The 72,089-nt window shown below is 45.7% G+C and overlaps 1 protein-coding gene across 1 annotated transcript; it reads left to right on the forward strand.

Moving 5' to 3' along the window:
- Positions 1–17,766: 17,766 nt before the first annotated feature.
- On the forward strand, positions 17,767–40,818 carry LOC149431442 (uncharacterized). Its single transcript, XM_089665605.1, has 4 exons — positions 17,767–17,845; positions 33,469–33,566; positions 33,643–33,849; positions 40,741–40,818. Exons 1-4 carry the CDS (start codon positions 17,767–17,769, stop codon positions 40,816–40,818), a joined length of 462 nt encoding a protein of 153 aa, XP_089521731.1.
- Positions 40,819–72,089: the final 31,271 nt, after the last annotated feature.

Raw genomic sequence — 72,089 nt, forward strand, 5'->3', positions numbered from 1 at the left:
TCCCCCAAATGTCAGGACGGCACAGATATCCCCCAAATGTCAGGACAGGACAGATATCCCCCCAAATGTCAGGACGGCACAGATATCCCCCCAAATGTCAGGACAGGACAGATATCCCCCAAATGTCAGAACAGTACAGATATCTCCCAAATGTCAGGACGGTACAGATATCCCCCAAATGTCAGGACAGGACAGATATCCCCCAACATTTTAATTTGGGTACAGTGTTGTATGATCGCGCAATTTCATTTAAAGTGTGAGAGCGCTGAAACCTAAAAATTGGCCTGGACAGGAAGGGGGTAAAAGTGCCCGGTATGGAAGGGGTTAGTGGGGTACCCTAAGGTTCAATGTCATTAGTGGGGTACCCCAAGGCCCAGTGTCATTAGTGAGGTAGACCAAGGCTCAGTGTCATTAATGGGGTAGACCAAGGCTCAGTGTTATTAGTGGGGTACCCCAAGGTTCAGTGTTATTAGTGGGGTACCCCAAGGTTCAGTGTTATTAGTGGGGTACCCCAAGGTTCAGTGCTATTAGTGGGGTACCCCAAGGTTCAGTGTTATTAGTGGGGTACCCCAAGGGTCAGTGTTATTAGTGGGGTACCCCAAGGTTCAGTGTTGGGACCCTTACTTATTAATATATATATAAACAATATGGGGTGTGAGATTATAAACCCCATTCCAGTCTTTGCAGATGACACCAAGCTGTGCCGGGGAATAACGTCCTTACAGGATGTCTCCAACTTACAAGCCGACCTCAATGCTCTGTATAATTGGGGGACTATGGGGCCAATGAGGGCTAATGGTGATAAATGTAAGGTTCTGCACTTGGGGGGGCTAAGAATATGCATCATACATACTAGGGGGGTACAACTAGGGGGTCAATGGTGGAGAAGGATCTGGGGGTTCTGGCAGATCACATGCAATGCAAGCTGCGGTTTCAAAACTGAGCAAAATCCTCTTGTATTAGGAGAGGTATAGACTCCAGAGAGAGAGATATCACCCCCCCTCCCCCTGGTACAAATCATTAGTAAGACCTCATCTGGAATATGCAGTTCAGTTTTGGGCTCCAATTCACAAAAAGAACATTGGGGAACTGGAGAAAGTACAGAGAAGGGCAACCAAACTGATACGAGGCATGGAGGAGATCAGCTATGAGGAAAGATTAGAGGAACTGAATGTATTCTCTACTGAGAAGAGGAGATTAAGGGGGGATATGATCTCCATGTATAATACATAAGGGGGATATGATCTCCATGTATAATACATAAGGGGGGATATGATCTCCATGTATAATACATAAGGGGGATATGATCTCCATGTATAATACATAAGGGGGGATATGATCTCCATGTATAATAGATAAGGGAGGATATGATCACCATGTATAATACATAAGGGGGATATGATCACCATGTATAATACATAAGGGGGATATGATCTCCATGTATAATACATAAGGGGGGATATGATCTCCATGTATAATACATAAGGGGGGGGATATGATCTCCATGTATAATACATAAGGGGGATATGATCTCCATGTATAATACATAAGGGGGGATATGATCTCCATGTATAATACATAAGGGGGGGATATGATCTCCATGTATAATACATAAGGGGGGATATGATCTCCATGTATAATACATAAGGGGGGGATATGATCTCCATGTATAATACATAAGGGGGATATGATCACCATGTATAATACATAAGGGGGGATATGATCTCCATGTATAATACATAAGGGGGGATATGATCTCCATGTATAATACATAAGGGGGGGATATGATCTCCATGTATAATACATAAGGGGGGATATGATCTCCATGTATAATACATAAGGGGGGGGATATGATCTCCATGTATAATACATAAGGGGGATATGATCTCCATGTATAATACATAAGGGGGGATATGATCTCCATGTATAATACATAAGGGGGGGATATGATCTCCATGTATAATACATAAGGGGGATATGATCTCCATGTATAATATGTATAATACATAAGGGGGGGTTGCTGTAGGAAAGTCCTGGATTCTTTCTTGGATACACAGAATATAACTGGATATAACATTTATAGGGAAAGTTGATCCAGGGAATATCCGATTGCCTCTCAGGGGGTCAGGAAGGATTTTTTCCCCTGCAGGAGCAGATTGGATCGCGCTTTGCTGGGTTTTTGCCTTCTGGTGGATCAGCTGTGGGTGTCGGATTATAACTTTTAATGGTACAACTAGATGGACTGTCTTTTTTCAGCCAGACTAACTATGTAGGTCCCACACCGCTGCCTCCCATCTCCTGAGACGGCACTCAGTGACTTGGGTCTGAGACACTACAGACATATCCCTCCACCCGGCACAGCCAGCAGATAACAGAGAAGGTCCCCTGGAAGAGTCAGGCACAAGGCAGGAGACCCCAGTCACATGTCCTGGGTGCCTACATTATGCAATGCTTAAAAATAAACATTTTGCTGCCAGCTGAACCCCAGAACCTCCATAAATCCAGTCTAGAGACATAAATTGTGTCTGCAGCACAGAGAAGGAAGATTATCCGAGAGAAATCCAGGAATACAGGACGGGGAACACAGCTCAGGAAAGTGACCAGGGGATTACAGGCTGATATCACCCAGTCCCCGCCCTACTCTGGACCAATCAGTGAGCAGTATGGGTGGAGGAATGGATTTAGTGTTCATGACCCACCTGTGCTGATCTCTGTAGGAGTGTCCTCCTCTATAAATGTCCCCGTTATTCCATCCTCCTCCATAGACTGCTGATCATCCCTCACATACGCCTCTTCTTCTTCTGCTTTCACCTCAAATTCTATATCGATTGGATCTCCACTCTAAATCAAGGAAATGAGAGAAAATATCATCTGTAAGATATAAGGTTACATAAAAAAAAACTCCACACATTGTCTCCATGAGTTCATGTTCTAGATGCTCCATCCCACCAACCTTGTAATGGTGAGGGATGGTGTGACCTTCCTGTGTGGAATCCCGGGAATACAGAGGACGGGGACATCTCTCTGGGGGGTTCCTGGTATTAGGTGGCTCCATCATATCCTTGTGTCCTTCTGAAAACTCCTCCATCACTCCATACTCCTCATCCTCCTCTTTATACTCTTCTGTAACAACAATATTATAATCCCCGAGGATTCCACTCTGAAAGATATAATAAAACATTCATTGTAACAAACATGCTGTGTATAAATCACAACTACCAATAATTGTCAATCATCTACCTGATGATGGTGAGGGATGGTGTGACCTTCCTGTGTGGAATCCCGGGAATACAGAGGACGGGGACATCTCTCTGGTGGGTTCCTGGTATTAGGTGGCTCCATCATCTCCTTGTGTCCTTCTGGAAACTCCTCCATCACTCCATACTCCTCATCCTCCTCTTTTATCTCTTCTTTAACCTCAACTTTAGGATCTCTCAGGTTTCCACTCTGAATATATAATAAAAATGCCATCAATGGTAACAATGCAGATAATGTACAGATCCTAATGATACTATCAGTGATTGTTCCTCATCTACCTGATGATGGTGAGGGATGGTGTGACCTTCCTGTGTGGAATCCCGGGAATACAGAGGACGGGGACATCTCTCTGGTGGGTTCCCATGACTGGATCCATCTGTAGGAAACACACACACTGACTGAATCCATTGTTTCTATGTGTTTATCAGATGATGGGGGATCTAGGTGGATCCTCCGTACTGCTCTCTCCTTTACAATAAAGTCTCCTCTTACCCGGTGATGTGAGGGGCGGCTGATTGTCCATCATGATGTCCTTGTAGAGATCCTTGTGTCCTTCTAAATATTGATATGTATCATCAACATGTGTGTATCATCATCTGCTGGAGATAAAAGACGTCACAATGACTATAGAGGAAGAGGACAGACATGACTATGGAGGAAGAATGTCAGGGAGCAAGGAGCCAGGCACACAAGGAGGTGCAATTAAAGGTAGGTTTATTATACAAACACAAGACAGAGTCTATGCAAGTCAAACAGCAACAGCGGATGACTTGATAGGACAGTAGCCAGGAAGGATGGTCGCCAGATCTGGGGTCAGAAGCCAGGAAGGATGGTCGCCAGAGCCGGGGTCAGAAGCCAGGAAGGATGGTCGCCAGAGCCGGGGTCAGAAGCCAGGAAGGAGTCTTGCCAAAGCCGAGTCGGTATCCAGAAGAGCAATGAAAAACAAAACAGGAGCTTGCTGCTGTGCAACAGACAGGACACGAATGCAATGGACAGCTACAAACAGCAGACTTAAATGTGATAAGCCGCCACCTCCTGGGAGGAGCCGAAGAGGGCTGAAAGCATAAAGGATCCCACAATGCTTTGCAGACACCTAAGATGGATGCCAGCACATGGAGCAGCACAAGCCCTGAGGAAAGGTAGGACCTTGACAGTAACTCCTCCTCAAGGGCCCTCCGTGGCTCAACATAAGGCTTCTGGGGAAAGCGGGCGTGAAAAGCGCGGAGGATGGCAGGAGCATGAACATCCGCGGAAGGAACCCAGGAACGCTCCTCGGGACCATAACCACGCCAATGGACCAGGAACTGCACCCGACCGTGGACCAACCAAAAGTCCAGGATGCTCATACTCCTCATGACTGTCAACCCGGATAGGATGAGGACGAGTCGGAGAGGCAGTAAAGCGATTACAGACCAGAGGCTTCAACAGGGATACGTGGAAGATATTGGAGATACGCATCCCAGGAGGAAGAGCAAGGGCATAGGCAACCGGGTTCACCCTGCGGAGGATGCGGAAAGGACAAACAAAACGGGGAGCCAGTTTCGGTGTGGGCACCCAAAGATTGAGGTTACGAGTGGACAACCACACCCGATCTCCGACCTGGTATGAAGGAGCGGGCAACCGTCTATGATTAGCTTGGAGCTTCTGGCGCTGAGCTGAATCCTTCAAGGACCTCTGGCATGAGGCAGGCAGGGCAGCAAGATGGTTATCCACAGCCGGAATGTCCTGTGGCGAGAAAAACTCAGGCAATACAAAACGGGTTGGAACCCATAGTTGGCCATGAAGGGAGACATCCCGGAGGAGGAGTTGACAGCAGAGTTCCTCGCAAACTCTGCCCATGGCAGGAAATCAACCCAATTGTCTTGATGGTCTGAGATATAGCAGCGAAGGAATTGTTACAGGGCCTGGTTGGAACGCTCCGCAGCCCCATTGGACTGTGGGTGGTAGGCCGAAGAGAAGGAGTGCTTGATACCCAACTGGGAGCAGAAGGCGCGCCAGAACCTTGACACAAACTGGCTCCCACGGTCCGAGACTATCACCTTAGGCAACCCATGCAAGCAAAAGATCTCCCTGGCAAAAACCATAGCCAGTTCTTGCGCAGTCATCAATTTTCTTGAACGGAACACAATGGCACATCTTGGAGAAACGATCAATGACCAAAAGAATGACCCTATGGCCTCAAGACGCAGGGAGGTCTACAATATAATCCATGCTTAGGTGTGACCAGGGATGCTTCCCATTGGGAATGGGTTGCAGAAGGCCCAATGGAAGATGCCGAGGAGATTTATTCTGGGCACAGACAGAACATGCCGCTACATATATGAGGAGATGTCGGAACGGAGAGATGGCCACCAGAATAAATGAGAAATGACCCAGGACAACTGGTTCCTCCCTGGATGACCGGCAGTCTTGGAGTTATGGTAGGTATGCAGCAAGCGGGTGCGCAATCCCTCAGGTATGAAACATTTACCAGCCGGTCTCTCAGAGGGAGCATCAGTTTGAGCCGCCAAAATCTGCTCCCCAAGTGGAGAAGTCAGGCTGGTACAAATGGCAGCCAGGATCTGATCCGGAGTTATCACCGAGGTCGGCTCAGGGTCCTCCCTGGACAGTTCAGAGTATTGCCGTGACAAGGTATCAGCCCTGACATTCTTGGAGCCAGGCAAATAGGAGACCACATAGTTAAAACGCGACAAGAACAGAGCCCATCTGGCCTGATAGGGCGTCAACCTCTTAGCTTCCGAGAGATACGTCAGGTTCTTGTGGTCAGTGAGAATAAGAACTGGAACCCAAGAACCCTCGAGCAGGTGCCTCCATTCCTTGAGAGCCTGAATAGCCAACAACTCCCTGTCTTCAATCTGGTAGTTGCATTCTGCAGAGGAAAGCTTCCTGGAGTAGAACCCACAGGGAAGTAGGGGTCCATCTGGTGACCAAACGTTGAGACAGGAGGGCGCCTACTCCCGTCTCAGATGCATCAACTTTGAGGACAAAAAGGCAACCCAGGATTGGGATGAGACAGTATCGGAGCCGAAGCGAAGGCGGATTTCAGAGCTTCGAAAGCGGAGATGGCCTCGGATGACCACTCGTGGGGATTACTGCCTTTCTTGGTCAGATCTGAGAGAGGCTTGGCTAGCGTGGAGAAGTTTCTGATAAACTTCCGATAATAGTTGGCGAATCCCAAAAAGCACTGAATGGACCGAAGACTACTGGGACGAGGCCACTGCAGAACAGCCAAAACCTTCTGAGGGTCCATGGAAAAACCCACAGCGGAAATGATTTAGCCCAAAAAGGCAATCTGGAATCTGTGAAATTCACACTTCTTGAGCTTACAGAAAAGCTCCTTCTCACGTAACCATTGCAGCACCCGCTTAACATCCTGGATATGAGACTCCATAGACGCAGAGTAAACCAGGATGTCGTCCAAGTAAACCACCATGCACTGCTGCAACATGTCACGAAAGACATAATTAATGAACTCCTGAAAGACCGCGGGCACGTTACACAACCCGAAGGGCATCACCAGGGATTCACAGTGGCTGGTTCTGGTGTTGAACGCGGTCTTCCACTCTTCGCCCTCCTTGATCTGTACGAGGTTGTATGCAGCCCTAAGGTTGAGTTTAGTAAAGACCGTTGCTCCCTTGAGGCAGTTGAACAACTCGGTAATCAACGGAATTGGGTAAGCGTTCTTAATCGTGATTCAATTGAGACCCCTAAAATCGATGCAAGGCCTCAATTCACCGCCCTTCTTTTTCACGAAGAAAAAGCCAGCTCCTGCTGGAGAAGTAGACTTGCGAATGTGCCCCCGGGAAAACGCATCCGCAATGTACTCCTCCATGGCCTGATTCTCCGCAACTGAAAGAGGATACACCCTGCCACGAGGAGGAGTGGCACCAGGTTGTAAGGTTATGCCACAATCGTATGGACGATGAGGAGGCAGAGCACCGGCACGCACCTTGTCAAACACATCCAGGTACTCCCCGTAGTCAGTGGGCAACACGGAGTCCGAGGAGGCACAAAACACCTTAAACAGGTCCACGGATGTAACGGGCCCCACACTGTGGAGACCACGAGAGAATCTTGGCCGACTGCCAATCAAAGGTTGGATTGTGCTTCTGAAGCCAGGGATATCCCAAAACCACTGAGTAGTGCGGGGAAGATATTACCTGGAAACAGGCCAGCTCCCTGTGAACAGCCCCAATAGCTACTTCAACCGGCAGGGTCTCGTGGGTAACCTGCGGCGGTTGCAGGGGCCTGCCATCTATCGCCTCGAGGACCAATGGAGTAACTCGAGCCTGCAGAGGAATGGAATACTGAGCAGCAAATGAACTGTCCATAAAGAACCCGCCAGCACCAGAGTCTACCAACGCCTGGGCCATCACCGAGCCTTCTTCCCAATAGAGGACAACGGTGATTAGCGGTTTATCTTTGCGGGGAAACCGGGGACGAGGAAACTCCACCCAAGATCTGCCCCCGACAGGATCTCAGGTGCGAGCGTTTCCCGGAAGGACCGGACAGGACAGCCAAAAATGCCTACCGAGACCCCAGTACAGGCAGCGACCCTCCCGACGCCGAAAGGCGAGCAAACCCCAGCTGCATGGGCTCACCGCCAGACAAGCCATCCCCAGGAGGCGTGGGAGGAGAAGGGAGGAGAGGGAGGAATGGGTGGGACAGAAAACATAGGTGCCAATCGGTTAGGAGGCCTCTGCAGACGCTCCTTAAAGTGAAGACCTCTCCCTGAGCCTGGTGTCAATCAGGATTAGGAAGGAAATGAGTGCTTCAAGCTCCACAGGCAGTTCTTTGGCTCCAATCTTGTCCTTCAATGCTTCTGAGAGACCATGAGAGAAAGCAGAGACCAGAGCCTCATTGTTCCAACCCACCTCTGCTGCCAGGGTACGAAATTCTAGGGCGTACTCGGCAACGGTTCGTGATCCCAGATGCATGGACATGAGCAGCTTAGCAGCAGAGGCAGAGCGAGCAGGCACATCAAATACCTTACGGAAGGGGGCAACAAAACCGGCAAACTCGTGAATCACAGGGTTATTGTTCTCCCATACAGGATTTGCCCAGGCCAAGGCCTTGTCCGAGAGCAGCGAGATTAGGAAGCCCACCTTTGACCTCTCAGTAGGAAAAACGTGGGGTATCAATTCAAAATATATGCACACTTGGATAAGGAAACCCCGACACTGACTCGGCTCATCCCCAAAGCGATGTGGAAGGGGGGCTGAACCAGTCATACCTCTGGGCACCACAGGTGCGGAGGTAGGCGCAACAACCGGAGCAACAGCGGGAGTGACCACAGGAGTGACAACCGGCCTAATAGCACCAGGAGTAAGGTGCGCTGTGCGTGCAAGCAGCGTCTGCAAAGCCTGAGCGAATTGATCCAACAAGAGATCCTGCTGATCAAGTCTGGCAACCAACATAGGGAGCGAGGGTGTACCTGCACCGTCAGGATTCATGGCATTTGTGCAGTGTCAGGGAGCGAGGAGCCAGACACAAGGAAGTGCAATTAAAGGTAGGTTTATTATACAAAAACAAGACAGAGTCTATGCAAGTCCAACAGCAACAGCGGATGACTTGATAGGACAGTAGCCAGGAAGGATGGTCGCCAGAGCCGGGGTCAGAAGCCAGGAAGAATGGTCGCCAGAGCCGGGGTCAGAAGCCAGGAAGAATGGTCGCCAGAGCCGGGGTCAGAAGCCAGGAAGGATGGTGGCCAGAGCCGGGGTCAGAAGCCAGGAAGGATGGTCGCCAGAGCCGGGGTCAGAAGCCAGGAAGGATGGTCGCCAGAGCCGGGGTCAGAAGCCAGGAAGGATGGTCGCCAGAGCCGGGGTCATAAGCCAGGAAGGATGGTCGCCAGAGCCGGGGTCATAAGCCAGGAAGGATGGTCGCCAGAGCCGGGGTCAGAAGCCAGGAAGGATGGTCGCCAGAGCCGGGGTCAGAAGCCAGGAAGGATGGTCGCCAGAGCCGGGGTCAGAAGCCAGGAAGGATGGTCGCCAGAGCCGGGATCAGAAGCCAGGAAGGATGGTCACCAGAGCCGGGATCAGAAGCCAGGAAGGATGGTCACCAGAGCTGGGATCAGAAGCCAGGAAGGAGTCTTGCCAAAGCCGAGTTGTTATCCAGGAGAGCAATGAGAAACAAAACGAGCTTGCTGCTATGCAAAAGACAGGACACAAATGCAATGGACAGCTAAAAACAGCAGACTTATATGTGATAAGCCGCCACCTCCTGGAGGAGGAGCCGCAGAGGGCTGAAAGCATAAAGGATCCCACAATGCTTTGCAGACACCTAAGATGGATGCCAGCACATGGAGAAGCACAAGCCCTGAGGAAAGGTAGGACCTTGACAAAGAGGACGGACATGACTATGGAGGAAGAGGACGGACATGACGGGGGGTTACTGGGTGTAAATAGAACATAACATCTTATTACCATTTTATGACTGTAGTCTCTGCCTGGTCTGTGTTTGAGAATCATCCCCCCCATTCATGTGATCCTTATCAGTTCCTAATTGGGGCGGAGATGAGTGCTCATTTGGCCATCTCCCTAGAAATTTAGAACAGCTTATGGGGGGAGATCACTGATGGGGGGGCGCACAGTCACTGATGGGGGTGCTGCTTTTGAGTGAGTGCTGCATTGATGGAGTGCTAAGAAGCAGTTGAACTAAAGCAGAACTCAAGCAGCAGGAAGATACAAGAAACTCTCCTGCATGCTGGACAGACTGCAAGCAAACACCCCGGGAAACATCTCCTACAAGTCTGAGTCCCACTCCGTGTACCTTTAATATGTCCCCTCTACTCCTCCTTTCATATTACTTTCCTGCGTTCCCAAAATCTCACTTCTTTACCCCTCTGCTCCACCCCAGAACTTGTACATCTCCCCCTCACTGCTACCATCTCCCTACTACTGCTCTCATCACCTCCTGCTGATACTTCACTCCCCTGCTGACCCAAACACCAGGACTGCAAGGCATGTGCGCTCATGTACATCCCGCTCCCATCTTACTTTCTGCACCCTCCTTCTCCTAACATCTGGGGATATCTCCCCAAACCCTGGTCCTCCAGTATCTCACCCCCACACCAAGCATCCTCCTTCTCCTAACCTCTGGGGATATCTCCCCAAACGCTGGTCCTCCAGTATCTCACCCCCACACCAGGCACCCTCCTTCTCCTAACCTCTGGGGATATCTCCCCAAACCCTGGTCCTCCAGTATTTCACCCCCACACCAGGCACAGTTTCCTCCAGGAATAGCCGCAATCCCCTCAATTTAATATCAGTCCCCTGTGCTCCCAAAAACCACCCTCCCTTTTTCATGTGCACTCTGGAATGCCCGCTCTGTCTGTAATAAGCTCACCTCTGTCCATGACCTTTTTGTCTCCCGCTCCCTTAACCTACTAGCAATTACAGAAACCTGACTCCAAGCAGCAGATTCTGCTTCCTGTGATACATATGTGACATGAGTGTATAGGATGTATGGATGAGAAGTGATTGACACTCAACTGTCATAATGCTAACGATTATAACCATTAGATGGGTAACTGGAGTTCAAAATAACATGTTGGAAGTGTACATTAAACCAGTTAAAACCAGTTGAAACCAGAGATGTGGCTGATATTCACCAGATGTGCATTCCATCAAAATAGGTAACTACGCGTGATGGCACAGCCGATCACGCGTTGACTCTAACTACTCTGCAGGATCATACATGACGTTATATAACCAGCAGATACTGCGCATGGCAGTAGATAAAGACATTCCAAACTATGTATATAAAAGACGGGGGATTCTAGGGGAATTTGGGACTCATTGAAGATGCGGCAGACGTGCCTTGCGGTGATTTCCCGGATTCCCCTTTGCTGACTGTTGGAGTCCCCCAGTCACTGGGCAGTGGGTGATGCTACAATATCCGGTGATGTATTGATGCTTTATTCTTGCTATAATATGATCTAAATATGATTTGCTATTCTGACAATTCTTATGTTATTATACTAACAGAACTTATTCAATAAATCATGTTTTGCTTTAATATTTATTAAACCTAATCCGTGTATTAGTGAGCGATTGTAGTAGTGTTAAAAACACTTTGTTTTGAGGCAAAACACTTCCACCGCAGCACTTCCCTATGGAGGCCTCCTCTGGACCCACTCACCCAGACCCAGTGGTCAGAAAGGTGTTGGGGTTGGTTTGCTTCTATATCCACTGAGCACCTTTCAAGTCCTCCCTAACCCTCCCTCTCTATCCTTCTCTTCTTTCCAGACTCACTGCATCCGGCTGTTTTCTCCCATTTCTCTGAGGATTGCAGTGATCTATTGGCCTCCTGGACCCGTGTCCCGCTTTCTTGATGATTTCTCCGCCTGGCTACCCTACTTTCTCTCCTCTGAAATACCCGCTATCATTCTCTGAGATTTTACCATCCCTGTTAATGTGAACAACCCGGCTACATCCCAACTCTTCAACATAACCTCATCTTTTGCATTAGCACAATGTATACCGCCCTCCACTCACTCTGATGGGAATACATTAGACCTTGTTTTCTCCCATCTTTGCACTCCCTACAACCTCACAAACACCCCCTTTCCTCTCTCTGATCACAATCTCATCACCTTCACAGTCTCCTCATCTTCAAACACCTATCCCTCCAAGCAGCCAACAATTACCCGCAGAAACCTTCACAACTTGAACCCGGCTCCTTTCCACTCTGCAACTGACCAACTCTATGACAGAATCTCTCCCCTGTCCTGCCCTGGCCACTGCTGTCTACAACAGTTCACTGTCATCCACACTGGACTCACTTGCTCCTCTAACAACACGAAGCATCAGGCCCCGACTGTTACATCTGTGGCAGAATGACAACACCAGACATCTTAAACGACATAGTCGTGCGTTGGAGCGATTGTGACATAAAACCAAATCCCAGCAAGCATTCACCTGATATAAATCTGCTTTCTTCACATACAATTCCTCCCTCCATGCTGCCAAACAAGACGACTGTCACTCTCATCAATACCTTGTCATCCAGTCCTCGTCGTCTCTTCTCTACTTTTAACTCTCTACTTTCTCCACCTCCACCCAGTACCTCACTCACTGCTCACGAGATTGCAAATAATTTCAAAAATAAGATTGATGCAATTTGTAGGGACATCTCCACTGCACAGACATCCATCCCACTTAGCATACCTTATACTAAACCTCCCTCAACACTTTCCTCTTTTGACCTCGCTACTACTGAAGAGGTCACTAAGGTTTTCTCAGAAGTCTGTCTCACCACCTGCCCCCTGGATCCTGTCCCCTCACAACTACTGTGCTCACCCTCTTCTTTCATCCTATGCTCCCTCACTCACATTTTCAATCTTTCCCTCTCTACTGGTGCCTTCCCCTCCCCTCTAAAGCATGCGCACATCACTCCCATACTTAACAAGCCCTCCCTGGACCCCACCAACCTGAACAACTTAAGACCCATCTCCCTGCTGACATTTACCTCTAAACTCCTAGAACGCTTAGTCTACAATCGCCTGAGCTCCCACCTCACTGACAACAACCTTCTTCACCCTTTACAGTCTGGCTTTCGCTCACTACACTCCACTGAAACTGCCCTACTAAACCTCACTAATGATCTACTAACTGCTAAAACCAATGGCCACTACTCTATACTAATCCCAACCAATGGCCACTACTCCGTATTCATCCCAAACAACGGCCACTACTCCGTACTCATCCCAAACAATGGCCACTACTCCGTACTCATCCCAAACAACGGCCACTACTCCGTACTCATCCCAAACAACGGCCACTACTCCGTACTCATCCCAAACAACGGCCACTACTCATCCCAAACAACGGCCACTACTCATCCCAAACAATGGCCACTACTCATCCCAAACAATGGCCACTACTCCGTACTCATCCCAAACAATGGCCACTACTCCGTACTCATCCCAGCCAATGGCCACTACTCCGTACTCATCCCAGCCAATGGCCACTACTCCGTACTCATCCCAGCCAATGGCCACTACTCCGTACTCATCCCAGCCAATGGCCACTACTCCGTACTCATCCCAGCCAATGGCCACTACTCCGTACTCATCCCAGCCAATGGCCACTACTCCGTACTCATCCCAGCCAATGGCCACTACTCCGTACTCATCCCAGCCAATGGCCACTACTCCGTACTCATCCCAGCCAATGGCCACTACTCCGTACTCATCCCAGCCAATGGCCACTACTCCGTACTCATCCCAGCCAATGGCCACTACTCTTACTACTTAACCTCTCTGCGGCTTTTGATACGGTTGACCATCCTCTCCTCCTCAAAAAACTACACTCTCTTGGCCTCCGAGACTCTGCTCTCTCCTGGTTCTCCTCCTACCTATCGCAGCGTTCCTTCAGTGTTACCAGTAACTCTGCCTCTTCCGCTTCACTCCCTCTCTCTGTAGGGGTCCCTCAAGGTTCTGTCCTTGGACCCCTTCTCTTCTCCATCTACACCTCCTCCCTTGGTCACTTGATAAACTCCCATGGCTTTAAGTACCATCTCTATACTGATGACACACAAATCTATCTTTCTACCCCTCACCTCACCCCTTCAGTCTCCTCCTCACCTCACCCCTTCAGTCTCCTCCTCACCTCATCCCTTCAGTCTCCTCCTCACCTCATCCCTTCAGTCTCCTCCTCACCTCACCCCTTCAGTCTCCTCCTCACCTCACCCCTTCAGTCTCCTCCTCACCTCACCCCTTCAGTCTCCTCCTCACCTCACCCCTTCAGTCTCCTCTCGCATTACTAACCTACTAAGTGACATATCATCATGGATATCACTCCACTTCCTCAAACTCAATCTTTCCAAAACTGAGCTCTTAGTATTCCCTCCAGCCCGTGACCCCCCCCCCCGACTTCTCCATCAATATCAATAACACAATCATCAGTCCCTCCCCTCATGCCAGGGTACGAGGTGTAATCCTAGACTCCCATCTGTCCTTTCAGTCCCAAATCCAATCACTGTCCAAATCTTGTAGACTTCACCTCCGCAACATCTCCAAGATACGCCCGTTCCTAACCTCGGAAACCACTAAGCAACTTATTCACTCCCTGGTTATCTCTCACCTTGACTATTGTAACTCCCTCCTCATTGGCCAACTCATCACAGGCTATCCCCTCTTCAGTCTATTATGAATGCTGCTGCAGACTCATCCACCTTACTAACTGCTCCATATCTGCCACCCCTCTCAGCCAATCCCTCCGCTGACCTCCACTCAGTGTCCTCCACCCCTCTCTGCCAATCCCTCCACTGGCCTCCACCCCTCTCTGCCAATCCCTCCACTGGCTTCCCATTGCCCAATGGATAGAATTCAAAACATTAACAATAACATATAAAGCCATTTATAACTCCGCCCCAAATTACATCACCGATCTCATCTCTAAATATCACCCAAACCATCCTCTCAGCTCCTCGCAAGATCTCCTACTCTCTAGCTCCTTTGTCTCCTCCTCCCATACTCATCTCCAGGACTTGTCCAGAGCTTCCCCCATCCTCTGGAACTCTCTACCCCAATCTATCAGACTATCACCTACTCTGCTCACTTTTAGGCGATCTCTGAAAACCTATCTCTTCAGGGAAGCCTATCCTGCCCTCAGCTAATAATGGAATCTTCTACTCCTCCTACCAGTCCATCCCCCACAGTTACAACATTTTGTACTACTAGCCCCTCCCTCCTAGATTGTAAGCTCCCAGGATCAGGCCCTCCTAACTCTCTTGTATTGATCTGTATTGTTGCTGTATTGTCTCCCGTTATATTGTAAAGCGCTGAGCAAACTGTTAGCACCATAAATCCTGTATAATAATAATTACCTCCTCTACTGCCATGTCAAGCAACCTCTCCGATCTCCTTCAGACTGCACGGAACTTCTTCTCTTTATTCCAGATCACTTCCTGTCTGTTCCTGACATCACTTCCTATCAGTACCCGACATCACTTCCTGTCTGTATTCCATAGAGAAGTCCTGTCTGGGTAGTAGAAATGAGATCACCATCTTGTGGAGTTCAGAGGAACTGCAGCCCCAGAATGTCCCATCCTTCATATCGGAGAGAGACAGACTACCCAGAATGTCCCGTCCTTCATATGAGAGAGAGAGAGAGCGAGAGAGAGAGAGAGAGAGAGAGAGAGAGACTACCCAGAATGTCCCATCCTTCATATCAGAGAGAGACAGACTACCCAGAATGTCCCATCCTTCATATCAGAGAGAGACAGACTACCCAGAATGACCCATCCTTCATATCAGAGAGAGACAGACTACCCAGAATGTCCCGTCCTTCATATCAGAGATCAAGACAGACTACCCAGAATCTCCCATCCAGGGGCGGACTGACCATTTGGAAACTCAGGCACTGCCCGAGGGCCCAGGATCAGTAGGGGGCCCCATGAGATGCCCCTGGTACCTTTTTCATAGGCTTTTTTTAGTTTGGGCAAGGGCACAGGGGCCCCATGATCCCCTATTGCCCGGAGGCCCCATGAGTTGTCAGTCCGCTCCTGCTCCCATCCTTCCTATCAGAGAGAGACAGACTACCCAGAACGTCCCGTCCTTCCTATCAGAGAGAGACAGACTACCCAGAATGTCCCGTCCTTCATATCAGAGAGAGACAGACTACCCAGAACGTCCCGTCCTTCCTATCAGAGAGAGACAGACTACCCAGAATGTCCCGTCCTTCATATCAGAGAGAGACAGACTACCCAGAATGTCCCATTCTTCATATCAGAGACCGAGACAGACTACCCAGAATGTCCCATCCTTCATATCAGAGACCAAGACAGACTACACAGAATCTCCCATCCTTCATATCAGAGTGAGACAGACTACCCAGAATGTCCCGTCCTTCCTGTCAGAGTGAGACAGACTACCCAGAATGTCCCGTCCTTCATATAAAAGAGAGAGAGTCAGACTACACAGAATGTCCCATCCTTCATATCAGACAGCCAGGCAGCTCTTGAAGGCTGGTAGGAAAGAACCCTAAGAGTACCTAAGGGTTTGACTAGAAGAGGAAAAAGTGCCAAGACACCTCCACAGGGGTAAGCAGAGAGAAGAAATATGGCACAACCCATATGGTGCACAAAACACCAGCAGGTCATAAGGATGCACAGGGACCCATGTGCCTAAACACCCATCGGTGCCTCTAAGCAAAACTGCCTACATCTAATCACAGAACATGGTCCAACAAAGCATCCTCAGCTGAGGAGAGGGGAATGGGGGGAAGGGATCCTAGATTGTCTACCTGATTAGGAACAGGAGCAAGGGAAGGAGTCTGGAGGAACTGCACATCGGTCATCAAATGAGAACTTACCCTCCAGTGACCAGGTCCCACAAAGGTCTCCAGGCAGACTCCCTACCTGCTGGGTGAATTAGCAGCAGGACCCAAGCATGATCTTCTTGCTGACAATGTGGAGAGCACAGGGCCATCCAGCAATTAAATCCTCCTGCCAGGTGGGAAATCAACAGCTTTCAGGTACTGAATCAGAAGAGAACCAGATGGCAAATTCTTATCTCCGAAGAGGACAGCATAGTGAAACGTAACACTCTCAGTGCAGTACAGCATAGGGACTAGGCCACTAGGCCTGCCACAGGGAAAACTCCCAGACCTTTCCATAGCGGAAGACTCTTCAACATGTGAGGGATTTCCAGTGGAGCTCAGGTCAGAGTACCAAGTCATGGAGGGGATGCTTGATGAGACGGGAACTGTTCTCAGGAAACAGATTGGAGCCCCAAGACTTTCATGGTGAAGGGAAGAAATACCCCTTTCATACAAAAAGGGAGACAGGTAATATCTAGAAGTACTTAGTCTAGAGAGACCATTTTTCATGTTTTGCCCCAAGTTCAGGCACCCAGGCATGAGGGATTGATGACAAGGACTGAGTTACAATTGAAAAAGGGAGTCTAACTTATGAGCGTAATCCCTTGGCACCCTACACACCCTGAAAGATGAGGGAGGGAGAATGATCCTGACTTATAATGGGAGGAATTAGAACCCTAAAGCACAGGTGTCAAACTGATGACCCTCCAACTGTTGCCAAACTTCAAGTCTCATGAGACATTGCAAGATTGACAGTTACAAGCATGACTCCCAAAGGCAGAGGCATGATGGGACTTGCAGTTTTGCAACAGCTGGAGGGCCGCCAGTTTGACACCCCTGCCCTAAAGGAAATGAGCAACCTTGCCCAACAGTGACCTTTAAAAACCCCAAGGCCTGGAACAAAAGGCTGATTCTCCAGATGACGGGTAGTACATCTATAAGGTTTGAAACAACCACGTTAAATCTGTGTCCACTTCAGGAGACTGCAATGACCCCAACCAGAGGTAGACTGTTGGAATTCTCAGATACAGTGACAAGGTCAACATGGCCAACATGAATAGAAGTTTAAGGCCAATCACAGACATAATCTGCAGGGGACCATTTAGAGCCTTTGAGGGTAGAGTGCACCGATATCTGAGCAAAAACAGCCAGAAAGTCCAAAGGGGAGACTGAGGTCCCTGTGGACATGGGGGATACCTTGGCCACACACGAGAGAGCTTTGGTAGACTTCAATAAAGATGATCCAGTGACAATAGGGGTCCAAGGTTCTGAATTACAGGTGACAATTCCTTCTGGGAAGGAAGCACTCTAGGACTATAAGCCGTGTTCATCCTTGGCAGTGGTACAGTCCTGGCTGTCTTAGTGAAGACATGGTGTGTTTGCACAGTGGTAATTCAACTAGGCCCAATGTGAGGCAAGGTTTTAAGTCTCATAAACCCAGGCAGCTTGGGCTGAGGGTTTCAGGTGGCCGGGGGTGACCAAGTCATTGTAGGCAGGGAGATCCGTGTGATGCTTCAAGAGCAACGGCAGAATGATGCTTCCTCCAAGTTGAATAGAGAGAAAGAGAAGTCAGAGCTCCACCCAGTGAATGCCATCAGCACTTGATTCCTCATCCTTAACTCTTAGTGGTGGGAAATTTAAAAATGGTGGCCATCAATGAGGTAGCTCCCAGTGCTTTATCACAACTGGTTCTGCTCACTAAGTTATTCTTCAAAGACAGGATCAGACCTGTGACCGCAGCACAACTCTGGACCCGAAAGCACTCCTTAGCTAACTAAAACAGTACACCCTGGCCTGGAGAGCACCAGAATGAAAAGCCCAGTGCCCAATGGTTACATTCCAGGCTAGTCTCACATGTACAGTCCAGGAGGGTCTGGCCTCAAAAGCTAGTGCTGAGAAAACACTGATCAGGATAGCTGATCAAGATCATCTGAGTTCACCAAAGAACCTTGATAGATTGATTGATGTCACCAAGGAACCTTGATTGATTGAAATAACCAAGGAACCTTGATTGAGGTCACCAAGAAACCTTGATTGATTGAAGTCACTAAGGAACCTTGACTGAGGTCACAAAGAAACCTTGATTGATGTTACCAATGAACCTGCCACGGTCTGGGTCAGGTTCAGAGACCAGTTGCTACAGCAGTTGTAAGGCTTACCTGAAACCAGCAGGATTGGTACACCAGCGGCCCACCCTGGGAATGACGCAGGCTCACCTGAGGTGCGGGGTCTAAGCATCCACCGGTCTTCCCCAGAGCTCCTAATGGTGGAGATGGATTTGGCTGCGTGTGAATGCCAGGTCGCAGATCTCAGGATCACCCCACCAGGGAATGAATAGGCTGGAAACCAAAAGCGGATCAAACAGTTCAGGGATCAAAAAAGAAGCGGAGTCAGTCACAAGCCAAGGGTCGGTCACTAATGGTAGTAGATAGGATGAGGCAGAATCATAGTCAGTAGCACGCCAAAGGTCGATAACGTAGATGAAGACGGCAGCAGGAACAGTAAGTGGGATATTGGCTGGGAAGGCACAATAATCTGGCAAAGAGGAAGTGCAGAGGAATGGCTTATATAGGAAGTTCATGGGAGGAGCAAGGAGTTCAAGGTTCAAGAGAAAACAGGGCCAAGGCAGGATCATCCAAAGAATTGTCAAGGGAGCTGTGCAGAATTCCAGGTGGCTCAGTGAGAAGAAACATTGTCTCTCACTGCAGAAGGCCCAGGTTCGATCCCAGGCTCTGACAGTACTCCCCAACTCACAGGACATCCCCTGGACGTCTTAGGACCAGGCTTGTGTGGAAACCTCTGGTGGAATTCTCTTGTTAGTCTAGGAGCATAAACATTTTCCTCAGGCTCCCAAGAATTTTCCTTTTGCCCATATCCTTCCCATTGGACAAGATATTGCAACTTTCCTCTAAACCACCTAGAATCAAGAATCTTCTCCACCACATATTCTTCTTCACCCTGTACCTCAACAGGTGGAGGAGGTAGAAGAATTCTTCCAGAGAAAAGGATTGTTGTGAAATGGTTTGAAAAGCGATACATGAAAAACCGGGTGAATCTTCATACTGTCGGGAAGTTTTAAGCGAAAGGTGACTGGGTTGATCTGAGCAGAAATCTGAAAAGGACCCACAAACTTTTGACCCAGCTTAGCAGATGGCACATGTACCTTCAATTTCTTTGTTGATAACCAAACTTTGTCACCCACATGAAACGGAAGTTCTCTCCGGTGTCTGTCAGCCGTCTTTTTGTAATATTCCTGAGCTTCCCTCAAAGTCTCAATCAATTTCTCCTGAATCTCCTGCAATGTAGTTAGTCTGTTGGTAACAGCAGGAATTGGAGTTGTGATAGGGAGATCAGGAATAAAAACTGGATGGTAACCGGTGTTTAAGTAAAAAGGGACTTTGAGAGGTGGAACTATGTTTAGAATTGTTGTATGCAAACTCTGCAGTGGGAAGACAGTCCACCCAGTCATCCTGAAGATAAGTGACAAAGCATCGAAGATACTGCTCCATTGTTTGATTAGTTCTCTCAGTCTGACCATTAGACTGGGGATGAAAAGCAGAGGACAGATTGATTGTAACACTCAAGGCTGAGCAAAAGCTTTTCCAAAATTTCGAAGTAAACTGCACACCTCTGTCAGACACTACATCATCAGGGATTCCATGCAGTTTAAATACTTCTCGAACCATTAGTTCTGCAGTCTGTTCAGCAGTGGGCACCCCCTTCACTGGAACAAAATGGGCCATTTTTGTGAGACGGTCAACCACCACCAAAATGGTGGTCTTTCCTTTTGAGGGAGGTAAATCCACCACAAAATCCATAGAAATAGACCCCCATGGTCTTGATGGAACAGGGAGTGGCTGAAGCAACCCCAAAGGAGAGGCTCGGGGAGTTTTATTGTGTGCAAAGGTCAAGCATGAGGCCACATAGCGTTTGACATCCTTCTTGTACCCCGGCCACCAAAAGGAACGTGACAACAGTTCTTCAGGTCTTAGTAACTCCAAAATGCCCAGCAAGTTTGGAATCATGAACCAACTTGAGAGCTTCCACCCGAACAGACTCAGGTACATAAAGATGATGTCCTTGAATCCAAAAGCCATTCTTGTACACCAGGTTCATGTCCCTAGGAGGATCATTGAGAAGTGGGTCATTCTCATACCCCTCTTTGAGAAGACTCAAGAATGTCTTTGCACTTGTGGCCCCTAGGAAGTTCTTTTGTGTTAGGATGGAATATTCGGAGTTGCCCTCCAGGAGAGGCTCGGACAGCATCCTTGATAAGGCATCAGCCTTACCATTCCTCGATCCAGGTCGATATGATATAATAAAATTAAATCTGAAAAAGAATAGAGACCAGCGAGCTTGTCTAGAAGACAATCTCTTGGCCGAACAAATAAATTCCAGATTTTTATGGTCAGTGAGAACAGTTACAGGATGATTAGCCCCTTCTAGCAGATGCCTCCATTCAGAAAAGGCTTCCTTAATTGCCAGTAACTCTTTATTCCCAATGTCGTAATTTCTTTCGGCTGAGGACATCAAACGGGAGAAGAAGGCACAAGGATGAAGCTGCATTTTTTCACCACTTCACTGAGACAGGATCGCTCCCACGGCAGAATTGGAGGCATCCACTTCCACTATAAAGGGTAGTTCAGGATCGGGATGTACCAAGATTGGTGCAGAAGTGAAAAGAGTTTTCAGTTTTTCAAACGCAGCTTGTGCCTCAGAGGTCCACATGAAGGGTACCCCTTTCTTTATAAGCTGTGTGATTGGAGCTATCACTCTAGAAAAGTTTCTTATAAATTTTCTGTAAAAGTTGGCAAACCTGCCGAAACGTTGAATTTCCTTAACATTTCCAGGTGCTGACCAATCTACCACTGCTTTGATTTTCTCGGGATCCATGCTCATGCCCTCTGAAGAAATGATATAGCCTAAGAACTGGATCTGGGTTTGTTCAAACTCACATTTCTCCAATTTAATGTAAAGTCTATTTTTCCTTAATCTTTCAAAAACTGTGCAAACATGTGTGCGGTGCTCCTCCCAATTATCGTAAAAGATAAGGATATCATCCAGATAGGCAATTACAAATTGGTCCAACAGATCACGAAAAACATCGTTGATAAAATGCTGAAACGTTGCAAAGTTCAAACAGCATTGTAGCAAACTTGCTCATCAGAGATGGACGTGGAGTTCCCCTGTTTTATTAGAAGTATTCCTCAATCCTTTATTCCCTTCCCCCTCCCTTCCTGAGAGGCACAGGGACAGATGTGTAAGTCTTAAAAGTTGCTGGCAGGCTGGAGCAGCAGGGGGTCCAGCACTACAAAGCCCCCCCCTCCATAGAGACAGCAGACTCTCTGTCCAAGGGACCTGTTTGATTTCACACCTCGGGGAAGGATGGCAGAACCTTCTCAAGAGTTCAAGGGATTCCCCAGAAGCACAAACAAGATAACATTTTTAACAGATCTGGTTTTCCCGTTTCATATCATGGATTATGACAGATGTTGGTTCTAATTCAGAGTTCGCTCAACTGACCCCTCCCTAAACAGCGTATTGGTCAGTTACTCAGAGCCATTCCCCCTGCTGGGGGACTTTTAAAAACTCAGGCTAACAGGCCTAAAAAAAAAAAGCTAAAGAGATCTCCTAATTTTAACATCGTAACAGCAGGAGATCAAAGACCCTTCGCTCTGCAACTTAGATCTGCTTACCTTAATGCTGAACATGACAAGTAACTTAACCTTTTAACTTCTCCCTGTTATCTCTTTGCTGTGCTACTTTCTATGTATATACAGTTGCAAGAAAAAGTATGTGAACCCCTTGGGATTACGTGGAGTTTTGCATGAATTGGGCATAAAATGTGCTCTGAACGTCATCTAAGTCACAACAATAGAAGAACACAGTCTGCTGAACATAATACTACACAAACATTAGATGTTGCCATGGTTTAATTGCACATAACATGTAAACATTCACAGTGCAGGGAGGAAAAAGTATGTGAACCTTTGGACTTAATAACTGGTTGACCCTCCTTTGGCAGTAATAACCTCAACCAAATGTTTCCCGTAGTTGCAGATCAGACCTGCACAACGATCTGGAGTCATTTTGGACCACTCCTCTTCACAAAACTGTTTCAGTGTAGCAATATTCTTGGGATGTCTGGTGTGAATCGCTCTCTTAAGGTCATGCCACAGCATTTCCATTGGGTTGAGGTCAGGACTCTGACTGGGCCACTCCAGAAGGCGTATTCTGTGCTGTTGCAGCCATTGTTTTGTTGAATTACTTGTATGATTTGGGTCATTGTCCTGTTGCATCACCCATCCTCTGCGGAGCTTCAGTTGGCGAACAGATGGTCGTACGTTTTCCTGCAAAATGTCTTGATAAACTCTGGAATTCATTTTCCCATCAATGACAACAATCCGTCCAGGCCCTGAGGCAGCAAAGCAGCCCCAAACCATGATGCTCCCTCCGCCATGTTTCACAGTGGGGATGAGGTTTTGATGTTGGTGTGCTGTGCCTTTTTTCCTCCACACATAGTGTTGTGTGTTCTTCCCAAACAACTCAATCTTGGTTTCATCTGTCCACAGTATATTCTGCCAGTAGTGCTGTGGAACATCCAGGTGCTCTTTTGCAAACTTCAAACGTGCTGCAATCTTCTTATTGGACAGCAATGGCTTCCTCCGTGGTGTCCTCCCATGTACTCCATTCTTGTTTAATGTTTTCCTTATTCATCTTACCGTTCGATCAACAACTGCTGCTAGACTCATACACCTTACCAACCAATCAGCAACTGCTGCTAGACTCATACACCTCACCAACCGATCAGGGACTGCTGCTAGACTCATACACCTTACCAACCAATCAGCGACTGCCGCTAGGCTCATACACCTTACCAACCGATCAGCGACTGCTGCTAGACTCATACACCTTACCAACCGATCAGCGACTGCCGCTAGGCTCATACACCTTACCAACCGATCAGTGAACGCTGCTAGATTCATACACCTTACCAACCGATCAGCGACTGCCGCTAGACTCATACACCTCACCAACCGATCAGCGACTGCCACTAGACTCATACACCTTACCAACCGATCAGTGACTGCCGCTAGACTCATACACCTTACCAACCGATCAGAGACTGCCGCTAGACTCATACACCTTACCAACCGATCAGTGACTGCCGCTAGAGTCATATACCTCACCAACGGATCAGCGACTGCTGCTAGACTCATACACCTCACCAACGGATCAGCGACTGCTGCTAGACTCATACACCTCACCAACCGATCAGTGACTGCTGCCCCTCTCTGCCAATCCCTTCACTGGCTTCCACTAACCCAACATATAAAATTCAAAATACTAACCACAACTTACAAAGCCATCCACAATCCTGCCCCTAGCTACATCACCATCCTCATCCACAGATACTGACCAAATCGCCAGCTCCGCACCTCCCATGATATCCTCCTCTCTATCTCCCTCATCACCTCCTCCCATGCTCGCCTCCAGGACTTCTCCAGAGCCTCTCCCATCCTCTGGAACTCCCTACCACAATATGTCTGGTCAGTCCCCACCCTGTCTGCCTTTAGGCGATCTTTGAAAACCCACTTATTCAAGGAAGCCTACCCCACCCCCACCTAAGAACTGTACTTGAATCTCCTCCACCAGATCATCCCCCACAGCTATCACCTTTTGTATCCCCTCCCCCTTCCTTCAGATTGTAAGCTCCATGAGCCGGGCCCTCCTATTCCTTCTGTACTGAAATGTATTGTAATTGTACCGCCCCCCTTATATTGTACAGCGCTGAGCAGACTGTTGGTGCCATATAAATCCTGTATAATAATAATCATATACTCCTGACCACTACACTTAGTTTGCAGGGCTGTATATAATAGTCTCCTGGCACTCTGGGACATTATTCATGATTAACCGTAAACTGATGACCTGTAAAGGCTTTTGAAGTCACCTATGAGAAATGTTTCATCGTTACACAATTTTTTTTTTTACTCTTTATTATATTTTTACTTTTAACAAGATTGTAGTCATAAAATCAGGAAATAGAAAAAAGGCAGAAATCTGATTGGACAGGAAGAGCCCTTGTCTGGAATGTGGGGGCGGAGTCATTATTATTGGTGTACAATACAATACACAACGTGTTCCATTATTATAACAAAGTATTGTAGAAAAGATCCCAACATAGAAAATGGGGGAAAGGAGGAAATAAAGGCGGATATGAAGGGGAATCTGTGTACGGGGAACACCTTAACAATCACCACCATTTTATTCTCCAGGGCCTCTGATGTCACAGAATAGATGTTTGGGGGTTTATCTCATCTTCAGGACCAAAATCTGCATTTTCCCATGTGTGCAAAATCATGCAGAAACAGCTCTGGCAGTGAGAGGGTTAATGTGGGCTAGATGGGATCACTCTGCTGGGGTGACATTAGAGCTCCCCCTAGCTGCAGCCTGGTAATAACATTGCTGGGAGGTCTCTTCATTTCTCTGCTCCATACTTCCCGTCTTTATAGAAACGTCTCCTGACATTTGGGGGTCTATTCATAGAATGTTTGTATAGCAATTCCCTCAGTGAGAGTTCATGTCCATTCCTCCTGTGTGAATGGGGAATGGTGAATGTTAGGAGTCTATTTGCTGAGCGGGATGAATATTTCCCATTGATTTCAAATGAAACATGTTGCCCTTGTACACTAGGTGGAGCTGATTACTATGATACTTAGCGCCATCTAAAGGCCAAACAAGCAATTTTGGATTTTAAATCAATGATTGGATTAATGATATGGTTTTATTTATTTTCTTCAACTCATAAATGTATGAGAGTGATCTCCGGTATTTGTATGACACCCCCCCTCACATAGCACACTAATAATATGTTGGGGGTGTGATCTCCGGTATTTGTATGACACCCCCCTCACATAGCACACTAATAATATGTTGGGGGTGTGATCTCCGGTATTTGTATGACACCGCCCCTCACATAGCACACTAATAATATGTTGGGGGGGTGTGATCTCCGGTATTTGTATGACACCCCCCCTCACATAGTACACTAATAATATGTTGGGGGTGTGATCTCCGGTATTTGTATGACACCCCCCCTCACATAGCACACTAATAATATGTTGGGGGTGTGATCTCCGGTATTTGTATGACACCCCCCTCACATAGCACACTAATAATATGTTGGGGGTGTGATCTCCGGTATTTGTATGACACCGCCCCTCACATAGCACACTAATAATATGTTGGGGGGGTGTGATCTCCGGTATTTGTATGACACCCCCCCTCACATAGTACACTAATAATATGTTGGGGGTGTGATCTCCGGTATTTGTATGACACCCCCCTCACATAGCACACTAATAATATGTTGGGGGGGTGTGATCTCCGGTATTTGTATGACACCGCCCCTCACATAGTACACTAATAATATGTTGGGGGTGTGATCTCCGGTATTTGTATGACACCGCCCCTCACATAGCACACTAATAATATGTTGGGGGGTGTGATCTCCGGTATTTGTATGACACCGCCCCTCACATAGTACACTAATAATATGTTGGGGGTGTGATCTCCGGTATTTGTATGACACCGCCCCTCACATAGTACACTAATAATATGTTGGGGGTGTGATCTCCGGTATTTGTTTGACACCCCCCCTCACATAGCACACTAATAATATGTTGGGGGTGTGATCTTCGGTATTTGTATGACACCGCCCCTCACATAGCACACTAATAATATGTTGGGGGGTGTGATCTCCGGTATTTGTATGACACCGCCCCTCACATAGCACACTAATAATATGTTGGGGGTGTGATCTCCGGTATTTGTATGACACCGCCCCTCACATAGCACACTAATAATATGTTGGGGGTGTGATCTCCGGTATTTGTATGACACCGCCCCTCACATAGTACACTAATAATATGTTGGGGGGTGTGATCTCCGGTATTTGTATGACACCGCCCCTCACATAGCACACTAATAATATGTTGGGGGTGTGATCTCCGGTATTTGTATGACACCGCCCCTCACATAGCACACTAATAATATGTTGGGAGGGTGTGATCTCCGGTATTTGTATGATACCGCCCCTCACATAGCACACTAATAATATGTTGGGGGGTGTGATCTCCGGTATTTGTATGACACCGCCCCTCACATAGCACACTAATAATATGTTGGGGGGTGTGATCTCCGGTATTTGTATGACACCGCCCCTCACATAGCACACTAATAATATGTTGGGGGGGGTGATCTCCGGTATTTGTATGACACCGCCCCTCACATAGTACACTAATAATATGTTGGGGTGTGATCTCCGGTATTTGTATGAGAAGATCAACATGTGACATGGCTGAATGAATGCTGGTCATATAATAGTTCATCTATTCTCTAAGTGGGGTGGTATCTATTGGGCCAATCCCTTTTACAAACCACACATAATATCGCCCTTCAAAGTGAAAACAGAAACAATTTGAACAAAATCAAAGAGTAGAAATATTTTCCGGTGGATCCCCTCTACCCAGACCCCATATGTAGACATAGAACAACAAGCTGTGTTCCCTCTCGTGCCGCACTCCTCCAACCACCCAAACCCACACAGAAGCAAAGGGAAATAATGAGAGGAAAGTTCCCCCCTAGTTTGGGGCGGAGTTCTCCTTCCCTCCTGTTGGGGGATGGGAGAAGGATGGACTGAAGACAGAGAGACGCTTCGGGGTCACCACTGTTCTGTAGAGCCTTGAAATGAAGGACATCAACTTCAGAAGTTCTTGTTGTCTGTGTAAAGTTCCCCGATAACGAGATCTGGGCTCTCCCGGCTTCTAGCTCTGTAACCCGCTATATCATTATCAGGAAACGCAACTCCGACACCCAAGAAGGGCTGAAGTTGTGTCCTTCATTTCTAGGATCTACTGACCACTCTGCACCCCGACATTTACTGCACTTCATCCATGTCTTTGTGGGCCTCTCATCTCCTTATGGACTGTTTCTTCCATGATGAAGATCAGCCATGGAGTATATCTGAGGTGTATATCAGGGTGTCAGAAGGGGACAGGATTGGTATACAAGGTCAGCAACAAACAGTAAACAGGCTCATCAGTAAAACATCCCCGGGAAGAGGTCCAAGCTCCTTGAGCACACATGACTGTTACAGACATTGCACATGCTCAGAAACATGTTGCATTCTTCCAAGGCAACATCATCACGCCAGCACTGCGGTCCACACTGCATTCCAGCCCTGATTTCCAGATGTGGGATGTCTGCTGGCCAGCTTCCTCCCCCATAGACAGCGGCACACACCGATCACGTTGGAGTCCTTCTTCCCGGTGATGTGTTACTGATGAGCCTGCTTACTCTGACTTTATGGGAGGGGCCTGCCTTATATACCAAGAAATGTATTCTCTGATGGGGGGCACAGTCTCTGATGGGGGTGCTGCTTCTGATGGAGTGCGGCTTCGAAAGAGTGCGAAGCAGTTAAACACAGCAGTTGAACTAAAGCAGGAGAAAGACACAACAGCAAGAAACTCTACTGCATGCTGGACAGACTGCAAGCAAACACCCTGGGAAACCTCTCTTACATGCCTGACTCCCACTCTGTGTACCTTTATATAATACGCCCCTCTTCATACTACTATCCTCTGTTCCCAAATCTCATTTCTTTACCCCTCTGCTCCACCCCAAAACTTGCACATCTCCCCCTCATTGCTATCATCTCCCTACTACTGCTCTCATCACCCCCCAAAATGCCTCTTCTACTCCTTCTCATTTTCCTCTCCTCCATTCCCAAAATCCATTCACTATATCCCTCTGCTCCTCCTAAACATTTGTATATTGTGTCCTCACTGCTTCCTTCGCCCCACTATGGCACCCACCACCTCCTCCTATTATTCCACTCTCCCACTGACCCGAACACCTCCACTAGGAGTTTTTCACGCTCCTGCACATCCCGCTCCCATGCCACCTTTCTCACCCTTCTCCTCCTCCTAGCCGCGGGAGACATCTCCCCGAATCCTGGCCCTCCACCACCTCCCTCACCCGCACAACACCCTCCCGCCTCCATGTCCTAACGCAAACTAGTATCTGTCCCCCTGCTCCCTAAAATCTCCCCCCCGTTTTCATGTGCACTCCTGAACGCCCGATCGGTGTGCAACAAGCTTACCGCCATCCACGACCTCTTTGTTTCCCGCTCCCTCAACCTCCTAGTGATCACGGAAACCTGGATCCAGCCCACTGACTCTACCTCCCTGCTGCACTCTCCTACGGAGGTCTCACCTGGACCCACTCACCCAGACCTAACGGTCGTAAAGGTGGTGGGGTTGGTCTGCTCCTGTCACCGCAGAGCGCCTTCCGAGTCCTCCCAAACCCCCCCTCCCTATCCTTCTCCTCCTTCGAGGCCCACTGCGTCCGACTATTATCCCCAACCCCCCTGAAGATTGCTGTGATATACCGGCCTCCTGGATCCATACCCCGCTTCCTGGAAGACTTCTCCTCCTGGCTACCCTTCTTCCTCTCCTCTGAGCTACCCACCATCATCCTTGGGGATTTCAACATCCCTGTCAACCTCGACAACCCAGACACAGCCCGTCTCCTCCACCTAACCTCCTCCTTTGCACTTGCACAGTGCATACAATCCACCACCCACTCCGACGGTAATATCCTTGATCTTGTCTTCTCCAACCGCTGCGCTCCCCACAACCTCACTAACACCCCCTTCCCTCTCTCTGACCACAACCTGATTACCTTCTCTATCTCCTCGTCCTCCAACGCCTACCCCTCCAAATGTCACACTACTACCAGCCGTAACCTCCGCAACCTTAACCCTGCCCCCCTCCACTCCGCAGCTGATCAACTCCATGACAGCATCCTCCCCCTGTCCTGCCCCGACTTGGCTATGACTGCCTACAACAACGCGCTGTCAGCAGCCCTTGACTCACTAGCGCCTTTAACCACACGCAACATCAGACCCCGACCGCTCCAGCCCTGGCAGACTGATCACACCAAAACCCTCAAACGACACAGTCGTGCCCTGGAGCGACTATGGCACAAAACCAAATCCCAACAAGCCTTTACCCGATACAAATCTGCCTTCCACACCTACACCTCCTCCCTCCACGCAGCCAAACAAGCCTACTTCCTGACTCTCATCAAGGCCCTCTCCTCCAATCCTCGCCGACTCTTCTCCACCTTCAACTCTCTACTCTCTCCACCCCCACCTCCACCCAGCACCTCACTCACCACCCTTGAGATTGCCAATCACTTCAAAAACAAGATTGACACAATTCGCAAGGACATCGCCGCAACTCACACGCCCTCTCAACCCGTCCCCTCTCACACAGCTACCCCCTCATCCCCCCTCCCCCTCGACATTACCCGCAGGGACTTCGTCACTCCTCAAACTCCCTCTAACCCCGTTCCCCCTCACTCAGCTACCCCCTCATCACCCCTCTCCCACGGCCCCACCACTGCTCTGACCTCCACTTCCACCCCACCCTACATTCCTCATACTGAAGCCCCCCAACACTCCACACCTTTGACCTTACTACCATCGAGGAAGTCTCCAAGATCCTCTCTGATGCCCGCCTCACCACCTGCTCCCTCGACCCTATCCCCTCACAATTCCTACGACCTCCCTCCTCCTCCATCCTACGCTCCCTCACCCACATCTTTAATCTCTCCCTCTCCTCCGGCACTTTCCTCTCCCCACTGAAGCATGCACACATCACCCCTATACTTAAAAAGCCCTCCCTGGACACCAATGACCCGAACAACCTCAGACCCATCTCCCTGCTCCCACTTACATCTAAACTCCTCGAGCGCCTCGTCTACACCCGCCTATGCTCTCACCTCAACGACAACAACCTCCTCGATCCCCTACAGTCCGGCTTCCATCCCCTACACTCCACCGAAACCGCCTTACTCACACTCTCCAACGACCTGCTAACCACCAAAGCTAATGGCCACTATTCAGTGCTCCTACTCCTTGACCTCTCTGCGGCCTTCGACACAGTTGACCACCCCCTCCTCCTCAAAATACTACACTCCCTCGGCCTCAGAGATTCTGCTCTCTCCTGGCTCTCATCCTACCTGTCACAACGCTCTTTCAGTGTTACCTATAATGCTACCACCTCCCCCTCACTCCCCCTCTCTGTTGGGGTCCCTCAAGGCTCTGTCCTTGGGCCCCTTCTCTTCTCCATCTACACCTCCTCCCTTGGCCAACTCATACACTCTCACGGCTTCAACTACCACCTCTATGCCGACGACACACAAATCTATCTCTCAACCCCCCACCTCACCCCCTCGGTCTCTGCCCGAATCACACACCTACTGAGCGACATATCAGATTGGATGTCGCTCCACTTCCTTAAACTGAATCTCTCCAAAACCGAGCTTCTGGTCTTCCCCCCAGCCCGAACCCCACCCCCCATTGACTTCTCCATCACATCCAACAACGCCAATATCAAACCCGCCCTGCAGGCCAGAGTACTGGGTGTCATTCTGGACTCCAACCTATCCTTCCAGCCCCAAGTCCAATCTTTAACAAACTCGTGCAGACTCCACCTCCGCAACATCGCCAAAATCTGCACGTTCCTAACCCCAGAAACCACTAAACAGTTCATCCACTCCCTCATCATATCACGACTAGACTACTGCAACTCCCTCCTCACTGGCCTGCCTCACCACAGGCTATCCCCGCTTCAGTCCATCCTGAATACGGCTGCCAGACTCATTTACCTTTCCAACTGCTCCGTTTCCGCCACCCCCCTCTGCCAATCCCTCCACTGGCCTCCACTCAGTGACCTCCACCCCCCTCTGCCAATCCCTCCACTGGCCTCCATTCAGTGTCCTCCACCCCCCTCTGCCAATCCCTCCACTGGCTTCCGATTGCGCAACGGATCAAATTCAAAATCCTAACACTGACGTACAAAGCTGTCCACCATACTGCCCCGAACTACATCACTGACCTAATATCCAAGTACTGCCCAACACGCACACTCCGCTCCTCACAAGACCTCCTTCTCTCTAGTTCCCTGGTCTCCTCCTCCCATGCCCGCCTCCAGGACTTTTCCAGGGTGTCACCCATCCTCTGGAACTCCCTTCCCCAACCCATCAGATTATCACCTACTCTCCTCTCCTTTAGGCGCACCCTGAAAACACATCTCTTCAGGGAAGCCTTCCCCACCCCCTCCTAACCTGCTGACCTCCTCCACTCTTCCTACCACTCCATCCCCCACAGCTATCTCCTCCTGTGCCACCATCCCCTCCCTCCTAGATTGTAAGCTCGAAAGAGCAGGGCCCTCAATCCCCTCATGTTTTGCATTGTATTGGTATTGTTCTGTCACATGTTCTGTCCCCCATTGTAATGTACAGCGCTGAGCGAACTATTGGCGCTTTATAAATACTGTATAATAATAATAATAATCATTCCTTGTCTGCAGATCTAAAACTCATCAAAACCAGTTCAGGGACCAAACAAACCCAACAGAGTAAAGGGGACCCCGGACCTCAAAATTGTAGTAAACACTAAACAGTCCAAACAAAATGTCTTCCCATGGGGAGAGTAGTTCTTCAATGTCCAGCAACCCTTCTATTCCCCCCTCACATCCACATCCTATTATTGTGTGACCAATACCATCCAAATCATTCTTACTTTCATTTCCCAAAGTTATCCGTCTACAAGGAGACCTGTATAGATCACATGATGGCACCAATGAGGATGGAGGAGGACCGGAGTCACATGACTGAGAAGATACTAAACCTCACCCTGGAGATCATCTACCTGCTGACCGGAGAGGTGAGGAGGATTCTGGGAGGTCACATGACATCGCTCTTATCTCTATTAATAAAACAGACCTGACTGGAGAGGTGAGGAGGATTCTGGGAGGTCACATGACATCACTCTTATCTCTATTAATAATACACAGACCTGACCGGAGAGGTGAGGAGGATTCTGGGAGGTCACATGACATCACTCATCTCTATTAATAAAACACAGACCTGACCGGAGAGGTGAGGAGGATTCTGGGAGGTCACATGACATCACTCTCATCTCTATTAATAAAACAGACCTGACTGGAGAGGTGAGGAGGATTCTGGGAGGTCACATGACATCACTCTCATCTCTATTAATAAAACACAGACCTGACCGGAGAGGTGAGGAGGATTCTGGGAGGTCACATGACATCGCTCTTATCTCTATTAATAAAACAGACCTGACTGGAGAGGTGAGGAGGATTCTGGGAGGTCACATGACATCACTCTCATCTCTATTAATAAAACAGACCTGACTGGAGAGGTGAGGAGGATTCTGGGAGGTCACATGACATCACTCTTATCTCTATTAATAAAACACAGACCTGACCGGAGAGGTGAGGAGGATTCTGGGATTCCAACATGATATTCCTATTGGTTCCTCAATACAGAGATTTCCTCTTCTGAAGTCAGGTGATCATATGACCATCACAGTGCCTCCATGTGACTCCCTAAACCCTGAGAGACACAACATGCAGAAGATTCTAGAAGTCACCAAGAAGATGATGGAGCTGCTGACAGGAGAGGTGAGCGGTGCCGGGAATTCTGGGACATTCTCCAGTAACAGACAAGGGATGTGTCTGGATGGTGACTGTATCATTGTGTGTGTCAGGTTCCTATAAGGTGTCAGGGTGTCACTGTCTATTTCTCCATGGAGGAGTGGGAGTATTTAGAAGGACACAAGGATCTCTACAAGGACGTCATGATGGACAATCAGCCGCCCCTCACATCACCGGGTAAGAGGAGACTTTATTGTAAAGGAGAGAGCAGTACGGAGGATCCACCTAGATCCCCCATCATCTGATAAACACATAGAAACAATGGATTCAGTCAGTGTGTGTGTTTCCTACAGATGGATCCAGTCATGGGAACCCACCAGAGAGATGTCCCCGTCCTCTGTATTCCCGGGATTCCACACAGGAAGGTCACACCATCCCTCCCCATCATCAGGTAGATGATAATTATTGGTAGTTGTGATTTATACACAGCATGTTTGTTACAATGAATGTTTTATTATATCTTTCAGAGTGGAATCCTCGGGGATGATAATATTGATGTTAAAGAAGAGTATAAAGAGGAGGATGAGGAGTATGGAGTGATGGAGGAGTTTTCAGAAGGACACAAGGATATGATGGAGCCACCTAATACCAGGAACCCACCAGAGAGATGTCCCCGTCCTCTGTATTCCTGGGATTCCACACAGGAAGGTCACACCATCCCTCACTATTACAAGGTCGGTGGGAGGGAGAATCTAGAACATGGACATGTGATGATGTGTGGATTTTTTATGTGGCCTTACATTTTACAGATGATATTTTCTCTCATTTCCTTGATTTAGAGTGGAGATCCAATCGATATAGAATTTGAGGTGAAAGCAGAAGAAGAAGAGGCGTATGTGAGGGATGATCAGCAGTCTATGGAGGAGGATGGAATAACGGGGACATTTATAGAGGAGGACACTCCTACAGAGATCAGCACAGGTGGGTCATGAACACTAAATCCATTCCTCCACCCATACTGCTCACTGATTGGTCCAGAGTAGGGCGGGGACTGGGTGATATCAGCCTGTAATCCCCTGGTCACTTTCCTGAGCTGTGTTCCCCGTCCTGTATTCCTGGATTTCTCTCGGATAATCTTCCTTCTCTGTGCTGCAGACACAATTTATGTCTCTAGACTGGATTTATGGAGGTTCTGGGGTTCAGCTGGCAGCAAAATGTTCATTTTCACTAGAGATGAGCGAAGTATTCAAAAATTTGATTCGGCTGATTCGGCGAATTTCAGGAAGAAATTTGATTCGATGCGAATTTATTCGCTACGAAGATAACTTATAAAAAGGGTTTCTAGGCTTCAGAGAGCCTTTAAATTAGTGCAGAACACTGTACCTTTAATTTAAATGCCCTTGGAGATGAGGAAGGAGAAGGAGAAGGATGAGAAGAAGGAGAAGGAGAAGGATGAGAAGAAGGAGAAGGAGAAGGATGAGAAGAAGGAGAAGGAGAAGGATGAGAAGAAGGAGAAGGAGAAGGATGAGAAGAAGGAGAAGGAGAAGGATGAGAAGAAGGAGAAGGAGAAGGATGAGAAGAAGGAGAAGGAGAAGGATGAGAAGAAGGAGAAGGATGAGAAGAAGGAGAAGGATGAGAAGAAGAAGAAGGAGAAGGATGAGAAGAAGAAGAAGGAGAAGGATGAGAAGAAGGAGAAGGATGAGAAGAAGGAGAAGGATGAGAAGAAGGAGAAGGATGAGAAGAAGGAGAAGAAGGAGAAGAAGGATGAGAAGAAGGAGAAGGATGAGAAGAAGGATGAGAAGAAGGAGAAGGATGAGAAGAAGGAGAAGGATGAGAAGAAGGATGAGAAGAAGGATGAGAAGAAGGATGAGAAGAAGGATGAGAAGAAGGAGAAGGAGAAGGATGAGAAGAAGGAGAAGGATGAGAAGAAGGAGAAGGATGAGAAGAAGGAGAAGGATGAGAAGAAGGACAGTTCTGTGACAGTTTCTGTCTATTTCTGACAGTTCTGGGACATTCACTCCATACAGCGGTTGAAACATTGTATCTATTTGTTTCCATAAATGACATTCTGCAGATACACTTAGAGGAGCTCTGCAGATACACTTTTTGCCGGCTTGGAATTATTCTTATTTTCATCCTCTTCTTCTTCTGAGGATGAGGATGAGGATGAAGAAGAAGAAGTAGGATGAAAATAAGAATTCCAAACCGGCAAAAAGTGTATGTGCAGAGTTCCTCTATTTCTAACAGTTCTCTGACAGCTCCTTCACATGTACAGCGGTTGAAACATCTGTATCCTAAATGGAAACTAATAGATACAATGTTTCAACCGCTGTACATGTGAAGGAACTGTCAGAGAAATGTCAGAAATAGCGGAGCTCTCTGCAGGGACACTTTTGCCAGCTGATCGGGAAAAATTCGATTCGCGCACCCGAAGTAGGCAAAATTTCGGATTCGACGCAAATCGAATTTTTCCTGAAATTTGTATCGAATTCCGGTTCGCCTGGTTCGATTCGCTCATCACCATAAGTGTTACTAGACCTGGGCACCTGGGATGTGTGCTTTGAGTCTTCTTCCCCATGCCCGGGTCTAGTAAGATCTCTGACAGAATATTTCTCCCAGGGTTCCTTGCTCTGTGGTCTGCTGGCTGTGCCGGGTGGAGGGATATGTCTGTAGTGTCTCAGACCCAAGTCACTGAGTGCAGTCTCAGGAGATGGGAGGCAGCGGTGTGGGATCTCTGCAACTTGTCTACAGTAAACATTTAATCTTCCACTGATTACTGAATACCAATATTATGAGTCCTGACTCTTACACTGTATAATTTATATTGTACATTACATACTCCTGACCCCTGCACTATATACTCTATGTTGTACATTACATACTCCCGACTCCTGCACTATATACTCTGTGTTGTACATTACATACTCCTGACCCCTGCACTATATACTCTGTGTTGTACATTACATACTCCTGACCCCTGCACTATATACTCTGTTGTACATTACATACTCCTGACCCCTGCACTATATACTCTGTTGTACATTACATACTCCTGACCCCTGCACTATACACTCTATGTTGTACATTACATACTCCTGGCCCCTGCACTATATACTCTATGTTGTACATTACATACTCCTGGCCCCTGCACTATATACTCTGTGTTGTACATTACATCCTCCTGACCCCTGCACTATATACTCTATGTTGTACATTACATACTCCTGACCCCTGCACTATATACTCTGTGTTGTACATTACATCCTCCTGACCCCTGCACTATATACTCTGTGTTGTACATTACATACTCCTGACCCCTGCACTATATACTCTGTTGTACATTCCATACTCCTGACCCCTGCACTATATACTCTATGTTGTACATTACATACCCCTGACCCCTGCACTATACACTCTATGTTGTACATTACATACTCCTGGCCCCTGCACTATACACTCTATGTTGTACATTACATACTCCTGACCCCTGCACTATATACTCTATGTTGTACATTACATACTCCTGACCCCTGCACTATATACTCTGTTGTACATTACATACTCCTGACCCCTGCACTATATACTCTGTTGTACATTACATACTCCTGGCCCCTGCACTATATACTCTATGTTGTACGTTACATACTCCTGGCCCCTGCACTATATACTCTGTGTTGTACATTACATACTCCTGACCCCTGCACTATATACTCCATGTTGTACATTACATACTCCTGACCCCTGCACTATATACTCCATGTTGTACATTACATACTCCTGACCCCTGCACTATATACTCCATGTTGTACATTACATAGTCCTGACTTCTGCTCTCCCCCTCCCCCCACTGCTATATATACACATAATATGGATTCTCTTTTGTTCCCCCCATTTCCTCCCAGCTGGACATTTTATATCGGATGATGTGATTGGAGCACAGACTTTTACATGGTGATAATAATGTGATCACATCCTCCAACTTTGGACCCTTAAACAGAAAGTGATAATGAGGGAGGAGTCAATACCCCAATGATGGTGGTCTTCAGGATCAGTCCAGTCTTCATCTTGGTTGTTCTCCCCCCATCCTCACTCTCTGACCTCTGGTGGGGCTCAGCCCCGCTGTTCTTCATGACTAAATCATGGAGTAAATAAGGAAGTGCAGTACTTCTTGTGTTGGGAAGATGGCGATGAGTGATAGAGGGGGTGGGGACCCTCGTCCTATAATCCCCTCATCACTGTCCCTCCTATAAAAGACAGTTCTGGTTGCTTCCTCACTCTCTGACTAAGGTCCATGAATAAAGAAATGACCTGGTAGGAGATCAGAGGAGCCATTTCCTAGTTCCCTTGAGGGTGGAATTGTAAGCTCCTCAGAGACCAAGCTGCCTGATGTGGGCGGAGTCCTGGTTTGGAGGAACCAATCAGCTCCTGTCTAGTAATCCTCTTTGTCTTTGTATTTTAGTCCATGGCCGGGAGATGAGGAAAACCTCCGAGGATTGTCTCACTTTGTCTCCAGACTGGAAAGTAGAAGATGAGGACATCACACAGTATAGTCCAGGAGAAAACCCGGCTCCCTCCAATGTCCATCCGGCACCACCCAGTGTAGATGGACCATCGGATTCCACGTATCCTGAGGAACCTCAGACTGTGCGGGACCGGGCCTGTTTTCCAACAAGGAAGAGGTTCTCCTGTACTGAGTGCGGGAAGGGTTTCCATTCTACATACCAACTTAATGTTCATAAAAGATCTCACACGGGGGAGAAGCCATATTCCTGTCCTGAGTGTGGGAAATCTTTTTCAGTGAAGTCCAATCTTTACAAACATCAGAGATCTCACACGGGGGAGAAGCCGTATTCCTGTCCTGAGTGCGGGAAATGTTTTGGTTCTAAATCCTATTTTAATGTGCATAAAAGATCTCACATGGAGGAGAAGCCGTATTCCTGTCCTGAGTGCGGGAAATGTTTTTCAGAGAAGTCCAATCTTTACACACATCAGAGATCTCATACGGGGGAGAAGCCATATTCCTGTCCTGAGTGCGGGAAATGTTTCAGTTCTAAATCCCATTTTAATGTGCATAAAAGATCTCACATGGAGGAGAAGCCGTATTCCTGTCCTGACTGTGGGAAATGTTTTACAAGGAAGTTTATTCTTCACAAACATCAGAGATCTCACACAGGGGAGAAGCCGTATTCCTGTCTAGAGTGCGGGAAATGTTTTTCAGAGAAGTCCAATCTTTACACACATCAGAGATCTCACACGGGGGAGAAGCCATATTCCTGTCCTGAGTGCGGGAAATGTTTCAGTTCTAAATCCCATTTTAATGTGCATAAAAGATCTCACATGGAGGAGAAACCGTATTCCTGTCCTGAGTGTGGGAAATGGTTTACAAGGAAGTTTACTCTTCACAAACATCAGAGATCTCACACAGGGGAGAAGCCGTATTCCTGTCCTGAGTGTGGGAAATGTTTTACAAGGAAGTTTAATCTTCACAAACATCAGAGATCTCACACGGGGCAGAAGTCACTTTCCTGTCCTGAGTGAGGGAATTGTTCCTCTCTGAAGTCCTGTCTTCCTGTACATCAGGGGTCCCACACAACCCCGGAGGTGTATTAGTGCCTTGAGTGCGGGAAATGTCTTCTAGATGAATGTTACTGGACATCCCAGCTCTCATGTGGGGAAGAAGCACACCCTGATATACACCTCAGATATACTCCATGGCTGATCTTCATCATGGAAGGAACAGTTCATAAGGAGATGAGAGGCCCCCAAAGACATGGATGAAGTGCAGTAAATGTCGGGGTGCAGAGTGGTCAGTAGATCCTGGAAATGAAGGACACAACTTCAGCCCTTCTTGGGTGTCGGAGTTGCGTTTCCTGATAATGATATAGCGGGTTACAGAGCTAGAAGCCGGGAGAGCCCAGATCTCGTTATCGGGGAACTTTACACAGACAACAAGAACTTCTGAAGTTGATGTCCTTCATTTCAAGGCTCTACAGAACAGTGGTGACCCCGAAGCGTCTCTCTGTCTTCAGTCCATCCTTCTCCCATCCCCCAACAGGAGGGAAGGAGAACTCCGCCCCAAACTAGGGGGGAACTTTCCTCTCATTATTTCCCTTTGCTTCTGTGTGGGTTTGGGTGGTTGGAGGAGTGCGGCACGAGAGGGAACACAGCTTGTTGTTCTATGTCTACATATGGGGTCTGGGTAGAGGGGATCCACCGGAAAATATTTCTACTCTTGATTTTGTGCAAAGCGTTTCTCTTTTCACTTTGAAGGGCGATAATATGTGTGGTTTGTAAAAGGGATTGGCCCAATAGTTACCACCCCACTTAGAGAATAGATGGACTAATATGACCAGCATTCATTCAGCCATGTCACATGTTGGGATCTTTTCTACAATACTTTGTTATAATAATGGAACACGTTGTGTATTGTATTGTACACTAATAATAATGACTCCGCCCCCACATTCCAGACAAGGGATCTTCCTGACCAATCAGATTCCTTCCTTTGTTATTTCCTGATTCTATGATTACTATCTTGTTAGAAGTAAAACTATAATAAAGAATTGATTGAGTGAAAAGAATTGTGTGTGTCGGGGCCATGATGGGGATCTTTGGGGGCCAAACATTTCTCACAGGAGACACTTTACAAGCCTTTACAGGTCATCCAGTTTCTGGTTCACCATGAATAATGGCTCAGAGTGCAGGGGTCAGGAGACTACTTCATACAGCCCTGCAAACAACGTGCAGTGGTCAGGAGTATGTGATTTACATTCCAGAGTACAGAGTGCAGTGGTCAGGAGTATGTGATTTCCATCCCAGAGTACAGAGTGCAGTGGTCAGGAGTATGTGATTTACATCCCAGAGTACAGAGTGCAGTGGTCAGGAGTATGTGATTTCCATCCCAGAGTACAGAATGTAGTGGTCAGGAGTATGTCATATACAGCCCAGTGTATAGAGTGTAGTGGTCAGAAGTATGTCATATACAGCCCTGTGTATAGAGTGCAGTGGTCAGGAGTATGTCATATACAGCCCTGTGTATAGAGTGCAGTGGTCAGGAGTATGTCATATACAGCCCTGTATATAGAGTGCAGTGGTCAGGAGTATGTCATATACAGCCCTGTGTATAGAGTTCAGTGGTCAGGGACATGTCATATACAGCCCTGTGTACAGAGTGCAGTGGTCAGGGACATGTCATATACAGCCCTGTGTATAGAGTGCAGTGGTCAGGGACATGTCATATACAGCCCTGTGTATAAAGAGGTACTGCAGGCTGTGAATACTATATCACAGCAGGGTTATCCTACCAAAATCAAGTTCTGCCTTTATTTCCTACTACACCAAACAAGGTCCGTGCCTTGGGTAGCTGGGCTTGTGTCCTTGACACCTGGTGGTAGCCATGGGATATTAGAGTGTGCATGCTATTGTACTGCTGTTACCTGTGTTTTGACCGGGGAACATGGGGGGGTTCTAGCAACAATCTACTGATTGCCAAGGATACATAATGGAGGACAACACCTTGGGTGTCAGCTGGCCTCCCTCTTACCCAAATCTTTGGCACCCCCATTCATGACACTCTCATAATAAGGATTCTTCCATTTCTCTTGGATAATCTCACCAAACCTCAGGGAACTATACCAGGTCACAAAGGGAACCCCTACATTCCTTCTAACACTCTGTCCTTTATTTCTGATTTGTGTCTGTAGCCCTGTTTTGGGGGGGTTATGTGAAATGGCCCACACCAAACAAGCTATGGCGCTAACCTGTATATGAGTAGGCAATCCTGAGCCTTCGCTATATGGAAGAGGGGGTTGTGATAATACAAATGGCAGTGCCTCCACCTAGAATAGGGATCCTGCAATTGAGGAGACTCACCCCTTTCTAGGAATGTAACAGGTAGACAACTTACAGTAACTATACATAGCAGTATTAATGCACCCAGCTTATATTTCTAACATGAAAACATGTCACCCACCTGTATGAGATTAATGCAAAGTTTATATAAAGCAGCCACATAAAACAGGACGCATAAGAATAACATTCAGGAATTACAATTTACCGTAAATTGGGAGGTTGCAATTATACCCGGGTATATGTGCATGTAGTATACAGAATACCTCCAACCATGGGTTATAGGCAGTCCGGTTGCAGGGGCCCCTGGAGAGGTGAGAGTCAATAAGATGCACGCTTCCACTTTAGATGCTGTGATGGCGTCCAAGTAACATGCGGATGATTGCACTGCTTGTCTGAAGATCAGCGATGCATCACCTAAAAGGATAAAATGCTCTATCTATCCTCACTCTTAGTCCCTATCCCTAAACTGGGCTGTCACTGCAACCGGGCCTCTATCTGTCTAAGTGGCCGTCGGATGCCTAACCTACCTCTAGCCTAATCTATCCAACGCTCCCTATGCTAATCCCAGCTAAAGAGAGATCCAGACCAATAAGGGTGCTATGGCTTTAAGCAAAGAGGCTGCAAAGATACACTGCAATTAACAGAAAGTTCACCTGACAGTCTTATGCAGGTGAAGACACTGATCTATATATATATATATATACAACTATAAGGATTCTGCAGTGTAAATAGAATAATGATAATGAACCACAAATCTCTCTCTTACAGAGATATTAGGGTTCCAATACAGAAGTTGAAATATAACAGAGGCAGATCTAATCTGCTTCAGTAACAACTAGATAGATAGCAGCCTTGTTAATCTGGATCAATACTCACAGAATCCCCATACAGTTCTCCCCAGATACACAGCACATGGCAGGCTGGCACCCTCTGCCTGATACTTCCTGGAAAACAACTATATAACATCCTGGGGTTTCCTGACCTCCTTGTAGGGGCAGGAAGCACACCCAGGGACTTGTCTGTAATGGGACCTCTATGGTAGTGGCTGTATATGGATGTAAACAAACCACAACTAGTGTATAAAATAACAGTTCCCTACACTCTCCCCCTGGTGAAACCTTTACGTCCCGTCAAAGGAAGGTCACATTATATACAATAATCAAATTCAATTTCAAATACACAACGTTGTCCTCTCTCCATTACAATGGTTTGCTAAAGAAAACAACAGATTAGTATAAATACATGCCAGGTGATGCAAATACAGGTAGCATATTGACCAGATTAGATACTGCCCCTACCCAGGCATGGTATAGATGGGACGAGGAATGATGCTGGGATCTCCCAAAGTATCATAAGTCAAAACAGGTGGTGGATGTCTAACCCTTCCTCCTCTACGCACTTCCCTATGAGGTAATCCCTGATTTTCAGGTACTGAATGAGGGCTTTGTGTCATGGGAAGAGATGGCACTGATTGTGGAGTAGAACTAGATCCTTGGTTAGGCGTACTCACTGACTCAGGCACAAACTCTGGAGATCTAGGGTTCAGTGACTCTCTTGGAAGAGGAGAAGCTGTTGGGCTCTGAATCTCAGGAACTACAGTCCAGTCACTCTCATTAGAGTCAGGAGGGTCAGTTGTAATGTTAGCCTGAGGTTGTGGGGAGTCCCTTCCCACAGTATCTTCTGAGTCATCATCATCAGTGACTTGAGGAATAGGGAGCACATGGTTTCGATGCCAAGCTTTTATTCTACCTTCTGGTCCCTTTATTTTGTACACAGGAATTCCAGGTAATTTGCTCACCACTGTAAAAATCTCATTCCTCCATTGGTCAGCTAATTTATGCTTCCCAGAAGGGCCCAAGTTTCTAAGCAATACCTGGTCACCAGGTTTCAATTCTCTGTATCTCACACGACGATCAAACCTCCTTTTGTTCCCTTCATTTATCTTGGCAGCATTTTCTTCAGCCAAACGATAAGCTGACTTAAGGGTATCTTTCAGACGAGCTACATACTGATAGTGACTTTGATGATCGACACCATCAGTGGAGACCCCTAGCAAGAGGTCTATTGGCAGTCTAGGCTCCCTTCCAAACATTAAGAAATAAGGGGAGAATCCCGTAGTCTCATGTCTTGTGCTATTGTAAGAATGAACCATGGCTTCAACTTTACGACTCCAAGTACGTTTATCATCAACCTGTAGAGTACCTAACATATCAAGCAACGTTCTGTTAAATCTCTCAGGGAGAGCATCACCTTCAGGGTGATAAGGGGTAGTCCGGCTTTTATGGATGTTGAGCAGTTGAAGTAATTCCTTAACTAGTCTGCTCTCAAAGTCTCTTCCCTGATCTGAATGCAATCTGTGGGGTAAGCCATAGTGGATGAAATACTTCTCCCAAAGCACTCTGGCGACTGTCACTGCCTTTTGATCCTTGGTAGGAAAAGCTTGTGCATACCGGGTGTAGTGATCAGTCACTACCAACACGTTCCCAATTCCTCTTGAATCATTGTCAATGCATAGAAAATCGATACAAACCAAATCCATGGGTCCTGAACTCTGTAAATGTCCCATTGGGGCAGCTCGAACTGGGAGGGTTTTTCGTCTCAGACAACGGAGGCACCTTCTACAAAGGCTAGTCACAGTTTCTCTCATTCTGAGCCAATAAAAGCGGTCCTGAATCAAGCCATAGGTCTTCTCAGGCCCCAAATGACCATGAAGATCATGTAGACTTCTGAAAACCATCTTTCGAAAACAATAAGGGAGAACCAGTTGACGTCTCCCTGGGTGGTCATGATACAGAGTCACACAATAGAGTAGGCCCTTTTCAATCCTGAATTTATCCCAGTCTCTCAGAAATGAGCTACATTCAGCAGGCAAGGTTTTCTTCAATATCTCTGGATCATTAACACTAACTGCTCTATATAAAGGTCCAATCAAAGGGTCAGCCTTTTGACTCTTAATCATCCGCTGAGGAGATATAGAACAGTTCTCAAATGAGCCAAGGGCTGCTGGGTAAGCAAACATGTCTGGTACAGCATCAGGTCTACTTCCTATGGAGTCTATGAGCCGCATCTCTGAGAAAGCCATGTTATCGTCCACTACTGCAGCCATAGAACATAGTGCTCCAACACCGGGACCAGGGACTTCCTCCCATTCATTGTCTTCAGAGACAGGCGTTAACCCAGGGCGTCTGGATAACGCATCTGCACCAATGTTTTTTGGACCAGGTTTGTATTTCAAGGTGAATTGATAATTTGATAGAGCAGCCAACCAGCGATGTCCAGTGGCATCTAGTTTTGCTGTGGTTAAGACATATGTCAAAGGATTGTTATCCGTTCTTACTTCGAAAGCTGCTCCATAAAGATAATCATGTAACTTATCGACAATAGCCCATTTGAGAGCTAAGAATTCCAACTTGTGAACTGGGTAATTGCGCTCGCTAACTGTGAGGCTTCGGCTGATGAAGGCGACGGGTCGCAACCCAGCTGGATACTCCTGGTGTAGCACTCCACCCAGTCCTTCAAAGCTAGCATCTACATGGAGAACATACGGCTTTCGAGCATTAGCATAGGCCAGAACGGGTGCCTCTGTTAACTTCTTCTTTAACTGAATGAAGGCATCCTCACAGGCTGAAGTCCACTTATCGCCAAAAGGATTTTTGGTGGATTTCTTCTGTTTTTCTTGACCGCTCGAATCAGTCTTCAACAAGTCATGTAGGGACTTGGCCACTTTGGAATATCCTTCTACAAATCTGCGGTAATAACCACAGAATCCAAGGAATGAACGTAACTCTGTGATATTCTGAGGTCGTGGCCAATTCACAACTGCTTCAACTTTGGCAGGATCTGTGGCCACTCCTTCAGCAGAAACAATGTGGCCTACATAGGTAACAGATGAACGGCAGAACTTACACTTGTCTGAAGACAACTTCAGCCCTTCCTCCTTTAGACGATGCAACACTCGCATGAGACGTTCTTCATGTTCCTCCAATGAAGCTCCAAATACAATAATGTCATCGAGGTACACAAGACACTCTCGTGGCACTAAATCACCCAAAACGCGTTCCATTAATCTTTGAAATGTTGCTGGTGCACCCCTTATGCCTTGTGGCATGCGGGTAAACTGATAGAAGCCCAAAGGACATATGAAGGCTGTTTTCTCTTGGTCTTCAGGAGCCATTGGAACCTGATAGTACCCTGACCGCAAATCAAGAACTGTGAACCACTGATTTCCATTCAGAGCTTCCAAAGCCTCTTCTATCCTGGGTAGTGTATACTGATCAGGTATTGTCCTTCGATTCAGGGTTCGATAGTCCACACATAGGCGAATAGATCCACACTTCTTTCTTACCACAACAATAGGTGAAGCATAGGGACTTTTACTATCCGCAATGATCCCCTGATCTTTCATCTGATGTAAGGTCTGTCTGAGCTCATCAACATCCTTTGGAGCTATCCTTCTGGGCCTTTCCCGGAAGGGAGTGGCATCTGTTAGCCTGAAAGTGTGTTGAGCACTTTTGGCACAGCCTACATCCATTTCATCCATAGAAAATACTTCTGGTAATTCTGATAACTGCTGTGTCAATCTGTGAACCCAAAGCTCTGATAAGTTTGGATCAGTCAGATCAAATTCAACAGTAGGAGCGGTACCTTCAACTTGCACTTTGCACACTTCAGCATAGGGGTTAACACCAAACACAGGATAGCAGTGGGCTACCTTTTGGTAAGGATCAATTACAATGGGGTAAGGTGAACAGTTTCTCACAGTCACAACCGTAGATAGGTCCACTCTGGCTCTCCAGTCTTTCCTTTCAGGAATCACCTTCCACCCCTCTTTGTTGATCATCTCTTCAGGTGTTTCCATAAGGACGTAACTGCCATCTCCAAGTAGCTCAGGAGCAATGCTGGAAGCAACCCTTAGTATTCTCTCTCCCCCTGGAGGAATTTCCACTGCATGCCTACCGATGTGATACACCACTCCGTGTTGATAGCCAACAGAGAGGACATTACAAAGCTCTTTAAGATCAGAAGACAGTTCAATTTGATCAAAAGAAGCAGTTCGACCTCCTTCAAGAAACTTCTGAAAAGCACAGTGTACTGCTTTACAATTAGTACCTAATATCACAGGAGCGGCATTGGAGTCCCCAGTGTCGGGACACACAAGTGCAGTGATCTCCATGGGAGGAACACCTTTGTCCTCTAAACCAGGTACAGTAACAATTATGCGCAGGCTTCCATCAACAGGGTATGACTTAGAGTTCAACCCCCACAACTTCATCTGTCCAGTAGATTGAAGTGGTGTGTTGCTCAAATGCTTCTGATAGAAGGAACGATAGATAAGGGTAACTTGAGACCCAGTGTCAAACAAAGCTGAAGTTTTAAGTCCGTTGACAGTAACGTTAACAATGGACTTGGAGCCTATGATAGGCTGTTTTGATCCTGACTTTGAATATTTCAGTCGTCCTTTGTGCTTTTGTACAGGGAATGACACACTTTGCACCGTTCCCTCATAATCGTCATGACATTGTCTAGCTGAATGGCCCGTCTGACCACACCTGAAGCACTTTCTAGAGTCTCTCCCTCTGTGTAATGCAACGGGCTTGTTAATGGAAGACTTGGACCGAGTGAATTCAGGTTGATCAGTTTGAACAGGACGAGAAGGCAGGTCCTCTTTAAAAGGTTGTTTCACTTTCTTAGGGGTGCTAAACTGAATGTCAGCTTCCAATTTCTTCACTAACTTCATTAGTCCATGAAGAGGAAGATCATCATCAGATAACTTCACTTTGAGGAGCTGTGCAAGAGAATGATGAGGTAACAACCCCCGTACTAATTGACTAGTTCTCATTGAATTCACTGCATCAGGATGTATAGCCGTGTGATACACCAGACGTGACAACAGTAACTGCAATCGATTAACGAAAGTGGAAACACTCTCTCCTTCTTTCTGACGGGTCATACGATAGTCAGCAACCATCTGTTCAAGGTCATAGTATGGTTCAAAATGGTCAGACAGTACTTGTATATAGTCTGTTGCACTTACCCCCTCATGGGTATCTCGATACAAGCGGATTAGTTCTGCCGCTGGAGATCGCAGACTTTCCATAACACGCTGACGCTTGCCTTCCTCTGAGCAGGACCATTCTTTCAAGCATTGAAGGGTGTGCTCTTTCCAAACTTCAAAAGCTTCTTCTCCTTGTGGTACAGGAACATTACCAGAGAACACTTTTAGCTTTCTATAATGTGCCGCCTGTAACCCTTGTGCTAGCATCTCAGTCAGTTGATTTAAAGTGCCAACAGCATTCTCACTAGACTGTGAAATATTGACATCTTCCTGATAAGAATAGTTAACTGGCATTTGTTCTTCTTTTACACTGACGTTTTGTGGGACAGAGGGAAGGTACCTCCTTCTAGGAGTAGGTTGAGGGCGCCACTTTTCTTCGTGTTGCTCCTCCATGACTGACTATTAAACCCACTTCGCTCTGAGCAGTGCCTCCAAATGTAGCCCTGTTTTGGGGGGGGGGTTATGTGAAATGGCCCACACCAAACAAGCTATGGCGCTAACCTGTATATGAGTAGGCAATCCTGAGCCTTCGCTATATGGAAGAGGGGGTTGTGATAATACAAATGGCAGTGCCTCCACCTAGAATAGGGATCCTGCAATTGAGGAGACTCACCCCTTTCTAGGATTGTAACATGTAGACAACTTACAGTAACTATACATAGCAGTATTAATGCCCCCAGCTTATATTTCTAACATGAAAACATGTCACCACACCTGTATGAGATTAATGCAAAGTTTATATAAAACAGCCACATAAAACAGGACGCATAAGAATAACATTCAGGAATTACAATTCACCATAAATTGGGAGGTTGCAATTATACCCGGGTATATGTGCATGTAGTATACAGAACACCTCCAACCATGGGTTATAGCGCAGTCCGGTTGCAGGGGCCCCTGGAGAGGTGAGAGTCAATAAGATGCACGCTTCCACTTTAGATGCTGTGATGGCGTCCAAGTAACATGCGGATGATTGCACTGCTTGTGTGAAGATCAGCGATGCATCACCTAGAAGGATAAAATGCTCTATCTATCCTCACTCTTAGTCCCTATCCCTAAACTGGGCTGTCACTGCAACCGGGCCTCTATCTGTCTAAGTGGCCGTCGGATGCCTAACCTACCTCTAGCCTAATCTATCCAACGCTCCCTATGCTAATCCTCGCTAAAGGGAGATCCAGACCAATAAGGGTGCTATGGCTTTAAGCAAAAGGCTGCAAAGATACACTGCAATTAACAGAAAGTTCACCTGACAGTCTTATGCAGGTGACAACACGGATCTATATATACAGTCAGGTCCATAAATATTGGGACATCGACACAATTCTAACATTTGTGGCTCTATACACCACAATGGATTTGAAATTAAATGAACAAGATGTGCTTTAACTGCAGACTGTCAGCTTTAATTTGATGGTATTTACATCCAAATCAGGTGAACGGTGTAGGAATTACAACAGTTTGCATATGTGCCTCCCACTTGTTAAGAGACCAAAAGTAATGGGACAGAATAATAATCATAAATCAAACTTTCACTTTTTAATACTTGGTTGCAAATCCTTTGCAGTCAATTACAGCCTGAAGTGTGGAACGCATAGACATCACCAGACGCTGGGTGTCATCCCTGGTGATGCTCTGCCAGGCCTCTACTGCAACTGTCTTCAGTTCCTGCTTGTTCTTGGGGCATTTTCCCTTCAGTTTTGTCTTCAGCAAGTGAAATGCTCCATCGGATTCAGGTCAGGTGATGGACTTGGCCATTGCATAACATTCCACTTCTTTCCCTTAAAAAACTCTTTGGTTGCTTTTGCAGTCTGCTTTGGGTCATTGTCCATCTGCACTGTAAAGCGTCCAATGAGTTGTGAAGCATTTGGCTGAATATGAGCCGATAATATTCCCGAAACACTTCACAATTCATCCGGCTGCTTCTGTCAGCAGTCACATCATCAATAAATACAAGAGAAGCAGTTCCATTGGCAGCCATACATGCCCACACCATGACACTACCACCACCATGCTTCACTGATGAGGTGGTATGCTTGGGATCATGAGCAGTTCCTTCTCCATACTCTTCTCTTCCCATCACTCTGGTACAAGTTGATGTCGGTCTCATCTGTCCATAGGATGTTGTTCCAGAACTGTGAAGGCTTTTTTACATGTCGTTTGGCAAACTCTAATCTGACCTTCCTGTGTTTGAGGCTCACCAATGGTTTCCATCTTGTGGTGAACCCTCTGTATTCACTCTGGTGAAGTCTTCTCTTGATTGGTGACTTTGACACACATACACCTACCTCCTGGAGAGTGTTCTTGATCTGGCCAACTGTTGTGAAGGGTGTTTTCTTCACCAGGGAAAGAATTCTTCGCTCATCCAGCACAGTTGTTTTCCGTGGTCTTCCGGGTCTTTTGGTGTTGCTGAGCTCACCGGTCCGTTCCTTCTTTTTAAGAATGTTCCAAACAGTTGTTTTGGCCACGCCTAATGTTTTTGCTATCTCTCTGATGGGTTTGTTTTGTTTTTTCAGCCCAATGATGGCTTCACTGATAGTGACAGCTCTTTGGATCTCATCTTGAGAGGTGACAGCAACAGATTCCAAATGCAAATAGCACACTTGAAATGAACTCTGGACCTTTTATCTGCTCATTGTAATTGGGATAATGAGGGAATAACACGCACCTGGCCATGGAACAGCTGAGAAGCCAATTGTCCCATTACTTTTGGTCCCTTAACAAGTGGGAGGCACATATGCAACTGTTGTAATTCCTACACCGTTCACCTGATTTGGATGTAAATACCCTCAAATTAAAGCTGAGAGTCTGCAGTTAAAGCACATCTTGTTCGTTTCATTTCAAATCCATTGTGGTGGTGTATAGAGCCAAAAATGTTAGAATTGTGTCGATGTCCCAATATTTATGGACCTGACTGTATATATATATATATATATATATATATATATAGACAACTATAAGGATTCTGCAGTGTAAATAGAATAATGATAATGAACCACAACTCTCTCTCTTACAGAGATATTAGGGTTCCTATACAGAAGTTGAAATATAACAGAGGCAGACCTAATCTGCTTCAGTAACAACTAGATAGATAGCAGCCTTGTTAATCTGGATCATTACTAGAGATGAGCGAATTATTCAAAAATTCGATTCGGCTGATTCGCCGAATTTCAGGAAAAAATTTGATTCGATGCGAATTAATTTGCTACGAAGTTAACTTATAAAAAGGGTTTCTAGGCTTCAGAGAGCCTTTAAATTAGTGCAGAACACTGTACCTTTAATTTAAATGCCCTTGGAGATGAGGAAGGAGAAGGAGAAGGAGAAGGATGAGAAGAAGGAGAAGGAGAAGGATGAGAAGAAGGAGAAGGATGAGAAGAAGGAGAAGGATGAGAAGAAGGAGAAGGATGAGAAGAAGGAGAAGGATGAGAAGAAGGAGAAGGAGAAGGATGAGAAGATGGAGAAGGAGAAGGATGAGAAGAAGGAGAAGGATGAGAAGAAGGAGAAGGATGAGAAGAAGGAGAAGGATGAGAAGAAGGAGAAGGATGAGAAGAAGGAGAAGGATGAGAAGAAGGATGAGAAGAAGAAGGATGAGAAGAAGGAGAAGGATGAGAAGAAGGAGAAGGATGAGAAGAAGGAGAAGGATGAGAAGAAGGATGAGAAGAAGGAGAAGGGTGAGAAGAAGGAGAAGGAGAAGGATGAGAAGAAGGAGAAGGAGAAGGATGAGAAGAAGGAGAAGGATGAGAAGAAAGAGAAGGAGAAGGATGAGAAGAAGGAGAAGGATGAGAAGAAGGAGAAGGAGAAGGATGAGAAGAAGGAGAAGGATGAGAAGAAGGATGAGAAGAAGGAGAAGGATGAGAAGAAGGATGAGAAGAAGGATGAGAAGAAGGAGAAGGATGAGAAGAAGAAGGATGAGAAGAAGGAGAAGGATGAGAAGAAGGAGAAGGAGAAGGATGAGAAGAAGGAGAAGGATGAGAAGAAGGATGAGAAGAAGGAGAAGGATGAGAAGAAGGACAGTTCTGTGACAGTTTCTGTCTATTTCTGACAGCTCTGTGACATTCACTCCATACAGCGGTTTCAACCGCTGTATGGAGTGAATGTCACAGAACTGTCAGAAATAGCGGAGCTCTGCAGATACACTTAGAGGAGCTCTGCAGATACACTTTTTGCCGGCTTGGAATTATTCTTATTTTCATCCTACTTCTTCTTCATCCTCATCCTCTTCTTCTTCTTCTAAGGATGAGGATGAGGATGAAGAAGAAGAAGAAGTAGGATGAAAATAAGAATAATTCCAAGCCGGCAAAAAGTGTATGTGCAGAGCTCCTCTAAGTGTATCTGCAGAGCTCCTCTAAGTGTATCTGCAGAATAGAGGAGCTCTGCAGATACACTTTTTGCCGGCTTGGAATTATTCTTATTTTTATCCTACTTCTTCTTCTTCTTCTTCTTCTTCATCCTCATCCTCTTCTTCTTCTTCTGAGGATGAGGATGAAGAAGAAGAAGAAGAAGAAGTAGGATGAAAATAAGAATTCCAAACCGGCAAAAAGTGTATGTGCAGAGTTCCTCTATTGCAGGCCATAGATGGGGAGAAAAACGGCCGATTTTTCGTCCGAAAATAAAACCGGCCGATTATCTTATCGTTAGTGGACGATTTTGTCGGCCGTTTTTCGTGTATTTTGGACTTTCAGATTATCGGTGATGTTGGAAAATTTTCGAAAAACGCCCGACTTTATCCTCATTGATGGTCAAAAACGAACGATCGTTTTCCGAAAAATTTTATGCGCATGTGCAGTGACCTGGAAAGATAAGTTTGCAGCGTACGAAGTTTCGTTTCCGGTACAAGTTCTAAAATGTAAACATCACATCATTGTATGCACTAGTGTGTAAATAAATAGTTGTGTGTGATCTGTAATATATTTATTTAACTGTGCTGAAGTACCCCACATATTAAAATCGTTTATGTTCAATCTCACCATATATATTAACTTTTATAAAAATAACAAGTCAGATTTTTAAAGCAGAAGTGCTTTATTGAACAATTTTGTAAGTATCCAAAATAACATTATCCAAAATAAAATATTTTTTATTATTTTAGAAGCATTATGTTTTTTGTTCATAAAAAACAATTTACTGTCTATTCTCAATATAAAATGTGACAATATAGATAAATATGGTTTAATGGCAGAGACCTTCAATAAAGAAGACATAACAGCATCCTCAATGTGTGCAATCACATTGTAATTTCAAGTTTGCTAATTGCTGACATGACTGTAATCAGTTTGTAAAAATATGTACATATAAGCATAACTCCAGTGCTGACATGAATGAAAGCAGTTGAAAAAATTAGTCAGAAAAAAGCATAATGTATGTATAGGACATCCTTTAGCAAAACCTGTGTGCAGGCAAGACTGTAATCAGTTTTTTAGAATATCAGGTAAAAAGGATATGCAATGCTCAAATCAACAAGCATAGCATAACCCCAGTGCTGACATTCATAACAGCAGTTCTAAAAATGTGTCTGAGAAAAGGTTACAATGTGCAAAACATCCATTAACAAAACATAATTGCTAACATGAATCAAGTGTAACATTCAGAGAAAAAGGGTTAGACATTTAACAGTGGAGCATTTTTAAAACAATGGTAAGGGATATACAATACGCCAATCATATCAGTTTGCAGAGTGTATCCAAAACTGTATTGATCCTGCATTGCATGGTGTTCAAAGTTTCCCTGATGTCCTCAATCTGGACGTTACAAGCCATCAATTCTGCCGTAAGTTTTTGGGTGGTATAACTGTTTAGTGCTGGTGACTCTGGATTTCCTGTTAATACAAATCAGAATTATTAATGTATGTTTTCAGACAGATGAATGCATGTATAGATAACTGTATATAGATGAATACTTGCCCCAACTTGTGCTATTGACTGCATCCTCCTCAACAGGCATGAGGTTCAGTATTACTTCCTCAGAAACCTCCACAGGGTCATCCATAACATTTTTTGCCAAGTCCTTATGGACAGATTCATGTTTCTCAGATTTATCTTCATCAATATTCTTGCGTTCTCCTGTGTGAATTAATGTGAAAGTAATCAATACAGCACTGAAGTTCTATTGACTGATGACTGTAACATTATTGATCATAATAAAATATGTCACATTAAAACAGCATATTACATCAAGAAAGAGGCATAACACTTTTATCATACATATAGGGAAAACATTATACAACCTATACAAAATATTTTTTTATTGAAGACAATACTCACTTTTTTTGAGAATTTTTCTTATTCTCTTGAACTGATCAGCTTCCCTCAACTTCAGATCAGACCATCGTTTTCTCAGTTGGTCCTTTGTGCGTTTTACCCCAAATTTTTTCCAAAGCACTTTAAGTATTTTGCCCATTATTGCATCCTTCCTTTGATTGGTGTTGTTGTAAACTTGCAGCTTGCAGTCATAATCCTTTCTGAGCAGGATTCTAACCATCTCCACCATTTCCTCCAAAGACATGTTGGTTGCCTTTCTTTTTGTATCTTTCCCAGTTTGTAGAAGCTGCTGCTGTGATCCTTCTTGCTCACTAAGTTTGTTGAACTCCTTCTGCTCCGCCATCTTGTTCCCAGCAAAAGAGGGAGGAGGAAGGGGCGGTGTTTATAGTGTGAAAGAGCGCCAAAAAGCACGTACGTTCGCGGACAGAACGTTCATTCGACCGCGCGATCGTATCTGCTGAGGAGGGCTGCTAGTGTCTGCAGAGGGCTGCTGGTCGGAACGATAATTCGTGCATAATTCGGCAGGAAAACAAATTTTCTGTGTCAAAACGACATCAAGTCATCTTTACCAGTAGGTACCTTGCAGAATTCGATACATGTTTACAGTTATGCAACGTGTTGCAAGGCTTTCCTGTCTCATGTGCTGGGTGCTGTGTACAATTTAACCCATTGTGACAGCATAAGCATATTGTATTATTATCATTATTTCTTATAATATATATTTGGGCCTCATTGTAAACCTTTTTTTTTTTTCTTCTTTCAGCTATGGCACAGAAATTCACATCTGTGGCGTTTTTGCCAGAGTTTATTGACATGTACAGGGAGATGCCCTGTATGTGGAAAGTGAAATCCAAAGACTATTCGAATCGTTTGATGCGTGATGAGGCGATGAAAAAACTCATAGACTTGTGCAAAACTGTGTGCGTACATGCAGATGAGACCTATGTAAAGAACAAGATTTCAAATCTGCGTACTGCATTTAAAAAAGAGTTAAAAAAAATTGAAAACTCCAAAAAATCTGGTGCTGGCACAGATGAGGTGTATGTGCCACGGCTGTGGTATTTTAACAGCCTCAGGTTCCTGCATGACTCAGATGTGCCAAGGGAGTCTCAATGTACTTTGCTGCCTGGTCCCTCTGATGAACCATCCTTTACACCTCTGCCTGAATTCGAGGTACCAGAGACACAGGTAATTGAAGTCAAACATATACTTTACAATATATGATCATATGTAACCTCAGAATGTACAATTAAATCAATGAACACAAATTTTGCAATATATATTTATTATTTATATGCACACATGCACCTTTTTTTGCACAACTAAAGTCAACTTTAATATATACATTAGACAAACTTTAATATATACTTTAGACAACATTATCCTGCCAAGATACTGCACCATGGCCCACAAAATATTGCATATAATTAACACGATTTTCACGCGCTGTCGCAGTTGACATAACTGGACGCGCAGGAGCCAAATTTTCAAGGCCTCCATTATCGCTCCTCCATTCTCCTGGCAGAATTTCACCGCTTAACGGATCTTCTCTGTCCACTGATAGTGGTGATATATAAGCTGTGTTGGTCGACCTGAGAAAATTGTGGATTAGGCAGCAGCTCTCCACAATCACATCAATTGTGTCAACGCTCACATTGATGGGAGTGTGGAAAATCCGGAAGCGACTTGCCAGGATGCCAAAGGCATTTTCCACCACGCGTCGTGCCCTTGACAGCCTGTAATTGAACACTTTTTGATTGTGATTCATATTTCGCCATGGAAATGGCTTTAAAATATGTTCACTCAAAGGAAAAGCATCATCCGCTACAAAAACAAAATTAAGTCCTTCAACTGTATGCTCGGATGTTGGAAGATGTAGAAGTCCACCCTTCATTCTTCTGTGGAATTCAGTATTCTCCATCACTCCTCCATCGGAATTACGGCCATTTTTTCCAATATCCAGATACATAAACTCATATTTGGCGTTCACAATGGCCAATAGTATGATACTGTAGAAGCCTTTATAATTAAAGTAGTAGGACCCGGAGTGAGCCGGCAGTGTAATGCGCACATGTTTGCCATCTATGGCACCACCACAGTTAGGAAAGTTCCACAGGTCTTGGAAGTCTTTGGAAATCTGCATCCACTCTTGAGGGCACATTGGAAACTGTAACAGATAAAAAGGTTTTTATTGCCTGTTTTTGTAACATTTAACACGTGTTCTACATTTCTGTTTGTTATAGGAAAGTGAGGCAACACCAGATAAAAATACAAGATCACTGCACGTGAACAAAGGCAAAAAAAAAAGAAACACAGATTCGGAAACAACATTATTTTTAAGGCAAGCATCTGCTGCCCTGGCCGAAAAAGAGGATGAATGTGACGCATTTGCAAAACATATTGCCCACAAGCTGAGAAATATGAGCCTGCAACAACAGGAAATAATAGACCCACTGATGTACCAGCTATTGACTATTGGCCAAAGGGGACAGGGTACCTATGACACCCGAATTGTTGGATTCAGTAGATATCCACCTCCACAGGGCACAGCACAACCACATAACATGCCTCCAAACACACCAGCCAGAGAGCCTCTTAATTTGGCTGTCTCCCCAATTAATCCACAGTGGCCAGAACAATCCCACAGTACTTGGGATGTGAACTACCTCAACCTGTGAGATAGTTAGTGCAAAAAACGTGTTCTCATTAAAAATCTTAAAATGTTTTTTTTGATCTGTTTTTAGTTCAATAAACTTGTTAAAAGTTATATAATATAAGACTGGAATCTTATTTTTTCAGAATCGTTTCTCATTGTGGTTTTTCTCTTTATTGTGTGGGGGGGTGGGGGAAGTAAGAAGAATTTATTAAATTTTTTTGCTTTTGTTCTAAATGTTTGATAATTTCACTATGACCAAAGTAGAACAATATTACCATGGTAACATTGTACTACTTTGGTGAAGTGATAATAATTTATTTAACTATTTGCAAAGTATTACTTTGCTATTAACAAGCATTTACAGCAGGGGTCCTCAAACTACAGCCCGCGGGCCACATGCGGCCCGCCGAGCAGATTCATCCGGCCCGCCGGCAGGGGACATTAAGTACAGGGGTGGGCAGGGGGCTGCTGTCTCTTATCTGGCTCCGGTCCCAGTACCACGATGATCCAGTCCGGGATGCGCAGCTCCTTCTCTCCGGCCGCTCCCTCACTCGATGTCCGCGCTGCCGCTCGGCTCCGCCACCTCGCCGGTGATTGGGCGCAAGTGCTGTAGCTTAGGAAAAGCACACAGGCAGCCAATCACCGGCGAGGAGGCGGAGCCGAGCGGCCCCACGAAAATCAAGGGAGGGAGAGGCCGAAGTGCAGGAAGGAGGACAGCTGACCGCCCGGTAAGTGCCGTGCAGATGGTGCTGCTACAATCAGGTATGATGGCTGTAGCAGCACCATGCTGGAACAGGGGTCGGCTAGTTAAGTGTCATTGCTGTCAGTGGGAGGAATAGTGCTCCATCATTGGTGTCACTGATACTAATGATGGGGCACTATTCCTCCCACTGACACCAACGATGGGACACTATGCCTCCCACTGACACCAATGATGGGGCACTATTCCTCCCACTGACACCAATGATGGGGCACTATTCCTCCCACTGACACCAATGATGGGGCAGTATTTTGCTCCATAAGACACACTTGGGGGAAATGTCTGTGCGTCTTATAGAGTGGCCAGACCAGTATTCCCGTCGCCGTTGTATGTCCGCAGTCTCTGAACAAATGCGGACACAGTACAGGAGAGGACCATATTTTTTTTTTTTTAAAACTATAGTCCAGCCCTCCAATGGTCTGAGGGACAGTGAACTGGCCCCCTGTTTAAAATAGTTTGAGGACCCCTGATTTACAGGAATGACATCAATTCATTCAGGTTTTCTTTACTTAGCAGTGATTTGGACACGGCTAATCACATGACACAGCTGGCCTGTGCTTGCGATCGCTGTGACCATTGACAGCTAGGCACACTAGTACACAATGGATGGCATGAATGAAGCCATCCATTGTATACAACTGTCATGTGACCTGCTGTGACTGGTCACAGCAGGTCACATGGTACCGGCAACAGGGCCGGTACTCCGATCTCTCATGGGCCGTGACTGAGGTTAACATGTGGGTTGATGAAATGGTTAACTGTGTACTGTTTCACATTACATGCTGTCAGTGATTTGCACTGTATGCACATTGCTTTTTATGAGTAAGATATGCAGAGTCATATAAACCAGTGTGCAGGAGCAGAAAGGGGAGAGAACTGTTATATTATTTTGTTATATTGTTTTGTCTTTGTAAATCTAATATTTCAGTTAAATATATATATATATATATATATATATATATACATACATATGTAATAACTACCTTCATATAGTCAGCTTTCAGCACGCTGGATATTGTTGCACACGTTTCTGGGATTATCCGACCTAAGGACTGTGCGGATATACCCGTTGAAAACTTGAGGTCTTCATAGGATCTTCCTGTTGCTAGGTAACGTAGGGTTGCAATGAGTCTCTCCTCTGCGCTGATGGATTTGCGCATGCAAGAGTCTTTTTTCTTAATGTGGGGTCCAACCATGGATAGCAGGAGCTCAAAAGACTGCTGTGACATTCGCAAATAGTTTTTAAAGTCATCAGGATTGTGTACTTTTAAATTGGAAAGCAGGTTCATGTGTGAAAACATGGCACGTTGAAGAAGCCATTGTTTGGACCATACTCTGCTCTTCCTTGCTTTCTTACTTTTGTTTTTCTTCTCCACTGCTAACAGGCCAACCATTATTAAGGCCAGTTTTTGTTTGGTGATATTTTGTGGCATTTTCGTCCAAGAAACAACGATACCTCGTTCGTACGACACGATTATTATTTCCCCTTTCGTCAGGTTCCGGTGAGAAGGATCACAAAGGTCACAAAATGACATCATTTCCCGTTATAGGTTACTCATTAATCGGCCGATTTTCGTAATAATTGGTGGTCAGGTAAGTTTTTTAGACCGACCGATAGTTCGTTAATCGGCCAAAAATCTGCCGTTTTTCTCCCCATCTATGGCCTGCATTAGAGTCTCTGAGTCTAGGAAGGAGGGGGATTGAAAACAGTCAATTCTAGTTTGGGGACAGGGACCCCAAATCTGTATCTTGGTCCTCCAGTTCTCAGAGTCTGTGTGTTTTGGGGAGATATGGACTTGAGTCCCAAGTAAGCTACTCCAAAGGTCCCCCCAGGCACACACCAAAGAATAAAGCCCCCTCAGACACCAGGGCCATGGTCAGTAGGCAAGAGGCTAGCCTGTAGTCCCCTCCAAAAGCCCATGTCCCGGTTGGGTCTGTCACAGTGGGAACTTACATTTCGGCTATGCTCGGGTGTGAATGGAATGTGTTTGGGACTTTATAATCCCTTCGATGTTTGCTTTGAAGTAGCATCATGTTTCTGGAAAGTCGTGTACAAAGTCATGATGGAAGTCACCCATCTAGACCAAGCTGCCTGATGTGGGCGGAGTCCTGGTTTGGGGGAACCAATCAGCTTCTGTCTAGTAATCCTCTTTGTCTTTGTATTTTAGTCCATGGCCGGGAGATGAGGAAAACCTCCGAGGATTGTCTCACTTTGTCTCCAGACTGGAAAGTAGAAGATGAGGACATCACACAGTATAGTCCAGGAGAAAACCCGGCTCCCTCCAATGTCCATCCGGCACCACCCAGTGTAGATGGACCATCGGATTCCTCGTATCCTGAGGAACCTCAGACTATGCGGGACCGGGCCGGCCTTCCAACAGGGAAGAGCTTCTCCTGTACTGAGTGTGGGAAAGGTTTCCGTTCTAAATATGGTCTTAATGTCCATATAAGATCTCACACAGGTGAGAAGCCGTATTCCTGTCCTGAGTGCGGGAAATGTTTTTTAAGGAAGTCCCAACTTTACAGACATCAGAGGTTCACACAGGTGAGAAGCCATATTCCTGTTCTGAGTGTGGGAAATGTTTTGTACTAAAATCAGATGTTGTCACCCATCAAAGGCGTCAGACGGGGGAAAAACCGCACTCCTGTCCTGACTGTGGGAAATGTTTTTTAAGGAAGTTCCAACTTTACAGACATCAAAGGTTTCACAAGGGGGAGAAGCCGTATTCCTGTTCTGTGTGCGGGAAATGTTTTGTAGTAAAATCAGATCTTGTCACACATGAAAGGATTCACAAGGGGGAAAAACCATACTCCTGTCCTGAGTGCGGGAAATGTTTTTCAGACAAGTCCTTTTATCACAAACATCAGAGATCTCACACAGGAGAAAAGCCATATTCCTGTCCTGAGTGCGGGAAATGTTTTTCATGGAAGTCCAGTCTGAACAGACATCAGAGATATCACATGGGGAGAAGCCGTATTCCTGTCTTAAGTGCAAGAAATGTTTTTTAGACACTTCAGATTTTTACACACATCAGCGATCTCACAAAGGGGAGAAGCCACTTTCCTGTTCTGAGTGTGGGAAATGTTTTTCATTTAAGTCCCATCTTGACACATATCAGAGATCTCACTCGGGAGAGAAGCCGTATTCCTGTCCTGAGTGTGGGAAATGTTTTTCAGACAAGTCCAATCTTTACAGACATCAGAGGTCTCACACAGGGGAAAAGCCATATTCCTGTCCTGAGTGCGGGAAAAGTTTTTTACAGAAGTCTGATCTTTACAAACATCGTAAATTGCACACAGGGGAGAAACCGTATTCCTGTCCTGAGTGCGGGAAATGTTTTTCACAGAAGTCCTATCTTTCTGGACATCGGAGATCTCACACGGGGAAGAAGCCGCGATCCGGACATGAGTGAGGGAAATGTTCCTCACTGAAGTCCTGTCTTCCTTTACATCAGGGGTCCCACACAACCCTGGCGGTGTATTAGTGCCTTGAGTGCGGGAAATGTCTTCTAGATGAATGTTGCTGGACATCCCAGCTCTCATGTGGGGAAGAAGCACACCCTGATATACACCTCAGATATACTCCATGGCTGATCTTCATCATGGAAGAAACAGTTCATAAGGAGATCAGAGGTCCCCAAAGACATGGATGAAGTGTGGGACCGGGTCGGCCATTGATAGCAGGAGAAGAATAACAATGGAGTCCTGACCTGTCATTGGCTGAGTATATTTTGTGGTGGGAGATTTTGCAGTGTATTTTTAAAAAATATTTAATTGTACAGATGTGACCGGCATTCGCCCAGCTGTGATGAATATTGGATGTATTTTATCTTTTAGATTGTAAGCTCCCAGGATCAGGCCCTCCTATCCCTCTTGTATTGATCTGTATTGTTGCTGTATTGTCTCCCGTTATATTGTACAGCGCTGAGCACACTGTTGGCGCCATAAATCCTGTATAATAATAATAATTTCATACTCTGATTTATTCCATCTAGTGGCCAGAATGCAGTTTTGTTTTATTTTTACTCTGAGCTAATTTCAGGAAAAATCCCCCATTTTGGTCACTAGATGGAGCTGATGATCATAAGAAATCACTGTGTTAATGTATGTCCAGAATTTGTCATGGCGGATGAATGATCATCACGTTTGTCCAACAAATTTTCTTTAGGTAGTTAGTTTTTTTCTTCAGGCACGGTGTCATACTAATCCCTGAGATCATACTCCTGCAGGTATGAGTACATCAGACATAGAAGGACAAAAGTCCAATAAACCAACAATATTCAACCAGTCATTGATTTAATATGGAAAATACCACATTTGGCCTTTAGATGGCGCTACGTTTTTTAGCAATACTCTCCATCTAGTGGCACATGTGGCATTTTCCATTTTAAATCAATGGAGATCATTCGACCAGCAAATATCCTAATAACAGCCATCATTCCCCCAGTCACACAGAAGGAATGGACACGCACTCGTGCCGGATAAATTGTTATGACATCTTTTATGAATGGACCCCTAAATGTAAGGTGATTCTTTTTATTTTTTTTTATTGCATTTTACAAAATGTAATTGTCCATCAAACTTGGAAAAAAAGAACATGAAGGAAAAATAAAAATAATTAAAAAAATAAACTCCTCCATTGTGTTGATGATCAATGACCAGCAGGGTGATGAAGAGAAGACTCCGGCCTGCAATGTGCACTCATCTTACTTGGACAGCAGACATATTATAGTAATGTACAACCAAGACAGCCAACAAAGTGCTGAACGTAACAACAACATCTGTATATTCAACCAAGATATAAAGGAAGAGGTGACAAAAGGAGGTTCAGATCCATCCACACCACAAACCAATGCAGTCACCAGTCATTCCAAGGGAGATCAGGTGACCTGATGATGATGAATATTTCCTGTGTCCTCTGGGATGCCCGCTCTGTCTGTAACAATCTCACCTCTGTCCATGACCTTTTTATCACAAACTCCTTTAACTTGCTTGCAGTTACAGAAACCTGACTTCATGAATCTGACTCTCCCTCTCCTGCTTCCCCCTCCCATGGCGGTCTCCTCTGGACTCTCCCAGGCCTAGTGGATGAAAAGGAGGTGGAGTAGGAATCCTCCTATCACCTCAAAGCACTTTTCAGGTCCTCCATTCACCTCCCTCTCTGTCCCTCTCCTCATTTGACTGTATTTGTCTGTTCTCTCCAGTTTCTTTAAGAATTGCTGTGATCTCTCGTCCTCCTGGACAGATATCCAGCTTCCTTGATGACTTCCCTGCCTGGCTGCCTTACTTTCTCTCTTCTGAAATTCCCACAATCATTCTTGGTGACATCAACATCCCTGTTAATCGTAACACTCCTGCTACCTCCAAACTTCTGAGCATAACCACTTCTTTTGACCTAAAACAATGGACGCATGCTTCTACTCACTCCAATGGTGACTGCCTCCACCTTGTATTCTCCTAGCTATGCACTCCTTGCAACCTCACCAACTTTCCTCTTCCTCTCTCTGATCCCTTATTAGCTTTACTCTCTCCTTGGCTTCCTCCTCCTTGTCTTCTAACTACCAGTTACCCGTAGAAACCTTCGTTATCTTAACCCTTCACTTCTTTTTTTGGCAACAGATTGTCTCTATGACAAAATCTCAGTCATGTCCTTCCCCAACCTGGCCACTTCTGTATACAATAGTTCACTGTCATCCACCGTGGACACATTGGCCCCCCTCACTGCACACAGAATTAGGCCCCGACTGCTACAGCTCAGGCAAACAGACAATACCAGATGCCTCAAAAAACATGGCCGTGCTCCTGAGCTTTTATGGTGTAAGACTAGGACCCAGCAAGACTTCGACCAATAGAAATCTGCCCTTCAAAAATACAATTTTTGTCTCCACACTGCCAAACAGACCTAGTTTATCACTCTCATTAACACCCTCTCATGCAATCCCCGTCAACTCTTTTCTACCTTTAACTCTCTACTTCATCCTTCTCTACCTCCACCCACTAACTCACTCACTGCCCAGGAGATCGCTAATCACTTCAAAAATAAGATTGATACAATTCACGACGAGATCTCCACTGTACAGATATCTTCCCTACACTCCTTGTCCACCAGACATCTCCCTCACCCTACACTCCTTGTCCACCAGACATCTCCCTCACCCTACACTCCTTGTCCACCAGACATCTCCCTCACCCTACACTCCTTGTCCACCAGACATCTCCCTCACCCTACACTCCTTGTCCACCAGACATCTTCCTCACCCTACACTCCTTGTCCACCAGACATCTCCCTCACCCTACACTCCTTGTCCACCAGACATCTCCCTCACCCTACACTCCTTGTCCACCACCACAATCTATACTTCCCTTGTGTAACCCAGCTACTATAGAGGAGGCTGGTAAACTGTTTTCTAAAGCCCACCTAACCACCTGCCCCCTGGACCCTGTTCCCTTGTGAATACTACGGTCACCCTCTGGCTCTATCCTTCATTCTTTAACTCATATCTTCAATCTCTCCCTTTCTACTGGCATCTTCCTCAACTCTCTAAAACATGCGCTAGTCACCCACATACTTAAAAAAGCCTCACTGAACCCCACCAATCTTGGTAACCTAAGACCCATCTCCTTACTCCCTTTTGCCTCCAAACTCCATGAATTTCTAGTCTACAACCGGATGAGCTGCCACCTTATTGAAAATAACCTTCTCGATCCCCTTCAGTCTGGATTTTACCCACAACACTCCACAGAATCTGCTCTCCTAAAACTCACAAATGACTTACTGCTGAAACCAATGGTCACTATTCCGTACTTGTACTCTCTGCTGCAGTTGACCACCCCCTCCTCCTCAAAAAACTCTGTTTACTTGGTCTCTGTGACTATACTCCTCGTTGGTTTGAATCTTACCTATCTCACAGCACCTTCAGTGTCATGTACAACTCTACTTCCTCCTCTCCTACTCCTCTTACTGTCAGGGTCCCCCAAGGTTCTGTCCTTAGACCTCTCCTACTCTCAATCTACACTTCTTCCTTGGGTCGGCTGATAGCTTCCCATGGTTTCCAATTCCATATCTATGCTGATGACACACAAATCTATCTCTCTACTCCTCAGCTCACCCCATCAGTTTCCACACATATCATCAATTTACTAACAGACATATCAGACTGGATGTCACTCCACTTCCTAAAACTCAATCTATCCAAAACTGAACTCATAATATTTCCTCCCCCATGTGCCTCTTCTCCTGATTTCTCAGTCAGGATCAATAGCACCACTATCAACCCATCCCCTCATGCCAAGGTGCTAGGGGTAACCCTGGATTTTGAACTATCCTTTCAGGCCCACATCTAATCCCTGTCCAAATCATGCCGCCTCAACCGCCGCCACATCTCCAGAATATGCCCTTTCTTAACCAATGATACAACAAAGCTCCTTATTCACTCCCTGGTAATCTCTCGACTCGATTACTGCAACTCCCTCCTCATTGGCTTACATTTACATAGGCTACCCCCCCTCCAGTCCATCATGAATGCTGCTGCCAGGTTCATCCACCTTACCAACTGTTCAGAGTCTGCTATCCCTCTCTGCCAATCCCTCCAGTGGCCTCCACTCAGCGTCCTCCACCCCTCTCTGCCAATCCCTCCACTGGCCTCCATTCAGTATCCTCCACCCCTCTCTGCCAATCCCTCCACTGGCCCCCACTAAGTGTCCTCCACCCCTCTCTGCCAATCCCTCCACTGACCTCCACTCAGTGTCCTCCACCCCTCTCTGCCAATCCCTCCACTGGCCCTCACTCAGTGTCCTCCACCCCTCTCTGCCAATCCCTCCACTGGCCTCCATTCAGTGTCTTCCACCCCTCTCTGCCAATCCCTCCACTGGCCCCCACTCAACGTCCTACACCCCTCTCTGCCAATCCCTCCACTGGCCCTCACTCAGTGTCCTCTACCCCTCTCTGCCAATCCCTCCACTGGCCTCCATTCAGTGTCTTCCACCCCTCTCTGCCAATCCCTCCACTGGCCTCCACTCAACGTCCTCCACCCCTCTCTGCCAATCCCTCCACTGGCTTCCCATTGCCCAATGGATAAAATTCAAAACATTAACAATAACATATAAAGCCATTTATAACTCTGCCCCAAATTACATCACCAATCTTGTCTCCAAATATCACACAAACCATCCTCTCCGCTCCTCGAATGACCTCCTGCTCTCTAGCTCCCTTGTCTCCTCCCATGCTCATCTCCAGGACTTCTCCAGAGCTTCCCCCATCCTCTGGAACTCTCTACCCCAATTTATCAGACTATCGCCTACTCTGCTCACTTTTAGGCGATCTCTGAAAACCTATCTCTTCAGGGAAGCCTATCCTGCCCTCAGCTAATACTGGAATCTTCTATTCCTCCAACCAGTCCATCCCCCACAGTTACTACCTCTTGTACTACTAGCCTCTTCCTCCTAGATTGCAAGCTCCCAGGATCAGGGCCCTCCAATCCCTCTTGTATTGAACTATATTGTTGCTGTATTGTCTCCAGTTATATTGTAAAGCACTGTTGGCTCTATATAAATCCTGTATAATAATTATAATAATAATAATAATAATAATAATCATATTATTCTGTTTGTAACATTATAAAGTATCAGTTTGAGTTCATTGTATGACAACGTTGTTATGTTACAGAAGACGTGAGATAAGAAGTCTCAGTATAATGACCTCATCTTTTTGTAGGATATATAGGTAGATGTTTCTTCTCCAGAATCACTTACATTATTTGCAGTGACGTTGGTACAAGTTTGTCTGAAACCAAACAGTCAGAAAAGCCGTTATCTGGTAATGTAGTGATGTCCTTACTAGTCAAGGTTAAAGGTCAACCCTTGTCATGTTCCAGAAGACCCAAATCCTTCCCAATCCTATACTGCCCCCTTCAGGTCATTGAAATCTTTACATAGAGAAATGACACCTAGTCTGAGGTCACTTTTAGGTGAAGATAAGCTTTGCCCGCCTAGGTTTATGTGGGGGATAAAAGTAAGAGACGGACAGAGAAGAGGACACACATCACAAAACAAGACCTCACAAGACAGGAGACAAGGGGCAACAGACGGACACAGACACCCCCTGAAGTGAGCGCACTGAAAGCTGACATCACTGACACCATACAGTCCATATTGGGAACTAGAACTTTCATTTTCCTCAGATAACTTGTACTCCCCTTATATCTCCAGATACATTGTTTAGCCCGATAACGGTTCTGGTGAGCACAGGAGGGGATGTGACGTCATTTTACCTGCAGTATAAATTATTATCATTTCCCTCCTCTGGGGAAGATTGATTTTACATATCCCTGAAGCTGATTCTGGCTTCTAGTCAATGGTTTATCCGGATGTATACAGTATATATATGACAAGGTAGACTACTTCATGTAACATTACATCTTCATCTCAGATTGTAAGCGGATTGGATTGGCCTGTGTATGGGATTCCAGATCAAGTCATGACAAGGTACACGTTGAGCGTTGAATATCTGGGTGTAGAGAGATCACGGGGGGGATTTGTATATCTGTTGTCACATGTTGCTGAGTTACTGATTTCTTACACGACATTTCCAGACAGTTGGATGTAATTCATTAATATTTGGCAGTAATTGCTGGCTTGTATTTCTCCCCATTATTGTGGATTAGATCATTGTACTGTTATCTTGTATTGTTTATTATTTATCATCACCTATTATATTTCATCCCCATTTTGTACTGATTTATATTATTAATAAATATATATTTTTGCACATTATTGCATTTTATTTCATCTTCCAATTATCACAAATACAGAACTGGGATGTCGGTTACTTTGTGAGAATTAGTAGGGAATCTCCTTCATTCCAGATCCCGCCTGTTTCCATGAATTGTATACGGATTATTTCCTCACAGATAAAGTTCTGACATATTTCGGAGATCCCACCAAGATTTGCCTACATTTGAAACAGATAGAAAAATATAATGGTGCAAGTATAGATATTTTATAGTCATTTTCTTGGTTCTGAAAGCGCTGTTGTCAGTTACAAATACAGAAAATGTGTGATGTGAGAAGTGTTCCTAGTAGATGTAGCCATTCTGGTGCCGAATCTGAAGCTATTCTGAGTCAGAGAGATGTCAGAGAATTGGTGACATTTCAGGGGATGTCTTTTGTGAAAGATAAGTTGGACATTAAGCAGGATATGAATGATTGGGTACCTGAAATGTGGAGTAGGATTCCAGGGTATACAAATGATATCTGCTCTGATGATTCACGTGTTGCTGGCTATCTGTATATAATAGCTGAGGATAAAACAAAGAAAGAAAAAGAAACACGGCTGCATAAATCTCGGCCAGAACTTCTTGATGTCATTTTTGAATTGGCAGAACAATTAAATAAAGCAAAATTGGATATCAGGCCAGAGGCTGAGAATGTTAAACATTTACAGAGAAAACTCCATGAGATAGAAACTCAATCTACAAACATTTCTGCTGAGATGGAACAATTGTCAGCTAAAATGTTCAATTTTAAGAAGAATTATTTGCAAAATAAAGAATTGATCGCTTCTTTAACCACTTCCAGTCCGTACACCTTCCCCCCCTTCCTGTCCAGGCCAGTTTTCAGCTTTCAGCACTGTTACACTTTGAATGACAATTGCGCGGTCATGCAACACTGTACCCATATTAATTTTTTAGCATTTTTTTTGAGACAGATAAAGCTTTATTTTGATGGTATTTATTCACTGCTGGGATTTTTATTTTTTTTGCTATATAAATTAAAAAGTCCCAAAATTTTGAAAAAAGTTTTTTTCTTATACAATTTTGCAAATAAATAATATTTCATCATAAATCTTGGCCAAAATGTATTCCGTTATCTTTTTAGTAGAAAAAAACCCAAATTAGTGTATAACCAAAAATTATAATTTTTAAAAAAATGTTTTTTAGATTATTATTTATGGTTTTTTTTACATACTGTCACCCTAGCAGTACAGTGTCACCATGGTGACACTGTACTACTTGTGGGGGGTGATGAAGATTTTTTTTTTACACTGATTATTTTACACCCATAAAGGCTGTAAAAGCAATCATTTCTCATTCACTCTGGCTGCATTCTTGCAGCCATTGATAAATACTGTGTAAGCTGTGATTGGTCACAGGTTGTCACATGGTACAAGGCTGTTGTGAATAGCCTTGTACCACGTGACCTCTGTGATCATTCACAGATTTCACACGTAGTAAGCAATGATGTCAGAAGTGACATCTTGCTTACTACTCTGCATGTGATCACTGATTGGCCAATCAGTGATCACATGATTGGGACCTCACACAGAGGTCCCGTACGACGATCGGTGTTCCACTGTGTCTGGAGGACACAACGGGCACCGGATCGCATTGCTGCGCACTCCCAGGGAGCGTGCACAAGCAGGGGGCGGGGAGGCCATTTATAAACAACCACCCGCCCCTGCACTGCCTGTTCTGTCTCTCCAATCTAAGCATTGATAGTGTGATCTCTGTAACTTAGAATTGTGATGAGATAGCTATAACTTCAACCTCAGCTGGATACCACAGTCAGTGACTCAATCGATAAGACATCTTGTAGATCTTGTGAAGTTTATTCCATAAACTGAGAGAATCTTACAACAATGAACATTCGATAGGTCAAAAGATCATAATGTTTCCTGCTTCATGGCGTGAGGCTAGAGCTGCAATGCATTCCTGGGAAAGGGGGAGGGCTATCTATACAACATTAACTAAACCAAAGGAAAGGAAGGAGCAGAGAAAAAATATAGAAAACACTTAAAGGCATAAGACAGTCATGTGAAACATGACACTGCCACCATCTGGCTGTTTATATACAACGGCCGGATGGGAGATGGTTAAGAATCTAGATCAGATCTCTGAGGAGTTGTCTGATTGTAAAGGGATAAAATCAACTTTAGAAATGAGAATGTGAAAAGCTGAGCATTGCGAATACCCATCTCCAGCATGAGGTAGATGTCCAAACCCGCGCATATCAGCAATTGGTACCGGAGACACAGGAGCTAAAAAACAGCAGTACAAGGGTTAAACCTTCTACTTGGCAGACTACAAATGTCATTGAACCCTTTAGCAGCTCACACCCAGACCATTCTATGAGGCCTAAAATTGTAATCCCATTAAAATCAGAGGCTTCAGAATCTGAGAGTAACTACAGTGACCCCCCAGATGAGGATGAAATGCCTTCCAGTAGGGAACATTATCTTCCTAAATTAAGACCCATCTCACTTCATAAACACCCCAAAAGTGAGAGAAAATCCCAGAGGCCTGTGTATGATACCACCAAAGTGATACCATTCCTAACAGAAACTGTGGGCCTCTTTACTAAGAAAGGATCTCCTTCTATAATTGATCACACAGAAACCTACGAGGAGGCGATGATGACCCGAAGCTTGAATTCTGACAAACAGAAAACTGAATTTGTCCCATGGGTGTCTCAGCCAAAGCTCAGGAATTTCTTTACTTGCCTCAGAGACACGGGTGTAATAAGATGGTCTGAAGTGGTATCAGAAATAAAAGCAGAATTTGGTCCCTACCGCTCAGCTACTGCTGATAAAAGAGACATTTTGACTTTAAAATGTCGGCCAAATCAAAGTCCCCGAGAGTTTTTGTCAGTTCTCAAGAATGCCTACAGCCTGGCTGAAAAAGATCCTGATTATGACAGCCCTGAATGTGTCCAATTGTTTTATGATGCTTTCCCAAATAAAAAAGAAATGATTTTGGCCCGGGATTACAATCCCAGAAAAACTCTGGATTGGCTACTGACAGAGAGGACCGCCCTCTACGCTGGATTACAGCATGGGGAAGAGTCTCAGGGCAGGAGATTTACAAAGCCCACAGAAAACATAGCTGAGACTCAGATTAAAAAGGATCCCAGAAAGTTTGAATCCCCAAAAAGGAGTTATGCTGAAGTTGTTGAAGCTCCAGACCTCTCAGTCAGAAGAAGTCTAAACCCAATCTGGATTTCAAGAAGGTCCCCATCACTGACAACTCAGACAAAAAGCATCAATTTACTAAGAGACAGGAGAAATCAGGGAGGTTATTACCGGAATTACAGGTCCAACCAGAAAAAGGTCCAATCTGGTTCTGAAACAGAACGCTCTGTCAGATCCCAGACATCCAATTCCAAAACTCCAAACCCAAAAGTCCATTGGAAAAGTAGAAGTAATCTATATGAAGCCTGGAGCAGATGCAGGTCAGTTCAGTGTATTAGCAGAACAAATGGGGAAATAACCAATTTCTTCACTGCTAACACTAAGAATCCTTTTTTCGGGAATCCCAATCCTGCAGAAAATCGTCCTCAGTAGGAAGCAGGAATGAACAGGTTAAAGCATCAAACAATGATAATGCCTGTAATGTCCCGATAAACAAGAGAGCACAAATGAAGCCAAGTGTCTGTATGTCTGAGAAGGATTGAACCTGTCCTATGCCAAAAGGTAAGGGGGGGGGCAGAATGTTTGTGTTTCTGTATTACAGCCCACAGAATCCTCCACAATGAAAACCTGACAAGCCGTCCAAGGAGCTTCCATGTGAAGAAGAAGGGGGGGTCAGCGGATGAGACAAAGCATAAAGACACCTTCACTTCTCACCCAAGGTACCTCTGCCCATTACAGGACATTGACAAAAGGTATTCCATTGAAGTGGAATGACATCATCATTTACCAAAGATCATGGCTTTATTAGACACGGGGAGCCAAGCAACTATTAGAACTCAGAAAGATTTCCAACAAATCCAAGACTTCTCTTCAGGGAAATATAAAGGTGAAAAGTTTCCCAGCAAAACCTGTGAGTGTATCCGGTACAGCCATGAAGGTATCAGGTACGGCTTGGCTACATTTCATAGTGGGGAATAGAAGAATCTGCCATCCCACACTGCTAGTTGGTTTGCCCTATGACCCCTAATTATTTCTATAGATCTCCTTCAGAGATGAAACCCTGTCATTGATTTTATCAGTGAGGTTATATGGTCACAGGTCAATGTGCCAATTAATTATGAGCACTCCCAATCCTATCACAATCCGTGTAACTGCCACGTGATGGAGGAAAGACCGGACTCTATTGAGGTCCATTTCAGGAACAGCCAAATTCCAGATGTTTCCTTCTTACAGGCAACACCTACCTCCACCTTATGTGGACAGGAGGAGAACACCAGATGTGTGTCCCCTGAAAGAGTCAGAGATGTCTGCCTGGAAGGGGACGTTCTATTCACCTCCATAGAGAAGATACTGACTCTACTGGGTTCAGTAATCATACACAATTCCTAGCAAGGATTGGAAAGGTGAATGAGGATGTGTTCTTTCCCTTCAAAGTCAATGACCTGGGAAGAACTAAAAAGGCTAAACTGGCTTTACGCCGGGAAATAGTTACATTAGTAGAGATCTACTAAAACAAATGTCTAATCCTAAAGTAGTCAGGTATCCCAACCCTCAGGATAACTGGATCCATGATCTGGATAATGACTCCAAAAGTCAGAATATTATTGCCAAATGCATGTTATCCATTTCAGTTGGGGGTAAAACGGCCAATCATTTATTCCTGGTAATCACTGAGCCCCGGTATCAGATTTACATTGGCAACGATCTAGTGCATTGCTTTGCCATACACACGGATCTGGTGAATTCCACATTGTGGACCAGATTAAAGGGGATCTATGTAAATTTATAGATGAACATGAAGCCCTTAAATCATCCCAGATAGTGCCATATGCAGGAAACATATTAGTACCACATGATGTACCTATACAGGTACAGAAAGGACAAAAAGAATCCTGATGCATTTATATGTCTCTCAAATAACATGCAACAATCGGGAATTTTGGTAAATCCTACACCAATGGTGAATATCCAGCCACTGAAAACCCAAATAATTATTAATAATGGAGCCCCAAATGAAATCTCTGCCAAAAAACACTATAATTGGTTTGGCTTTAGATTCCTATTCTTGCATCTTTGGGGTTCATAATACAAGTATTGGCCTTATTCCTGTACAATACCTTACCGAGGAACAGATATCTGAGCAAACATTTCATTCTTCTCCTGAAGGATTGTTCACCATTCGCTCAATGTCTGCTTTCCATGCTGAGATAGGTACTTGTAAGGTGGAGGAATCCTCTCTTATATTTAATCCTCCTCTTAATGAACAAAGGAATATCATGACCTCACTGACAGGCTTGAGGAAGACGATGAAAATGTAAATATCCTTCACTGATGGATGATCTAATGACCCAGAGCACCAACGGCTAAATGAAGTCCTTATGGGATTCCAGGATATGTTTGTAAAGATTCGTATGACTGGTGTTACAGACATTCACATAGCCGGGATCCAGACTGATCCTGATGTACCTCCCGTCTATATCAAGCAATATGGACT

This window comes from Staurois parvus, unplaced genomic scaffold, assembly GCF_062004578.1.
Source record: "Staurois parvus isolate SC_StPar_1 unplaced genomic scaffold, SC_StPar_1.0 ptg002260l, whole genome shotgun sequence".
Taxonomy (NCBI): Eukaryota; Metazoa; Chordata; class Amphibia; order Anura; family Ranidae; genus Staurois; species Staurois parvus.

What these genes read in the sequence shown, in the direction of transcription:
- LOC149431442 (XM_089665605.1), top strand. Translation starts at nt 17,767, where the DNA reads ATGGGGGATACCTTGGCCACACACGAGAGAGCTTTGGTAGACTTCAAT. An exon ending in AGTGACAATAGGGGTCCAAG is followed by an intron (nt 17,846 to 33,468) that starts GTTCTGAATTAC and finishes TGTTTCCTACAG; the next exon opens with ATGGATCCAGTCATGGGAAC. An exon ending in CCATCCCTCCCCATCATCAG is followed by an intron (nt 33,567 to 33,642) that starts GTAGATGATAAT and finishes TATATCTTTCAG; the next exon opens with AGTGGAATCCTCGGGGATGA.